This window comes from Scardinius erythrophthalmus (genome assembly GCF_964197995.2).
Source record: "Scardinius erythrophthalmus genome assembly, contig: HAP1_SCAFFOLD_282, whole genome shotgun sequence".
Classification (NCBI taxonomy): Eukaryota; Metazoa; Chordata; class Actinopteri; order Cypriniformes; family Leuciscidae; genus Scardinius; species Scardinius erythrophthalmus.
The window spans coordinates 7,037-71,330 of record NW_028296329.1 but is presented as its reverse complement, the minus strand read 5'-3'; the positions used below and the strand labels follow the sequence as shown (position 1 = coordinate 71,330).

At 36.3% G+C, this 64,294-nt stretch overlaps 3 protein-coding genes across 3 annotated transcripts; 1 reads left to right on the top strand and 2 right to left on the bottom strand.

Moving 5' to 3' along the window:
* Positions 1 to 3,557: 3,557 nt before the first annotated feature.
* On the bottom strand, positions 3,558 to 8,158 carry LOC308686442 (CDGSH iron-sulfur domain-containing protein 1-like). The gene is made up of 3 exons (XM_081394866.1): positions 7,955 to 8,158; positions 7,087 to 7,292; positions 3,558 to 4,007 (listed from the first exon to the last, which is right to left on the bottom strand). Exons 1-3 carry the CDS (start codon positions 7,980 to 7,982, stop codon positions 3,918 to 3,920), a joined length of 324 nt encoding a protein of 107 aa, XP_081250992.1. The 5' UTR covers positions 7,983 to 8,158; the 3' UTR covers positions 3,558 to 3,917.
* A 547-nt stretch (positions 8,159 to 8,705) lies between these two features.
* LOC308686441 (DNA-directed RNA polymerase I subunit RPA2) lies at positions 8,706 to 21,437 on the top strand. Its single transcript, XM_081394865.1, has 15 exons — positions 8,706 to 8,955; positions 9,050 to 9,217; positions 11,189 to 11,335; positions 11,428 to 11,560; positions 11,646 to 11,782; positions 13,479 to 13,702; positions 13,805 to 13,976; positions 14,692 to 14,860; positions 15,039 to 15,320; positions 16,484 to 16,617; positions 16,718 to 16,888; positions 17,653 to 17,809; positions 17,944 to 18,140; positions 18,222 to 18,472; positions 19,840 to 21,437. Exons 1-15 carry the CDS (start codon positions 8,782 to 8,784, stop codon positions 20,720 to 20,722), a joined length of 3,399 nt encoding a protein of 1,132 aa, XP_081250991.1. The 5' UTR covers positions 8,706 to 8,781; the 3' UTR covers positions 20,723 to 21,437.
* Positions 21,438 to 23,895: 2,458 nt separating this feature from the next.
* Positions 23,896 to 33,187, bottom strand: LOC308686440 (N-acylneuraminate-9-phosphatase-like). Its single transcript, XM_081394864.1, has 2 exons — positions 32,958 to 33,187; positions 23,896 to 24,743 (listed from the first exon to the last, which is right to left on the bottom strand). The coding sequence occupies exons 1-2, from the start codon at positions 33,114 to 33,116 to the stop codon at positions 24,099 to 24,101; spliced, it is 804 nt and encodes a 267-aa protein (XP_081250990.1). The 5' UTR covers positions 33,117 to 33,187; the 3' UTR covers positions 23,896 to 24,098.
* Between the last annotated feature and the right edge of the window lie 31,107 nt (positions 33,188 to 64,294).

The window sequence follows — 64,294 nt, the reverse complement described above, 5'->3', positions numbered from 1 at the left end:
TCAAGTTGTTTGTCTATTTTTATTACCACAAAAAAAAAAATCCAATTTTCAACATAATCGACCGATTACTTGATTACCTTCTTAGTGACAACCCTAAATAAAAGTATTAATATCTTTTAAAAAAATCTTACCCCAACCTTCGGAACAGTATTTTAATGGAGTGAAACATGTTAGTTACTGTATTGTGCTTGGCTGTCAGGAGTTTTTTCTAGTATTCAGGGTGTTATTTTGGTTTAGGTTTGTCCCTCTGACATTATTTGCATGCAGTATAGATATTGTACTGTGGATTTAAATTACCTGTGTGTAGAAGTGCACCTCCCGCGGGCCTCTCGGAGGAGGTTGTAGCTGCTTCAGAATTGTTCCATCAGGATGCTGCAGAACACCTGTGCAATTATAGTGAACCAAACACTGAAAACCTGTCGGCACTTTATCATCATGACAACTTGTGACTATTTTGAGTGTGAATGCTTTTATGGCAGCCGGGAAAACATCTCAAGGAAAACTTAGGAGAGAATAAAGCCACATAAATGACACTATAAGAATTAGCTATATTAAGTGCCAACAAACTCAGGATTTAATGAAGAGGCTGCCTAAAGGGGTGACAGGAAGTTGCATCTGATAAGTGATTTTTACTTTTTATTTTGAAGCATGTAATTAGGGTTGGGTATCAAAAAATCGATTCCAATTCTGAAATCAGATACTTAAGGTTAGGCATCGGATACTTGAAGTGAAATTGAAATTTCGATTCTCCTTATCGATTCCTGCGTGCACATTTTAAAGTGATTTCAAACCATTTTCAAGCGCAAGAAGGTGCGGAAGAGAACTCAATTCGCATAGAGCCTGTCATAGTGTGTGATGAATTGAGTTCTCGTACACGACTTCTTGCACTTGAACGCACAAATACAACAAAATTATGTTGAAATATCCTTGTAAACACAGTTGAACGTAAACAGTTGAGAAAGAAAACGCATGTGTAACAGTTACCAAAAAGTTTCAGCAGAAACAGCCATTTTCGATTTCGGGCCGAAATGGTTTTGGAGTGACTGAGAGAATAATCTCACCAATGCTGCATTCATTTGATTAAAATGCAATAAAAACTGTAATATTATGAAATATTATTACAATTTAAAATAACTGTTTTCTATTTTAATATATTTGAAAATTTATTTTTATTCCAGTCATGGCAAGACCAATTTTTCAGCATCATTACTCCAGTCTTCAGTGTCACATGATCAGAAATAATTATGTTGATTTGGTGCTCAAGATTCAAGAAACATATCTTATTATTATCCATGTTGAAAACAGTTGTGCTGATTAAAATTTTGGTGGAAACCTAATAAATAGGTACTACATACTTTGATAAATAGAACTTTCAAAAGAACCGCATTTATTTAGAATAAAATTATTTGGTAATAAAAAATATATATATGTATATATTTAAGTTCTCCTTTTAAAACAATATAAGTTTGGAACATGATGGTAGGTGATACAGAATTGTCATTTTGGGGTGAACTATTCCTTTAACACAAGAAAAGACAAAGTGCTGACCACTGGCAATCTGACAATCCATCAGATAACAGCTCACATCTCATTCACTCAGAAAATCCCCATGACAGAGCCACAAATGACACATAAGAGTTAGGCTACTACAACAGAGGAAATGATGTCATCTGACTGTAGGCAGAGAGACGGTAATTGTTTCTTTTCATAGAAATCACCATGACGATATCCCATTTTAAACAAATGTGTCAACAAATCCTGTGACCCTTTAATAAACTATAATTAGTTATCTAATACTTTTAACACATATTACTCAACCAACCCTGTTAGGAAAACCTGTGCAAAGTCCTCCACGGGTCACAAGTAAATTTACTCTCAAGTTCTTTAAAGGAACGTGTACAGGATTCCTATTGGGATTTATATCATAATGTATAGCAACAGTCCTACAAGATCCTTAAAATGCACAATTACCAATAGGATAAAATGTCCTATACCATTAGGAAAGTAATTGAAAGAAAATCTTTTAGGATTGGAAAATTCCTATAGATCAATCTGCGGTTTCCTTTACTATTCCACAAAAGACTCCTGTAGGAATTACAATTGATCCAGTAGGATGCCATTTGATTGTTATAGGATTGGTTTATAAAACTATAATAGTGGTTTGATACTATAGCCTATAGTAAAAACTTTTTGATAATGGGTGTTCATAATCCAATCCAAACATTATGATGAAATCCAATAATCCAAATATCAAACAACTTAACTAGCCCTGATATTCACATTCCTTCATCAATCCCTAAAACCTAAAAAAAAAAAAAAACATTAATACAGCATTTCTAAGAAACATGATGATTAAGAACTTTACAGAAGTTATAAACTGACCAGTGTTATTGATCCCGCATTTATGCCCAGCCACCTGATGAGAAAAGGGCACGCATCCATCCAGGAACACCTGCTTTACTGACCCTTTCTTTTTATTGTCTTTTTCCAGTTTTTCCAGCGTTCGAGCTGATGAGTCCATGATTTGACTATCTGCAGAAACGTTCAGCGTGAACTTATCCAAGTTGAACGGAAACTGGAAAAACTTCTGTAAATGACTTTCCATAGCTGACAGTTATTCTATTAATTAAAACTCAAAACGTCTCTTTCATCTGATCAGATAGGCGTCTGGAGCCCCGAATGTTTTCGTTCATTCACTCGTCTTTAATTTTTCTACTCTGCCGGAGCGCGACGCGACGCGTCGTTCGGGTTGTTGAATGAGTCGTGACGTGAGCACGCATTCCGCCAATCAAAGTTGGCGTACTCACAGGTTGCGCTGTGGTTCCTGAATGGGACGTGACGTCAGCACGCAGTCCACCAATCAAAGTCGGCGTTTTCACAGGTTGCGTTCTAGCGTCCAGTCCGCGCTATTTTTAATTGTAGAAGTTTATATATTTGACTCCGCTTATGGTTTTAACTATATTCACACTTCAAACTCTTTATTTAAATATCAAATCCGCAATCTAAAGAGGGGATTTAAAATAATGCAATGACTTTCAATTGCTTTAAGTCGTTGATCAGCAAGAATTGAAGTTTATTCAAGCGATAAACTGTGAAATCTAGAAATGTTTCATTAAAAAAAATCAGTCTCAGAAAGTCAGTTTGACATGGTTTATTAAACATCAAACTTATGCAGTGTACTTTTCTGAGAGAGAGAGAGGGCTACAATTTCACAGAAAAAGATTAACATGATTTTGCTTCATGTAACGTTTTCTCTTCTGCTACAGAAATACATCTAGTCTTTTCACAAGCAGAGGCAAAATGTAGCCAACCAAATTAGATTTTAAATGGCAAAGCAGTACCTATCAGATTCAGTGACTCATGATTCAAAAATAGAGCGATTAAAGGAGAGTGTCACTTTAAATACATTAAATGTCAGTGATCCGTTAAGGTCACATCATGTGAAGTTTAACAGGCAACACACACACACAGAGCAAATGAGAAGGTGGCCATTTGGTTTCCACACCCATTTCACATTCATATTTATCTCATAAAACAAACAAAGATTCAGTTCAAACTCAGACTAATGTGTTTTTATTCAAGTTTTAATCTGTAGTGCATCTACAGTAATGTGACCAGTGTTCAAGGCAAGAACATAAACATGTTTAGGAGATTTTGGCTAAGCCAGAAATCTGTACATCAGTCATCCCATAAAGTCTAAGCAGATACAAAGAGAAAATAGATATGAAAATAGTATGTATTGCTTAACCACATAAAGCAGATCACCTTAACCTGTCAAGGATACACTATATGATTAAACACACAAACACGGGGTAATATAATCACACATTTAATCCCAGCAGCCCCGACCACACATTTAAAGCCAAGACACATAATCTCTATCGCGGAGAATGGACTTTCATGAGCAGTGGAATCGCTCAGGCCTCCTTGCGTTTTATGATCAGAGGACCAACGTTGTCTCCCGTTTCCTGATTGTGTTTCGCATGTGCGCCATCACAGTATGGAAACTGTAAGAAAGAGACCAGAGAAAACAATTTCATTACAAGATGTGTTACGACAAGTTTGATGTCACTGAATCTCACGGCTCATGTAACCAAAATGTGACCATCACCACTAGGCTTGTTGCGTTAGTCTGTTACTGGTGTTACACGGTGTTCGGCTGTAGGCTACACCGATTACATTACTTGGCCATCGTGGCACTGTCCCCACTGTCATTTTGCCTTTCTTATGGAAATAAAAAACATTTAGTTTAGTTGGACAACAGACGCTACAATTATAAATTAAAGTGAGATAACCGATAAGACGATGGCGGAGGATATGGTGCGCAACAGTACCTGGACAAATCTCTTATCTTGTAAAATGTGCAATCAGAACCGCTGTTCCCCATCAAAGTCCCTTTCAAGCAAGTCATATCACTCAGCAGCCATTTTTGAAACGCCAGTTATTTCAGTCATACAAGTGCAGCTCCTGTCTCTTTAAATGGGGAAACATAAAATTCTCCAAAGCTGTTCACTAAGCTTAAATACATTTCATCTGGCAACAACTGTCTCGTAAATGTTGTTTCTTATGCTCATATAAATAAAAAAAAAGCTTATTTTTCAGGGTAGACTGGCCAATGCGCATGTCCAGTCATAAGTGGGCGTCTCATAACACTGATGCTGCATCCGAAATCGAATACTTCCCTACTATATAGTATGCGAAAAACGGTATGCCAAAATAGTAGTATGTCCGAATACATAGTATTGGATAAACAGTAGGCAAAAAGTCCCAGGATGACCTACTACTTCTGGCGAGATTCTGAAGTCACTTTACTGATTCTGGACACTTTACTATCCCATGAGAGAGGATTTGTGAATGGTGAATTTGTTGAGGTGAAGCGACTAGGGGTGTAACGATATATCGTGTCACAATATATCGCAATACAAAAATGCAACAATATGTATCGTGGATAGTGACAATATGTATTGTGTATAGTTCACCCAAAATAAACAATTACTGTGTGAGAAAAAAATTCAAGTTTACAGAGTTTTAGTGTCAGTACTACATTAAACTACTATATATAATGTTGAATATAATGTATAATAATGTAATAGGGGAATATGTGGGTCCTGAAACTGCCAAATGTATTTTGTTACCAGTAAAAAGTGGACTGCACTATTTTAAATATATTTAGTCAGTGACAGAGTGCAAGCATATTCGTCTAAAATAATTCTGTATTTTCGGCTTCAGAATTCTGAATATTTGTATTCTGGTGTCACCATTGTCCTACCAGCACCAAGTCCAAGCCTATTCATTTACACCCACAACCTCAAATATCAAATTTAGTATTTTAATCAACATTACATTTGTATATCGAACATATTTTTTAACAGTTTTTTTTTTTCTTTAGATGAAAGAGATGTTTTCCCCTCCTGCTGCCTTTGATGTTCCTGTGGCCCCAGAATAATTAGCCAATTACAGAATTTAAAGCTCCCATGACATGAAATTTTTAACATTTTAACATTAACATTAACATTTTTAACATTAATATGAGTTCCCCAAGCCTGCCTATGGTCCCCCAGTGGCTAGACGTTTTGATGGGTGTAAACCAAGCCCTGGGTATTTTTGAGAAAATGAAAGCTCAGACGGGCGAATCTAGAATCTTCCCTTTATGTCGTCATAAGGGGAAAGGTCACCTCCCCTTTCTCTTCTTTGCCCGCAAAGAGAATTAGGCCCGTCCAGGAGAAAATGAGCTGCGCGAGCACAATATTGTTTTTTCCTCGAGAGACATCATGGCTTGCAAACGAGCGAAGCATGGCAGTTGTTCAGTGTTTGGATGTACAAATGAACACAAAAGTATTTTTTTAGTTCCTTCATCCGAGCCTCTGAAGAACCAGTGGGTTATGTGAATTTCTGATGTGTAATTGTTCAAGTTCAGACAGATAATCTTTCTCTCAAAATCGTTCAATACTGTTTATGCATCAGTAAATCAAGCCAGTGACTAAACAATCAACTTCACTTCATTTCTCTTGGTAGGATGAAAATAATCTTATTTAAACTGTGATTTAAATATATACAGAAAACGATCAAAGAACAATCCCTTTCCAATCGCCCAAGCTGTCAATCACACAGCGTGAGTTTATCTGGACACTTGCCAAAACTCGTTATGAAATCAATGACGCTGTTACGCTGCACAACGAAGCTCTTACTGTACTTACCTCATGTTTGCATTAGTGAGAGTGCAGAAACTGCATTGCAAAGATAATATCTTCATTCACGCGATCAACAGGCTGTCATCTGCTCAATGTTCATCACTGCAACCTTTTATGTGATGGGAATAGATCTAAATACTTAAAAAATTCTCACGATTTGTTTATCTCGATAGCTGTAATAGCTGTAAAAAATAGCTGTAAAACCGTATAATAGCTGTAGTAGTAAAAGTATTAGAGAGAGTTCCACATGTAATGCTAGCTATTTCATATGCAAGCATGTCAGCCAATCACAGCAGTGGGCGTTTACACTGAAGTCTCACAGCAGACACGCCCCTTCAAACAGAGTGTTCAAATCAGAGGCTAAAATCAGGAAAAATGCCTTTTATTTCCAAATTATTAAAATTTTTGATCTTAAAAACATACTAACATTATACGGGCACCCCAGGAAACATTATAAAATAATAAAATAATCCATGTCATGGGACCTTTAAGATTCAGATTTTTGACTGACAAAAACAGAATTCAGGAATGTAGTACTCATAAATAAAGACAATGACAGTTTGCAAGTGACCTGTTGCAGGTGCAGGTTAAAGGCAGTTGGATCTCCCCCCGCATGATCGAAATGGGAATGCTAACAGACAGGTTCAAGATAAACACCTCCTTGAATCAATCCCAACCAGATGTACGTGTATTATACGTATGTACATAACAAACATTTCTCCTGATTTGGCATCTGCAAGAGACATTTAATTTCAGTTTCTCCAGGAGGAACTTGCTTTGGAAAATGGGCAGAACCTCAACACTCACATTTCTGATTCTACTGTTTCCCTATTTTGACAGTCAATGGTTCAAAGTTTGTCAGTTTGTCTTAAGTTTTACTTAAGTTCTTTCTCACCTTTTTGGATCTCCAGCACCGACAGTACACGGCTTTGTCACCCAGGTCCTCAATGTCAAACGCATGCACCACTTTGGGGTTGTCTTTTTGCAGATCAAGGTTCACTTTAGGTTTCACACATTTGGTTTTGTTGAAAAATGTTTGGTAGATGAGGATTCCCACCGCTGCAGCTCCAAACGTCACGGACACTGCAGTGATAATCTCAGCTAGAGGAGGACAGAATTAAGAGATCTTACTATACAGACATTCTACTGTGATTATATATGCTTGTATAAGATGAAAGACTAATAATAATATTACAAATATGTACAAATACTTAAAAATAATGTAATTAATGCATTCATATTGCTACTTACATTTATCATATAAAATGTAGGCTATAAAAAAAATTTCCCCACAGATTCTACAAGCCTTTTAGTCCAATAACAATATTAATATTGTTACTTAAACTTACATAAAAGTGCTACTAAAGATTGCACGTTGTGCTGTGACTCCAATAACATCACAATGACAAATCTACTGTTTGGAACATTAAACGTTGAATCTGTATTAAATAAATAGTCATAGTAACCATATCCATGTTCGTCAAATTGAAACAATATTTAATTTATAGAAACCTGATACGAACAGAGATGGTTTATTAGATTCCCAACTAACGTTACACAGCGAGCAAAAGCAAACACAGATACATCCGAGACACTCATGAAATGTGTTTGTGAATCACATCTTGAAAATGTACGTTTATTCCATTAGTTTCTTTACAGCTAACGTAAATTCCGACCATAAACAAACACACACAGCATGTGTGCACATTTCTACAACACTTCTACAAAACACCTTTATATAACATCTTCAATAAGATCTTTACCTTTATGGGAGGAGATTGACGCGCTCATGTTTAATTATTACTGTTTGTATTATTTATTATTATTGTTTGTTCATAATTTAAAGATCTTCAAGCGTCCTCAAGGCCAAGTGGAGAGTTCAATATGCTTAACCCAGCGCTGTATTTACGCAAAATGCGCGTTACTGCGCATAAGTGGGACTTTTACTTTGACATCCCCTTCAGTTCGAGCATGTGTGCGGTGAAGGGTGAAATAAGAGTGATCATTACACGCCAAAACGAAAATCCAAAAGAAAAGTATCTGTGATTTTAATGTGTAATAATAAGTGTAATACAATATTTATTACTTAGTGATTTAGTTAAACGAAATGATTTAAACTAAATTTCTATTACGTTTTCTTTCGTTTTCTATATAAAATAATGCCAGTATTTTCATAAAATGAAAATGTATAGTTTTAAAAGCTCTGAACGTATACATACACTATTTATAATATCATATTTATGGTTAAACCATTTATTATAAAATACTCTTAATAACACATTACACATCATAAGGAAACAAAACACAGGTATGATGTTTGATGGTGTGTAACGTTACTGCATTTGAAAGAGAATGAATTCATTTTAAGGAAGAATTGCATTATGTAGGATATCTAATTCACAATAAGTAATATCCTGAATCATGGTCCAAATGCGGGAAACCAAATGAATGCAATCGTGAGATTTATTAGGACCCAAGGATTAAAATAGCATATAGGGAGAATACTCTTATTTTGAAGTTGTGTAGCAGGAAGTTATGCGCTCTACTGCCGAAATCACGTTGACAAACACACACGTGTGTGCGCAGCAATATGGATCTCTCCAAGTGGTGTAATCTAAAGTCCGAACCGAGTTTAAAGAATTTGACAGAGGCAGGGTTCGGTGTCCCGAAAGACAAACAGCACGTTCCCGTGCAGGAGCTGGTCAAGGCGCACATTGAGTCATTTGATCAGGCAGTTACTGATGGATTATGTCGGGTTGTGGAGGTGAGGTGCAGATACATGCTTATGCTCATGCATATTCTCTATAGACACTAACATGCAAGTGCTGGCTATACAGGTAAAATATGTTTGTGTGTAGGCCATTCCTCCTTTGGAGTTCTTGTACAAGGGAAACAGAGTCAGCCTGTCTTTTGTGGAGGCCATCATTCACACACCAGCGGTTCCTAAAGGAGGAATCAGCCGAGATCTGCGGATGTTCCCTGCCGAGTGCAGAGGCAGGCGCTGTACATACAGGGGGAAGCTAGTGGTAAGCCTGAGGATTGAATATGTGTGTGTGTGTGTGTGTGTGTGTGTGTGTGTGTGTGTGTGTGTGTAACAATATATCGTGTCGCAATGCAACCATATATGTGTATAGTTTAGAAAAATTAGTTTTCAGAGTTTTAGTGTCAGTAAGTTACTGCATTAAATTACTAATATAAGGTTGAATATAATGTCCATTGTCCTGTGCATTGTTACCAGCATCAAGTCCAAGCCTATTCATTTACACCCACAATGTAATATCAAATATAGGCATAGCATTTTAATGAACAGTACATTTTTTGTTAACCTTTTATCATATGTCTTGGAGTATCAGTATCTTGATATGAATCGATCGTGACATGAGGGTATCAATACACACATAATGTATAGAAATAGAAATTGCAGATACATTTTAAAATAACACCACAGATGTAATATTTACACCATAGACTTACAACAAAGTTGACTAGCCTACATCTCTACGCTGTCTATAAGGTTGCTGCAGTTCTGCAGCAGATCATTTTCCCATACCTGGCAAGAGTGCTAAAATTATATGATAATGAATGTCCTAAATCAAATTCTATGATTTTGAATAACAATTGAACATTTCTGGTTGTATATTGTCTGTGGAGTCACTATGGAGTCATGTGGTGTTACCATGAAACCCAGTAACACCACAGACAAATTATCACAAATCTAGTCTTGGAGGCTGTCATTGTGATGGTTTCAACATCTGGGGATATTTTAGAAATATTGTGATGTGACATGAATGCCAAATATGGTAACCCATACTTTGAATTTGTCCTGTCTGTGTATATTAGTTATCAGTGTAACACACAAAATTGTCTGACATTTTGCAAAATTCATGAAAATTAATTAGAGAATCAACTCACCATGAACTCTAAGCGATCACCACCTGTAATGACCTTTACAACACAGAAAGTAGTCCAAATACAATTCCCGCTTTTCTTGTGTATCATTCATTACTGTAACACCAAAGATCTCATATAGCAACACAGTGTCGGCCCACATCTGGTACGTGTGGAATCCACGTGTACCAAATGTGGGCCGGATCTGGGCCGACACTGTTGCTGTCTGGGATGTGAAGCTGAGTTTTTCTTAAATTATAACAAATCTAAATCACACTATAATAATATGCAGATTTCTCCTAAACTCGATTAAATATGCATTAAAAAAAACGTTTAACTGCTTATCTTTGTAAAAAGGCACATCTTTATACATTAAGATACAATCATATTTGATATGATCTGATAGTACTTATTTACATCAGTCAATCAAGCATTTTTTTTTATTTTAGAACTTAAGTTATTAGAACTAAGATGTGGTAACCATTATGAATGAAAATGTATGCATGCATATTTGTCATTTTAACAGAACTTAGTAATAATACTATAATACTGATAAGATAATACTACTGCTACTAATAACAGTATAAAATGCATAAGGATTGATGAGCTGCTGAGCTAATGAATATTAATCACATTATCTGCATTCACCCTCATTTGCTGAAATCTAAACAGGGACAGTAATAGGCGAGCGCTAGCCAATGAGATGGACGTTCGCGCATTAGTTCCGCCCACCACAAGAGAAACCGCCAGTGGATTCTGCTTGTTCTTAAAGGCTGAATAATTCCGAATGAAATTGAAAAAAAAAAATGTACAGGAAAATACAGCAGAGAATATAATTAACATGTAGTGCTTCACTTCTATGTGGTAATCACGATGGGGTTTGGCATCACGACGGCTTTGCTTCCAGGTGGACCGTTAAATCCTGTAGAATTCAACCAATCAGATGAAGACTTTGAAACTCCTGAAGCGTTTCCCATTTTGTGTGCCTTACACATCAGACGTTTAGCTAACAGTTATTTCTAAGGCTGAGACTAGTTAGGTCACTGGGTCTGGGTCCTGGAGCCAAGCCAGTTGACGACCACTGATGTCAGTGTTTTGTGTTTTCACAGGCTGACGTGAGCTGGTCTATTGATGGCGTTCCCAAAGGAATCATCAAACAGTCTATGGGACAGGTGCCGATCATGGTCAAATCGAAACTCTGCAACCTCCATGGTCTGTCACCCAAAGAACTCATCGAGCATCACGAAGAAGCTGAGGTATAAATCACACGTCACAGAACTGCATGTAACGCCACCATCATACTGTTGTCTTTTGGATAAAATAACACTTAGTCTTGTTTTACCGGTAGGAAATGGGTGGTTATTTTGTGGTGAATGGCATAGAGAAGGTGATTCGTCTTCTGATCATGCCGAGGAGGAACTATCCCATCGCTATATCAAGACCAAAGTTTAAGGCCAGAGGACAGGGCTACACTCAGTACGGTGAGTGCTGCATCTTGTCCAGAATGAATAATTGAAATAGGATTTATTAAATACACAGATTGACTTCGGTATTAACTGTGTGCAGGTATTTCAATGCACTGTGTAAAGGACGAACACACAGCCATTAATATGAATTTACACTACCTGGAAAATGGAACAGTGATGGTGAATTTCATTTACCAGAAAGAGCTGTTCTTTCTTCCCTTGGGCTTTGCGCTGAAGGTAAAAGAAAATAGTTTTTATTTTTTTATTTGAATGAACTGTCCAAATCATCCTAAAGGTGTTTCTTTTGTCATAATGACTAGTTGACATTACCCTACTTATCATCATGTTTATTTTAGTATTATATGACCCGATTTCACAGACAGGGCTTGGATTAAGCCAGGATAAGGCCTTAGGTAAATTAAGGCATTTAAGTAGCTTTTATAAACGTGCCTTAAAAAAAAAAAAAACCTTACTGTTGTCTCTTGAGGCAAAAAAAAAAAATGGCCCTGATATATTTTAAGATGTGTCAATGAGGGCTTGAATTTTGGCACGGGATTGTGGGTATTGAGCATCATTTTAGTAATTCCCGCAGGTTTCACACTTATAAGGTGGAAAATTCGCACAAAAATTAATCGATTAGCTTGTTGGTTGAATATGCAAATTAATCCACACAGATTATTAGATTAATTTAGTAATTTTTCACATTCTGTTCTTGTTTACTTGTCTTTTTTGTAAATTATATTCAAGGTTGAAATCAAGCTTCCTTGTGCTGTGTGTAAACCTATACACATCAAAATTACCCCATTGTAAAAACACAAATACATAGTGAGCATACATTTAGGTGAGATAAATGTAACTACCCCCTCAAATGACCTTTCCAAAATGAAAATCAGGCCCTGCATCAATGCAAGATGCTTTCAGTTAAAAAGGCTCAAACATGCATTTTAGTCTGGGACTAGGCTTAAAGGAATAGTTCACCCAAAAATGAAAATTGTTGTCATCATTTACTCACCCTCACTTTGTTCCAAACCTGTATGAGTTTCTTTCTTCTGTTGAACTGAAAATAATATATTTTAAAGAATGTTGGTAACCATACAGTTGATGGTAGCCATTGACTTCCATAGTATTTTTTTTTTCCTACTATGGAAGTCAATGGCTACCGTAAATGATGATCATTTTCATTTTTGGGTGAACTATCCCTTTAAGCCTTCTCTGTGAAAATGGGCATTTATATTCTATTTTAGTATTTATAATTTTTTTTGTATTAACTTCTTTATATTTTATATTTTAAGTTTTTATTTTAATTTTAGTTTGAAGTCCCGCTGTGGAGAAAATCAAGTTTATCTTTATCTTGTTTATATGTCTATGTGGTGTTTTTAATATGGTTTACGACACACCATGTACAAATTCATTAGTCAACACCATTGCTGAGTATTTTCTCCTTAAAACGGCATCAAACATGCGGTTTGAAATCACTGGTGTTTCTGACATCACAAACTACCTTGTTACCGGTCAAGTCAATGAGTGGATCTCTGAGCCGGTGTAAGTGAGTGGAGGCAGGGCTAATTGGCATATTCATATAACCGCATATACTAAATGTTTCAAGGGTGTAGTTACCTTCAAGCTATTTTAAGGCATGACAATTTTATTAAGTTTATATATATATAGATAAGTTTATATATATATATATGAGCTTGTGTTTCTGGTCTTCATATTCGCATGCATATACATGTCAGTCACTGGAACAAAAAGTATAGTGGTTCTGCTGCTTTGCAAGGTTTAGAAGTCATTATACAAACATATTTGACCAGCTCGACTGACCATTCAGAGTCAGATTTTCTTGTGAGAGTGGATTTTCCAGAGAGTCTTAGGTACTGGTGCATAATCAATTTTGAATTGAATGTTTCAAATGCTTTTCCTTTCACCCCAAAAGGCTCTAGTGGATTTCTCAGATTACCAGATCTACCAGGAGCTGATTAAAGGTCGAGAGGAGAACTCTTTCTTTAAGAGCTGTATCTCAGAAATTCTGCGTATGGTCATGGACCAGGGCTGCACAACTAAAGCCAAGGTTCTCAGTTACCTGGGCGAGCGTTTCCGGGTCAAACTCGACCTCCCAGAGTGGTTCACTCACGAGCAGTGTGCTCAGTTCCTGTTAGAGTAAGTCCTGTTACAGAAACTACTCCTGCATTTCAATATTTATACACATCAACAAATTCCATCAAATGTGGCATTTTTACAGTGCTATTCTTCTGTTTGCAGTGAATGTCTGTGTATTCACCTAAAGTCAAATGTGGAGAAGTTCTACGTGTTGTGCATGATGACACGGAAGCTCTTCAGCTTTGCCAAACAGGAGTGTATGGAGGAGAACCCTGACAGTCTGATGTTCCAGGAAGTTCTCACACCAGGCCAGCTCTACCTCATGTTCTTGAAAGTAAGATCACCTTTATCATCTGTTCACATGTCTTTCTTGCACACTCATGTCAATGCTCCTTTCATAAACGTTACCATTCAAATGTTTGGGGTTGGTGAGATTTTTAAAATGCTTTTGACTTTGCTCAAAGCTGCATTTATTTGATCAAGAAATATTGTTACAATTTAAAATAAAATGTAATTTATTCATGTAATCCAAAACTGAATTTTCAGCACCATTATGCCAGTCTTCAGTGTCACATGATCCTTCTGAAATCAGTCTAATACACTGATTTGGTGCTCAAGAAACATTTATTATCATCAATGTTAAAAACAGTTGTGATGCATAATATTTTTGTGGAAACTGATGCATTTTTTTTTCAGGATTCTTTGTTGAAAGTTTGAAAGAACAGCATTTATTTAAAATAGAAACTTTTTGTAACATTATAAATGTCCTTATAAATGTGACATTCTAATGCTGACTCCGCATGTTCAATTGGCGAGAACAAGCTCTGACAGATGCCAGCAAACTGATCCGACAAAACCAGTGTCTATTGCCGTCTGTCATCTGGTGTGAAATTGGCCTTTACTGAATAAAAGCCTTCACCCCCTCCCAAAAAAAAACAAAAACAACCCCAATCTTTTAAACAGCAGTATAGCTGCAAGTGCAAAATGCAGCACATTACAAAAAAAAAAAAAAAATAATAATTCCCAAAGCTGTTCTGAATGTTCCTTAGGAGAAAATGGCAGGCTGGCTGGTGTCGTTTAAAAGGGTCTTGGAAAAGAAAAGTGAAAGACTGGGAGAGCTGACCACAACTGGTTTAACCAAAATCTTCAACATGGCTACAGATCTCACCAGTGCCTTTGAGTATATGTTAGCCACAGGAAACCTCCAGTCCAAGACAGGTATGAAACTGGTATTGTAACTTGCCACATTGAAACAATCTACATTGTTAAAAGCGCTATATAAATGAAGATGACTTGACTTGACTTGACATTAATACAGAATGAAGTCACAAAACTGATGTGCGGTCACAGGCTTTCCATGTGCATCAATAGATAACATTTGTCTTTTTAACCCCAGGTCTGGGCATGCTGCAGAACACCGGACTGTGTGTCGTGGCGGATAAGCTGAACTACATCCGTTACCTGTCTCATTTCCGCTGCGTGCACAGAGGAGCCGCCTTCGCTAAGATGAGGACCACAAGTGTGCGGAAGCTGCTGCCAGAGTCTTGGGGTTTCCTGTGTCCGGTACACACTCCTGACGGAGAACCGTGCGGCCTCATGAACCACCTGACAGCCCAATGTGAGATTGTGGCACAGGTGCATCCCACAACCACCCTGCCTGCCCTGCTCTGCTCTCTGGGTAAATAACATCTTATCATTGCTAAACAAGATCATCAGTTGGCTCTAGCAAAATGCCTATAATTAGGGCTGAAGGGCTGCATGGTTAGTCGAAATAAAACCAAAATCTCAATATAGTTGGTGCAATTATTAATTTGCAAAGACTGATTTAATTAAATGCGCTGCATGTTTCAGAGTGAAGCGTGGCACTGTTTTTACAAGCGAGCAACTCATAATCCAGTATTTTCAGTGTCTGTTCACAGTAAATGCAGCTCTGCACAAAATAATCTCTGCATCTGCTCTCAGTTTGGGTCATGCATAACATGCAATTTGGAACACAACATGTACCAACCATCTTCACAAAGAACTTCTAAACTTTGGTTTAAGGTCTGAACATAAATAAATTAAGATCATAATTATTGTATTGTAATTTTAGTTACAATACAGTACTACAAAATAAAATGATTCTTATTTTATGATTATTTCTTATTTTGTCTATTTTTATTTAGTAAGATAGATAAGAATCATTGTAAAAATATATGTGTGTGTGTGTGTTTATATGTATATATACATGTAAATATGCGTGTGTGTGTGTGTGTGTGTGTATATATATATATATATATATATATATATATATAATATAATATAATATAATATAATCTGTAGATATGTGTGTACGTGTAAATATTTAACATGCACAGCAAACCTGGAACTTAAAACAAAGCATTTTAACCGTAATTGCAATTTTTAAACTATTACATTGTTTTCCCCAAATCGTGCAGCCCTACCTATAATATCCTTCAAAGACTTCAGATGACGCAAACTCTGACATTTACAAACATTTAGCATTGGTACATGTTGATTCATAGTCATTTGTTAACAAACAAGTATTCGTTACTTCAATGAGCTCATTGTTTCTGCCTTAAATTATTACATAATTATTACATACAAATTAATACATTTTGTATATGTACATTTCTGAAATACATAACTTAGAAAATTACCTCTGATAACAGATCACTCTAAATTGTAATGTGGACTAATGCATTTTCTGTAAAGCTGCTTTGAAACGATGTGTATTGTGAAAAGCGCTATACAAATAAATGTGAACTGAATTGAATTGAATATCCAATTCAATAGGATATTAATTGTCTATTCACTTAAAACTATTTTAACTATCACCAGGTGTGACTGCTGTAGACGGTAGCCCCAGTCAGCCTTATTCAGACTGTTATCCTGTCATACTGGACGGGGCCATGATTGGCTGGGTGGAAAAAGAAGTGGCGCCCTCAGTCGTCGAATCTCTCCGCAGATTTAAGGTGGGAAATGATTTAGTTTCTTTATGTAGTTTTCTTATCCTCGATCAAGTTATGTTGAGGGTTTTATCAACAAAAATTTGAACATTTGTGTCATCTGCAGGTGCTGAGAGAGAAAAAAGTGCCACCCTGGACTGAGATTATTCTGGTTCCTCAGACAGGTAAAGCCAGTTTGTACCCAGGCCTCCATCTGTTCACCACACCCTGTCGCATGGTGCGGCCTGTCCGAAACCTTGGCCTGGGCAAACAGGAACTTATTGGCACCTTTGAACAGGTGAGAAAGTTGTTGTAGAAAAGTTGTTGAAACTCAAGTACCACTGATAATCAGTGGAAACCTATTTGGTTGGCTTGACAAGCTTGCAGAAGTCCTATATACTTCCTTTGAACATTTCTGATTGTTTTTTTTTTTTGTTTTTTTTTACTTGGTACATACCTTCAGCCTGTTCTGATTTAGCATGTCCCCAAATAAATACAAATTCTGTCAACTCTTGGCCATCGGGCAGTCCTTATTATCGAGACCTGCATTTAGATCTAGCGTGTGAGTTGTTCACGTGTAAGCCTCTTTCTTTCTCTCACAGTGAGTGTGAGAGAAAGCGACAGAGGGCGCTCTCAACCAAGCAAAGTAAAGCTCAGCAGGCAATGACATTATGTCTGCGCTAAACTTATTTTTTGCCTCCAACTCAAACACAGATGACTGAAATCGTGCAGTTTACTAGCCATTGGCTAATTAAGACATTTTTTAGTCATTTAGCATGAAATTTGGTCGCCTATGCAAGTGATTTACTCGCATTGTAAAGGGTCGTTGTAGTTCTTTCCCTCACTAAAGCAGTCTTTCACCTTTGTCTTTTTGTCCAATTTTGAATGACTTTTTAGCTTTAAATCAACGTTTGTAATGTTGTGATTTACCTCGTAGCTGGTTGGTTTGTTTTTTCGCTGATAACTCTCACAAAGACTCTTTTAAAATCCCCATGGGAAAAATACAAAGCCACTGGAAAAAAAAGTGGTCTGGCAGTGTTCATCACTCGTTACTGTTTTTAGGCGTACCTGAATGTGGGCATCTTTGAGGAAGAGTTAGAGGAGGGAGTGACCACACATCAAGAGCTGTTTCCTCACAGCATGTTGAGCGTGGTTGCAGAATTCATCCCTTACTCTGATCACAACCAGAGCCCCAGAAACATGTACCAGTGCCAGATGAGTAAGACTTCCTCACTTCCTTTGTGTTTTTGATGGATTATATCTAAATAACTACTTTCTGTCATAACATGTCTACAAATATCATAAAACAAATGAACTATGAGCCGCAACTTACTTGACATCATCCTGTCTTAGGTAAGCAGACCATGGGCTTCCCAATGCATGCGTACCAGGAACGATCCGACAATAAACTGTACCGTCTGCAGACCCCCCAGAGTCCTCTGGTCAGACCCGCGATGTACGACCACTACAACATGGACAATTACCCTATTGGCACAAACGCAATAGTGGCTGTCATTTCTTACTCTGGCTACGATATGGAAGATGCTATGGTACGCATAATTTCCCATTAGTACATTCTGAAACGTTCTTTTGCATTTGTTAATATTGTTCATCCTTTTAACTTTCTCCAGATCGTCAATAAGTCCTCATGGGAGCGTGGCTTCGCTCATGGTTTTGTTTATAAGACCGATGTCATAGATCTGAACAAAAAGGTCAAAGGTGAAGACAGCATTGTGTTCGGGGTAAAGCCAGGTGACACCTCAGTACTGGGCAAACTGGATGCAGATGGATTGCCATTTATTGGCTCCGTGCTGAAGTATGGAGACCCTTACTACAGCTACATCAATCTCAATACCGGCCAGAGTCGTGTGGTCTTTTTCAAGTAAGACATCACTTTAGTTACTTGCTTTAGTCTAAAAATCGCCTTTTAATGCAGTCATCATAGTCATTAATTTTACTCTATTTCAGTGTTATTTTAATATTGTTTTTATACTATTATAGTATTTATTAATATTTTGAATATAGCATTTATACTTATATTTACAGTAAGTAATAAAAAAAAAATATATATATATATGTATTATATATATATATTATATTTCAGTTTTAGTAATTTATTACTTCCAACTTAAAATGATTTTATATCAGTTAGTCAAGGCAACCAAGTTTTTTGTTTTTGTTTTGTTTTTTAGCAAAAAAAAAAAAACACCAAGGTTTAAATGTTTAACAATAACAACACTTCTCTGTGACAGAAATACTATTAGTCGACAAAGTGCAAAACAATTTCAAGTATTTAAACATTTTTATATTTGCAATTGTTTATGCTTAAAGGGATACTTCACCGATTAGCATTAAGTTTTGTATAAGTAGAAACCCGGTAGTATTTTCGAATGACCGTGCTTCCCTCTCTCATGTCCCCCTTGAGACGAGAGATTTCAAAATCGTCATTTTGCATCATTGGAGGCTTTTTTGCCCTGAGGCTTGAGACTATAGCCAGTAGTAGGAGTAGGAGTAGGAGTAGTTCTCTCAATACTGCCCTCTTTAACCGGTAGGCGTGACTTGGGAGTGGCCTCGTAGGGCAGCGAAGCAAGTACATTCTGGGAGTTGTTGTCTTTCATCTACATAATTTTGCATTTCTACTACATAAATGACCCAATTTAAATACACATTCATCTTTCCAGCAGTGAAATATCCCTTTAAGTTGGTCATATTCGTTAAAAACAAAACATCATTCACAAAATAGTCACAAAAAAAACTACTTTCTAGTTTATTCTTCAGAAAAACTAACATTTTTGTCTTGACAAGATTAACACTGATTTACTGACATAGCCAAGTACTGCTCAAATTTTACTGAGGAAATGTTACAAACTTTTAATTATATTATATATTATTATTGAATGTAAAATAGAATAATTAACTATTCTAATTTTAAATGCTCTTTATCACTAGGTAAAAAGACAATGTACAAACTTCAATCTACTTATGTGATGTTTTTGTATTATAATGTTTAGTGCAGATGTAAAGACTCCTGCACATTTGTTTTCTCTTTTTTTTGGGGTCGTAGAATAAATTCTTGATCTTGTGTTTACCACCGACCTTATTTCAGGCATTTAATCAAAAACCCATTGACTTCAGGACAAATGATCCTGAAGTACTCAAATATTAACCTCATTTCTGGGTTTTGGCCTACAAAAATACGTCATCCCTGCAGCATTGATTATTGATTTCTGAACATCTGTTTCTCCTCAGGTACCAGGAGAGCAGCATAGTGGACAATATCAAGGTGTGCAGCAATGACACCGGCACTGGCCGTTTCAAGTACATTTGCATCACAAACCGCATTCCCAGGAACCCCACCATTGGTGACAAGTTCGCCAGCAGACACGGTCAGAAAGGAATCCTGAGCCGCCTGTGGCCCGCGGAGGACATGCCCTTCACCGAGAGCGGCATGAGCCCGGACATCCTGTTCAACCCTCATGGCTTCCCCTCCAGAATGACCATCGGGATGCTAATCGAGAGCATGGCTGGGAAATCTGCGTCCCTCCACGGCCTGTCTCACGACGCCACACCCTTCAAGTTCTCAGAGGAAAGCTCTGCGTTGGAGCACTTCGGCGAGATGCTGAAAGCCGCGGGATACAACTTCTACGGAACAGAGCGGCTCTACTCCGGCATCAGCGGCTTGGAGCTCGAGGCAGACATCTTCATCGGGGTGGTTTATTACCAGCGCTTGCGTCACATGGTCTCTGACAAGTTCCAGGTGAGAACTACGGGAGCGAGAGATAAAGTGACCAATCAGCCGCTGGGAGGGAGGAACGTGCAGGGAGGAATCCGGTTCGGAGAGATGGAACGGGATGCTTTGCTGGCTCACGGGACGTCGTTTCTGCTTCACGACCGGCTGTTTAATTGCTCAGATCGCTCCGTGGCGCAAGTTTGCATAGATTGCGGCAGCCTGCTGTCACCACTTCTGGAAAAACCACCTCCTCATTGGTCAACTACACGGCTTCGGAAAACATTCTGCTTGTTGTGCAATAAGAGCGACTCTATTGAGACTGTATCTGTTCCTTATGTGTTCAGATATTTCTTAGCAGAGCTTGCAGCAATGAACATTAAAGTCAAATTAGAAGTCAAGTAAAATTGTTGGACTGTATTCAGTTTCTTTGCATACGTGGAAAATAAAGTGCCTGACAGTATAATGTGAAGAAAAAGGGTAACATGCTTTATTCGCTTGAGTGTTTCTCATTTGTTTAAGGAAATACGTCTATCAGTGGTCATCAACAACATTTCTGTATCAATAGCAATTAGCACCAATGTGGACAGTTTTCATATCAATACCAATTAGCACTTATGTGGACTATATTCATTTTTCAAGGTCATGCATATGAATTGGAGTTCATTTGGTTCTACTCAATTTTTTTGTACTTTTGAGGAAGCACCAACCCACCCCCATTAATTGTTCGTAATAACTAATAATTATATTTAGTAACATTTTAATTATTTCATTAAAGTACCATTTATTACAATGAATGTCTCTGAATAATTACACTGATTTAAGTCCTGCAAGCTTTAATTACCTTATGGGTTTGAAACTGATTATCTCTTTTTGACCAATTTGTAAAAAAAAAAATCACAACAGAGTAATTTGTTAGTAAAGCAGACTAAACTACATGGTTGCTCTGTAGCAGTTGAGGTACGCAGTTGTCATAGAAATTCTTGATCATGAAGTAAGGATGTGTTATATCTCCAGTGTTTATGCCCAGAGGGAACAGAAAATGGGAGAAAAGATAAAGTTACTGGGGAGTGGTCTGAAAGAAGAAGAGGTAATATATCAGCATTATCAATAAATGGGATACAGCAGGTGATATGTGCAGATAATGAATGCGTGAATAGGATTTGTGGCGAGCTGAAAAGAATGTGGTCTTTGGCACTGTCATTCCTCAATCGCCATATATCACACACGTTGACCTGTTTTATAAAATCATTAAACAACTTCGAAGAGGCTAAATCAGTGAGATATTTGAGACCTATCAATTATGTGTGATGCACAGCATTGAAGTCAACGCCCATCACAAGATAGTCATTAAAACTTAGTATCATACGAACAAGCAGTTGATAGAACACTACTACAGCACTATTGTGTTCATTAGGATAGTCATATACACCTAGGATGTCTTGAGGGGATCATTTTAATTTTAGGGTAAACTATCCCTTTAAGTTCAGGAATCGGATACTTGTAAAATTAGAATTAAGATTCCTCTTATTGATTCATTTGTGTGCATTTTAGTATGACTTTAAACCATTCAAGTGCAAGAAGACCCGCACACTGTTTTCTGTGCTGCACATACATCCAAAGCATGTGTGCACAAAATAAGTTATTTTAATGTGATTTTAAACCATTCAAGTGCAAGAAGAGTGCACATCCAAAGCGCACACGCAGAAAGCCGCCTCTCATACTGAATAGGGCGCAATACTGAACTGAGTTCTCTTCTGCGTCTTTTGGCACTTAAACGGACAAATGCACACAAAAATGTCAAAATATTCTTGTAAACACATGCGGTTACGTCTTAAGATAACGTAAACGGTTCACAAAGAAAACGCATAATATATTAATTGAATCTGTGCAGTGTTGCGGCGCACGGTGGAGACGCTGTTCGAGCGCGGCGCGGTGGTACGGGTCTGGAGAACCTCGGGGAACGCAGGCTGCCCTACAACATCTCCAAACACAACTGTCTCCACACGCACGGAGGATACTTCTCCGTGGACTTCCACGCCTCGCCGAAGATCCTCAGCGGGCTGTTAGATCACCTCGAACGGGACATTGAAGTGCTGCGTCCGACTGTTACAAAGAAAGACGTCGAGGTTTCCCAGGCGCAGTGCTGTGGCCTACAGAACAAGAAAGCAAAGAGTACATCCCGTTAAATGTGAGAATTTCATGTTTTCCACATCTGTTTTTACTCCGAAGATTGGGATAACTTAATTGGTTCAGATTTGGAAAATAATATATGAATAGATTGCTCAAAATGAATATGTATTTGAACGTTATTGTAGTTAAGGTCATGAACTCTACCCCACCTGTGTGGACTTGAGGAGAGTTGAGTTCATTGCTACAAATCAAAAGTTTAAACGCAAGTTGCAATAGTCTTTTCTACCCAGTTATCTGAAGCGGAACGAGCAAGAGAAAACATAGGGTGGGGCTTGATTTTGGATTTGATTGGATGGTTGTGGTTTGCTATTGGTCGATCTTATGTGAGTGACAGTTTGTCCCGCCCTCGCGCCAGTAAACACGTCATCAGAAATGCTGCACCCGAAATTGCATACTAAGTAGGTACTTGTTTTGCATTACTTAAAGGCTTCACTAAATTAAATAAAATTCTTGCTGCCATCTCAATAATAACGTTAATCAAACAACAAAAGATAAAGAAATTGTATATTTTATTTATAAAGTGTAGTGTTATTTTACATTTGATTACAGTTTCTGTTCCTGAATACCTGAAAATCCTAAGACACTTTAGTTCAATCGTATCTCAGTTCAGTTGTATGTATGTGTTTTTTTAATTACTGAGTGTGTACTTGTATTTAAAAAATGCTTGAAATTTATATTAGTTTGGCTAGTTGTTTTTCCCTACAATTAAATGTTTTGCAATAAGACTAAAAATAAATGTGAATTATTATTATTTATTTTTTTACTTTATAGGAATCGAAATTAGGAATCGATAAGAATCGGAATCAATAAGCAGAATCGGAAAGGGGAATCACTAAAATTCAAACAATACCCAACCCTAATTAGAAATAGAGAGGCAGAACAACATCACTGTAAAAACGGCATGCTCGTCATGTCAAATTTTAACATACAATCATGGTGTATACAGTGTATATAATCTTTACTTGCAAAAAAAAAAAAAAAAAAAAAAAAAAAAAGCGCTCCATGCACCAATCATGATGTTTAGCCTATGCTAATGCACAAACTGCGCATTCTAGTGGTGGATTTATCACCCGTGTTTTCTCCATCCGCTCGCATGATTACGGAACGCATACCTAAAGACGATGCATCACCCATGATTCATTTATTCCACAACTTAAATTGTCCAGTGAGGTTACAGAGAGAAAGGTGTGCCATGTTGGACTTACCATAATATATTATATATACAATATATTTATATATATATTAAATATACAATACTAAATTCTGACATCAAGCAAGTACAGTTAAGCTTCTGTTTATGTTCTCTGATCAATGTTTATATGTAAATAAAAGATTAAATTCAATTTGTTTATCAGAGTTTTAGGTGAATACACTTTCAATGGAAGGACAGAAATCTCTCAGACTTCATTAAAAATATCTTCATTTGTGTTCCAAAGATGAATGAAAGTCTTATGGGATTGGAATTACTTGAGAGTGAGTAATTGATGACAGGATTTTAATTTTGGAGTGAACTATCCCTTAAAAACTTGTTACCTGACACGAGTCATCACATTTTTCAAGTACATCTTTAGATCTACGTTTGTAGACATCATTTCAACATAAGTTCAGCTAGAACATCATTCAGATTCAGTACGCTAGGTATAGTGTAGTCTGGAGTCACAGAGCCCTGCGGGAGAGATTTACAGTCACTGTTTATCCATACGGTTGCTCGCACTCCTGCATTAACGCCTCCCTGGATGTCAGTACTGAGAGAATCTCCCACCATGATGCAGTCCTGTGGCAGAACTCCCGCAGACTTGAAGCAGTGAGTGAAGATGGAGTGCGCCGGTTTCTGCTCAGGATGATCTCCTCCGACTACCACCACACTGAAGAGACCCTCACATCTCACGGCTTCGATCTTCTCCCACTGCGTCTGACTATCGCCGTTGGTGAGCAGGAGCAGTTTGTAATCTTTCCGCAGTTCTTCCAGGAGAGATCGAACCTCAGGAGACAGAGTCAGCGCCTGTAAGCGTGTGTTCTTCCATGTGTAGTAGCAGCTGGAGGCCAGATCCGGATCAGGATCTGTGCCCTGTGTCTCCTGCAGGGCTTCATACCAGTGATGGATCCTCACACTATCTATTGTTTTTCCTTCTGATGGGTCGAAAGATTCATGATGAAGCTTTCGTAGATAGCACTCACAGATGTCTCTGATGTGGCTTTCCTGCGCAAGTGTCGACTTCAGCAGCTCACACACCTAAATAAAGAACACAGCGTAAATCATAAAATCGACATCTTTTTTAAACAAAATAAGGGGGTAACAGTTTAGGACCCAAGGACCAGATGTTTGAAAGAAGACCGAGTCAGAATTATAATAAATTGAAGAAAAGTTTTACTGAAGATAGTTTGCAGTTTCATCAGCAGAAGTCAGCTTCAAGACTCGCACGGGAGTTCGTAGGCCGCCCCGCTTACAAAGATCACAGCAGTTATACCCTACACAAAGGTCTAAGCTAGGGATGCACCGATGCATCGGCTGAACATCGGTAACGGCCGATATTTGCCTCGTTAACTGCCATCGGCCATCGGGAAATAAAAATGACATTCGCCGATGTCACATATGGGTGTCAGTTTGGTTTGATATGCTGGGGACAGAGACGCATTTGGAAGTGCATTTTCAGAAGTGCTGGGTAGGCCTACAATGACGCATTTTTTTTCTCTCTCTCTCTCTTTCGCGCTGCGCAGGTTATGTTTTAAAAGACGATGTCCTTGTAGCTCAGGCACGGCCCCACTTTTCAACAGGCCCACCCAAAACTTAAAAAAAATAAAAAATAATTCGCCAATAAGCTCATAATTTGTTCTAAAATAGCTAAAACTATAGCCTATATAGGCCTATATATTGATCGAAATGTGAGAAATATATGAAATATCATCATTGGGGTGAAATAAAAAACATTTTTGTCAGTTTTGTTACCTGACTCATGTGGAACAGAAGGCAGAACGTACTCGGTTCCCTGAGAAATAAGGGAACGAGTATTGCGTTGCAAACGCTATGAGAAAACTCCTTTTCTCGAGAAAAGAACGACCATGGTGTGTAGCAGAAGAAGCGGCGGAGTATGCACGATCCACGAGTGCTGAAGACGTTCTGCACGGCTTTGATGGGTGCGCAGGAGGACACAAATAGGTGGCGACCGCTTCTTCCAGTGGCGGGAGCGTTTCTCTCAGCGCCGTCAACAGATAGAGCGTTAACTGTACACACCACCGCCGACTTGAGCTGCAAAGAAGCTCTGGCCGCCCTGTCAAGGGCGCTTGTCAAAAAGTACGGGGAAGCTTGACCGCTCTGAATAGAGTGAGAGAGCGCGCGCGCGGCCGGGGCTCGCTCTCTCTGCTCGAGGCAGAAGAGCGCGTGCGCTCTTAAAATTTCATATTTTGGTATGAACATTCACCCGTGTTTTTTCCCTCATAAATGCGAACACGAAAAATAAAGTGAATATAATGTTTTTTTTTTGTTGGGTCAGACAATGATTACCAAATTTCTCTCTCATATGCTCTTCATAACAGCTGAAAAAGAACTTGCCATAAATAAGGTTATAACTGTCAACCAGAAAGTGACATTAAAGGTTTTTTTGTTTCATAAATTGGTCTGATTGAATTTGTGCTCATTTAGTGTGATCAAGAGCCGAAAGACTTGTATGTTTCCGTGGCACAAAAGAAGGAATAAATAACAAAAAGAAAAAACATCGGCATCGAAATCGGCCATCGGCCAAGTTGTTATGTTAAACATCGGTATCGGTATCGGCCCAGAATTTCCCAATCGGTGCATCCCTAGTCTAAGCTATACGTCCTTGCTTCAGGTTGCAGTTTCTGATAGGCTAAGAAATAGATAAACAGTAATTTTCCACACATATACAGATAGACGGAAGCATATCTCCATCGATTAGGCAGCTGACACTCGGACCCTGAAGTTAGGCACGTCGTGACCTTCCAGATTGCAGATTTGTATTGCTGGGCGCCAGCCTGTCCAGAACAACAACTCAGTCAATCTCCAATAGGGTTGCAAAATTCTGGGAATTTTCGAAGATGGAAACTTTCCATGGGAATTAATGGGAATTTAAGGGAATTAACAGGAATTTATGGGAATAAACGGGAATTTTCAAAGTTGAGGGTTGTCACTTCATAGGGAACTTAAATATAGTTGAGGAAAGTATATTTTAGCATAATCTTGACTAAAACAAACAGATGCCATTCAAATACACTTGAATATCCATGCCATTCCTCAATCACACGCACAGAGCACACTGCTTACTGCATGGCTATTGAGACCACACCCCCTACTGGCACTGTGCATGCCTCCATCACATGTACAGAAGCCCAAAGACTATTGAAGCCACACATTTGAGCCTGTGGACTAAACAAAGTGAAGTAAGTTTTGATGATATTATGGGGAAATATATTTATTAAATGTTTAAATTGCAAATATCACATACAAATGTATTCATCTAGTAGATAGCAAGCTGATAAGTTAGATGCTAAATAAACTAGCATAACTTTATTCACCACATAAGTAGGGCTGGGCGGTATGACGGTATATATCATTACCGCAGAAGAAAATGTCAACCGTAACAGATTTTTTTATTCCGTGTATACCGCGACATGTAAATAAGTAGGCGTGGTTAACTCAGCGTGCAGCGTGCGCGAGACTGAGACACTGATATTTGTCAAAGAAACATGAAGAAAGACCAAGAGGATCCACAAAAGGAATTACGTTTTCAAAATTAACGTGATATTTTCGGGGGGAAGGCACAGAAGTCAACTAGAGCAGTGCAGCACACTGAAAGTTTAGAGAGACGCACATGCTCGCAACAGGGCTTACTTGACAACAAGTTCATATATCAATATTCTAACGAATAGAAATAACCTTAAATAATGTATCTATCCGTCTCTTATGTGTACAGTTACTTTCAGAGAGGACGCGCAAGCGGTTGCCGTGGTAATGAATATTTCCAAAATTCCCCAGCTTAACTTCCCATGGAAATTTACCGGAAACTTTCCGGAAATTTACCGGAAATATTCCACCCCTTTGCAACCCTAATCTCCAATAATGCCAGTGGTTCCTTAAACTGTAACCAAGAAGACTAACACACATACCGACACACAGCTTTTCCAAGGTTGGATTTGGCCAGGCTCTAACTATAAACAGGAGAGTCTTCTCAAAACATCAAGATAATGCGTTCTTTCTCTAAAGGAGAGGACACTTTAGTCTAACTGGAAAGTAAGGCTTTAACAAAGAAATGGTCCCTTAAAGGAGAACTCCGGTCAATTTTAACATTGAGCTCATTTTTTTGTACATTTGGAGTGCTGTCAATACAGAGAACAACGACAAAAATCGGTGTTGCCTACAAGTGCAAGTGTCATTACAAGTGCACAGAAAATGTGAGTGATTCCTTCCGAGTGAACACGGGTGGATCTGACTGCAGTAGATGTTAGAGATATTAATAAAAACGAAGTTAATTCAGCCAGCGCTCATACCTTTGTTTACATCCTGTTTTCGGTGGAACGCCATAGTAATCGATTGTCGAGTTCACGCGTGTGATCATTGGTAACTAAACCTATGCGCGTGAACTCGACAATCGATTACTATGGCATTCCACCGAAAACAGGATGTAAACAAAGGTATGAGCGCTGGCTGAATTAACTTCGTTTTTATTAATATCTCTAACATCTACTGCAGTCAGATCCACCCGTGTTCACTCGGAAGGAATCACTCACATTTTCTGTGCACTTGTAATGACACTTAAAGGATGTTAAGAGGCTAAAAAGCAGGCTTACTACTTGCCCTATTGAAGTCAACAGGGTGCAAATTTTAAAAATAGAATAACTCGGTGTAGGCAACACCGATTTTTGTCGTTGTTCTCTGTATTGACAGCACTCCAAATGTACAAAAAAATGAGCTCAATGTTAAAATTGACCGGAGTTCTCCTTTAAACTATTGGCTTCAATGAACCCTATATGTTTTAACACGTTTAAGACCTTTCTCAAACACAAAACAAGTCCCTATTTCATTTCTGGAAGCCAGGCTAAATAAGCAAGCACTGTTACAGCATTCAGATATCAAATACAGACATTAACGAATACATGAAAAGAACATTTCAGTAATCACACTGGTAACTTATATAACAAAGTAAAATCCCCAGAGAAGTCATTCAACTCATTTGATATTTAGAAGGAAAAATATTGATTAATACCTTGATTATAATCACTCATTACATTTACATTGAAGCAGCAGTGGATTCCAATCCACCCCCTTCAGTACAATTTGGATTTTTATTTTGTTTTTTAATTAAAAGACATCCATACAGTCTTAAGTGTTGAGTAAGTGTCCAAATAATTTTTGAGAACAATATCATAGAAAAAGAAAGTCCATCTTTAGGCCCACATATGTAGACATCATTTCAACATCGGTTCAGCTAGAACATCATTCAGATTCAGTACACAAAAATTCAGTAAACATTTTGCTGTATTTTTCAACCTGGGTTTATTATTTTTTAATCAACTGCTGTTGCTTCATCTTTCACTGAATTGGGCTAAAAATGCTTGGATGATGAAATTTCACAACTAAATAATGCTCTGGCTACAAAACTGGATTTATTTGCTCCTCTTACTTTTTAGTCAATTTATTCCCGCTTGGCCAACTTTTACAAACTTTATTTATTAAGTATCATTCTTATGCCGATGACACACAGATTTATATTCAGTGTAAACATGGTCAAAGTGAGGCTGTCTCATTGCTCATTAAATGTATTTCTGAGATATAATCATGGAGGGCTAATCATTTTCTTTGTCTAAACAGTGATAAAACTGAGGTCCATAAGGCTGGCCAAACACCTCTTATCATTGAGGGTTCTGTACTTGAGTAAAAATTGAGGGAGTGATCTTTGATTCTTCATTGACATTTGACATCATGCACAGAATGTTGTAAAGACTTATTTTTTTCTTAGACTATTGCAAAATTGTGTCCCATGCTATCCATTTAAGTTGCAGTAAAGCTAATAAATATATTTGTTTTTTTTCCCCCATATTCATTACTGTAATGTGTTTCGTACTAGAGTTTCTAAGCATACTCTAAATAAGCTACAGTATGTTCGAAATTCTGCAGTGAGAATTTGAACTAGGACCAAATCCTAGTTAATCATGTTAGAGCCAATGGAGACTAGAGATCATATATTACTCCCATTTTTAAATCATTGCATTTGCCACCGGGTAAATTTAGAGGTGATTTTAAAGTTCTTATGCTCACATAAAGCACTTCACGGTCTGGCTCTGGTGTATTTATCTTAGCTTTTAACACCATATATCCCAAACCGAAATCTTCGCTCTTCTCAGCATTGTCTTTTGGTTGTCCATCAAACACGATAATGTTCCACGGGTGACAGAACTTTTTCAATATTTGCTCCTAGGTTTTGATTTAGCTTCCAGTTGAAATTCAGGAAGAACAGTCTCTTAGAATTTTTAAAACATATTTGAAAAAAATATTAAGTTGGCAGATTGTTGATTGTGGTAAACATTGTTGATTTCTTGTTGTTTTAATACACCTATGAAGTATTGTTGATTTATCTTGTGTTGTTCCTTGTATTTCTACCTTGTAAAGCGCTTTGAGAAGCTCTTATAGAAAGGCACTATAGAAAATAAAGTTATTATTATCATCACCCTCAAAGTGTCCAAAAAACATGGTAATGGTACTACTTTGATTGATATACCATGTATAGTATATATCGGTATATCAGTGATCAAATTGAGGGGGGCTGGGGGGATCTCTCTTATAACATTGGACTGAATTTCCTGGACTGAAAATGTATCCTATTTTTTATTTTTTATTCTTGATCAATAAAAAAGGCTGTTCTTTAAAGTCCCTCCGTGGTGAAAATCAAGGTTTTAATGTTGTTTATAATATGTCTATGTGGAGTTTTTAATATAGTTTAATACAAACCATGTGGAAATGTATAGTCAACACCATTGCTGAGTAGGCCTATTTTCTCCTTAAAACTGCAGTGAATCAAAGACTATGTGCGATCGTCAAGGAGTGGATCTCTGAGCTGGCGTGAGTGAGTGGAGGCGGGACTAATTAAAGGTATAGCGGAGGACAGAGCCATAAAGAGAAAGAGTTGCGACACTCCCATAGACCTCCGTTGTAAATAATGGCGGCGCTTTTAACCGCCCACTTCCGGGATTTGAAGAGCGGAATAGTTCTAAACACTGTCATTTTGGCGTTGGACCCCATTCACTTACATTACTGCGTGTCGAGTTGTTCTAGAGTTAAGATGTTGAAATATCGACCTCTTTTGAATTGTCAACTGTCTATTTTGTTTCAGAGGCCCTTTGCGATGCTTATACTGGTCTTCATTTGTACATGCACAGCGTAATTATTTATATTTTATGTTAGTTGTTTCAACCAATTTTCAAGCACTGCCTGCTAACTTAGCTAGTTAGCTAGCGCGACTTCGTCAGTTAAGAGTTCGGTAATGCATCGCTGCCACCTTTATAGCAACTTTTATTCAATTTAATTTTTTGGGATATACTAACTTTTCATTATGTTTTATTGTCTTGAGTGAAGCGGCTTGTGAGAACAATGCTGGACCTCTAGGATTGTTATGGCCATCACCAGTCCTGTCTGTTTCATGGATCACCTGCCCCTGGTTTTTGCTTTTCTTGTTCACACAAGCACACATTTTTGTTGTCTGTCATTGTTTAATAAAAATAGTTTATTTGAAAACCTTCATTTGTATCAGCAATGCTTAAATTCGTTTTTAATCTGTTATAGTTTTGATAATGTGTATGGCTTAATATTAAAATAATATTCTTAGTCTTAACATGATAATGTTTCACGTTGTGGTCCTGGGGTGGCCACTTTCATCAGAAGAAGTGAGCTAGCTTGAGCGAACTCTGAACGGACCGCCACGGCAGAGCTCTTTGCGTGATCACGAAGGTAGGCTAATGGCTGAATCAAAATTTATACGCAAAATCACGTGAATCAATAGCCTAATACAGCCCAGTTGTGCTAAAATAAATATCACGAGAGACGTCCATCATCAGATGAATGATATGGAAAAGTTAAGTTACAGCCGCTAAAGCCAGTGCTACTACCCATGCGAACATGAACAAGCTTTTCCCTCCAAAAATATAGCCTAAAACTTGTCTCCAAATGCAAAACTGACATTAACAAAATGCAATAACAGCTGAAAAAGTACTTGGGGTGTGTTTTATTTTATATTTACCGTTCAATAATGCAATCGCTGCTGTCTGTCCCATAGAAGAACATGACAGCCAGCGTATGTTTTAGAACTATTGGGGCTTACATGAACCACGTGACAGCCATAGCGGCGACATCAAAGAGTGTCGCAACTCTTTCTCTCTATGGCTCTGGCGGAGGATCTTTCCGAATTTTAGATAAGAACCGCCCTCTCCACTTTTTGAAAAAATGCACATGCGCAACACACTACATGCTCCCGAGAGGGAACGCCTATTAAACGTGTGCGAGGTTCTCCTCGTGCACGCTCTGTTTACAAGTTGCTGTCGGCATTACTCATACAAGATTACTTTCCAAAAGAAGATTTGCACTTTTTCACCATATAGCATGCCAAACTTTACCTGTCGAGTAGAAACTTCGCGACTGAGGCATTAGTGGGAAGCCCAACCTGTGTTTTCAGCGCACGCCATCGTGTGAAACAATCTCCCAAAAACACTCTGATCTTGTTTCTCTCTTCTGAGGCCTTTCTCTTCTTCTCATACAGTTCGTACAAACTTTTTCTCTTGCGACCCTCAGACATTTTCAAAGGACCCGGTGAAACGGCGAGCTTCAATGAATGGCTTAAACCGTAACTCTAGCTCACCACCACACATAAACACCTGAAAGTGCGCATGCGCAGAAAGCGAAAACTAAGGGACGAGCACGTACGACGGCCTTACGTTACATATCACCAGAATGATTGACACTTAGGTGGACCAATAGTTTACACTACCCACCCGGAAAAAGAAAATCCTCCGCTATACCTTTAACATATTCATAAAAATGGGTAAATGAGGCAAGGGTGTAGATTTACATTCAAGGCGTGAAATATATATATATATATATATATATATATATATATATATATATATATATATATATATATATATATATATATATATATAATTAAAAAACGCTTATTATGCCATTTTGGTGATCAAAGATGAGTTAAGGGATAAAATAACAGGGGAACTTTAAGCCTTTTTAATAAATAGTTTGTTGCATACGATCAAATAAATATATTGTAGCCTATATTTTATATAGAATTGCACCAAAACAAAAATATTATGGGGAGTACGTCAAAGCATATGTAGGCTATGTGTCAAAAACATAGACAGTAGGCTACCAGAAGTATTGTCAGCTTGTCCTTTAAAGCGTCAGTTTGAGCATTATTCATATTCATGCATTTACCTTCTGAATGGCAATTCGTCCTGCTCCAGCTGTATCGACCAGCGTGTTATCCAAGTCGAATATAATCGATAAAATTCCTCGACTTTCCATCATATTACACATAAACGTCCGATATTGACTACAATTCCGAACACGCGGAACTCCGGCTACGTCAGACATGTATTGTGACGCCGCACTCACTTTGCATCATGGGAGATGCAGTTCCCGAGGAAATAAAATGCCGGTGTGGTGAAGTGTTGAGTCCCACTGAAGTGATGAGTCCCAGCTTAGGACCCCAGTATTATGCCTGATCTAAAGCTTTTCTCGCGATTCTTATTGCAATCAATCAAACTTTTATTCACATAATAATCTTTTATTTTTATCATGATTAATTATATAGTTAAAGTATAGGCTAACTACTAGTAGTCCCTTCACTGGACCGTAACATTTCATGACACCAGTTGCATAAACTGCTAAGACTAGCCTAGTCTTACAAGTTAGTCATATTTTTTTAAGACAGTTCATAACTTATGTAAGTCAGTTAGGCTATAAAAACGTAACTAATTTGGTAGCGAAAAATAAGACTGATTAGCTGCCCCTAACTACTATTTTTATGCAACTGTCTACTGACATTGTTAAATCAGGCTAGACTTTTTTTCTTCTTCATTTTTTTTCCAAGTAGCCTAAAACATTTCACTTGAAAATGCATATAATTATCATATGTTGGCTATATTAGGTGGTGGCGTTTTCTTCTTGAGTTCTTTCAATTCACGGTAGGCTATTTTGTGTCATTGAGATTTATTTGCTCGTTTTATAAAAATCATTGATGTTAAAATGAAAAATGTAGGCTAGGCTAGTAACATTTTATTGTAAAAGGCTAAAAGCTGCATTCTGCAATATAAGTTAATATTTATATTTATCCTTGAGAAAAAGACACCTTTCTAGCAGTAAGCTAGGCCTATAGCACATGACAGTAATCAGGTGGAAAATCTGAGCGGCAGCTGAATGTTGGAAGACGTGCGAGTTGGCAGCTATGAATGAGGTTACGTGAAAACTTTGGTTTGTTCTCAATAAACATGCTCTTTTTCAGGTTCTTATCAGATTACTTGTGCTGGCGTTTGAAGAAGAAAAAAGAACACGCCTGTGTCTGAACGTAACCTATATGTAGCCTATCTGTCTAAGGTGGCTCCATCCAGTTCCATCCAGTTGCCTTTCATCTTATAGCTACATGTGACAAGTTAGTTTTTTACCATTTACACTTAGCCAGCGCAGATATATACTAATAATTAAAGTCTAAAGATGTTGCACAAATGCAATTTTTCTACAAAAATCTAAAAAAAACTAAATATAAATATTAAAATATACATATTTGCCAATGTGAAGCCTACTGTTTATACTAACACATATATATATATATATATATATATATATATATATATATATATATATATATATATATATATATATATATATATATTTCACTATAACACTTCTTTTCACCCAAAATACAAAAAGCAAATAATATAAACTTATAATTTTAGACTAGAGCAATTGAGATGCAATCACAACCATGGCCACATGAGGGCATCATGCGGATTGAACACTAAAATTCAACTCCATCACTCTCCATCATGGCTAAGACTGAAACTTGTGGCTCTTTTAGTTATTGGATTGAAGGATATTCTCTACTGTAAAACAAAACTGAATGCCTTCCTATCACAACATCTGCATGGTATGCTTGCGACCGTATCGTAGAGAATGAAAGCAGAAACTTTGGGAAATCATTCAGAAACTCTTAAACAGCACCTAAAAATGCATGAGAATTGTTTCATTATTTACTCGTCCTCAAGTTGTTCCAAAGTCATATGCTGATATTGTTTTCGTGAAACACAAAATGGGAACATGAGGAATCATGAAAAATGTATATATGTAAACATATTTTGCATCTTTGAGGACAGCATGATACATCATATAATTTACAATCATCTTGCAATGTCTACATTGGTAAGAAATTAGTTTATCTATCACATTAGCTGTGTTAATTATTCATTGTCGCATAATTATACGTTCAAAGCCACGGAATGTTCACTGAGATAAGCAAGTTGCAGCAAGATGTAGTGCAGGATTTACCCATCACTCTATTCATCAGCATTTTCTCATTGCAAACTCATCTCACCTCATATGGCCTTGCTGCAATTTCACTTCCCCCCCTCTGCTCAGCATGCACACCTTCAGGGCTCTTCACTCACCATGAGGAACATTTACAGTTTTCACAGTGAGTATTTGTGGTTTGTTCTTGATTTTTAAAAGGCTGAATTGCATGATCCGCCTTACTTCATAAACAGTGGCCCATGGAGTATTTAGAAACTTAACCCACAATTTAAAATTTCATTGCAGTAGAATATCAAAACAAAATGGCATTTATTTTAAAGGGTACATAACATGCACAGTTTCATCTAATCTCATGTTAATCTTGAGTACCTATAGAGTAGTAGTGCATCTTTAATATCTCCAAAAAGTGTTTAGTTTTATTATATTTATAAAAGAAAAATACAGCTTTCCGATTCTCTCCGGAAAAAGCCGAGGTCCTGGAGGCGGAGCTATAGAGTCAAGCGGTAGTGCTTGATTTCCAGCAAAAGACAGAAATCTGATCCAGTTGTACTTACATGAATGGGGTCTTTTATCACTGGGACCGCTCCACGTTTTAATAGCAAACGATTTGCAAATCCAGCGTCGACCTGGGCCTTGTTAATAAAACATTCGTCACTGAAATGACCAGAACACACAACCGCACTTGGTACACTCCGTTGCTGACCCGGAAAAACAAACTGCATCCACTGTTCCTGTAACACTGGGTTCTTTGGAAAGCTGAACACGGTAAGCTTTCCCTCACATCCAAAAACACACTTTTTTGGAGACATTCTTGAACAAATCCTATGCAGCGCGGGCGCCGATGATTTCCTGTTGTAGCGCGTTGATGTGCGCAGTCTCGCTCTCCTCTGGTCGACGTGTGCGCGGGCGAGCTTTTCCGAGAGAAATGCTCATATAAGGAGTTCCACTCTCATCTACGTCATTAGATCCAAGATCGAAAAAAAACAGCCGAAACTTGTACCAACCCGGAAGTAAGATTTTCGGCACAGAAATTCTCCGTTATTCGTCCAAAATATTTTTTTTAAACTTTGCCCATGTTTAGCATGAGAATCCATCTCTTTAACACTGTAAACAACTCTGAATACATGAAACACCATTGTACCCCCCCTTTAAATGGTAATTTCACCCAAAAATCTAAATTCTGTCATTAATTACACACCCTCATGTCGTTCCAAACCCTTAAACCCTTTGTTCATCTTCGGAACACGAATTAAGATATTTTTGATGAAATCCAAGATGTTTCTGAACCATCCACAGACAGCAACGTCATTGCAACTTTCAATGCCCAGAAAGGTTAGTAAAGACATCATTAAAATAGCCATGTGACTAGAGGTTCAACCTTAATGTTATGAAGCAACAAGAATTCTTTTTGTGCGCAAAAAAGAAAAAGAAAATAACGACTTTATTCAACAATGTCTTCTCGTCTGTGTCAGTCTCTTCCGCTGTTGACGTAGTAAACACAGTGCAGCGCTTCCGGGTTCTACGCCAGAACGCCGGCTCACCGTTGGCCAGCTCCTGCGTCAGCATCACACGCATGTGTCGTGGTGCTCACCTGAACAGAGTCGGCCAATGCTGAGGCGGCGTTGCAATGACGTTGCTGCCTATGGTTCAGAAACCTCTCAGATTTCATCAAAAATATCTTAATTCATGTTCCAAAGTTGAAAGAAGGTCTTACGGGTTTGGAACGACATGAGAGCGAGTAATTAATGACAGAACTTTCATTTTTGGGTGAACTAACCCTTTAAAGCACACTTTTCAAACAAAATATTCCCTCATTAACCAACCAAACAAACAAATGTATGAATAAATGCATTTTTTAAATTATAGATATGCAGTTCAAAATGAAGACAAAAAGTATTTTGACACTTTCTGGTTATGAAATGGTGGAATTTGTTCATTAGTTAATGTGATTAATTGAACCTGTGGCTACTCAGCATACCCATACATCATCTAAGCGTACATTTACATGACAACGATGGGTAACATACTGTTCTGTCAAATGAGTAATGCATTATTAACATTCTAGTAACTATTAACCAAAAAGGGACTCTGATTAACAAATTAACAAGTAATAGTGCTCAGATGAATGTGGTAGTGCACTATTAGCTAATTAGTAACTACTATTTTTGTCATATCTCACAGAGATCATTAACTATTAAGAACTACTATAAACAGGTTCAAAATTAATGTGAATAATGCATAATGTATAATTCATTCTAAAAAGAAGTTCATGGTAACCCACTAATGACTCAAGTGTTAGCAAATCCGTCAGAAGCAATTACTATCCAAAATCTTACAAAAACCTAAGCTTACAAGTCAATATTAGGTAGTTACCATGTTTTACACTTTAGAATACTGATCCAAATAATTAGTAATTCCTTTAGAAGGATGTAGCAACACTTGAGTCATTACTAGGGTTATCATGATCTTCACTTATTATTAATTATGCATTATTATTATTAATTATGAACCTGTATATAGTAGTTCTTATAGTCCACTGTGAGTTATGATAAAAGTTATTGATTAGCTAAGTAAACTACCTCATAACTGAGCACTATTACTCACTAATTTGTTAATCAGAGTTTCTTTTTAGTTAATTGCAGTTATTAGAATGTTAATTTAGAGAGCGGGGCACAACCTAACACTTTTTGGCTTTCTCGGTAAATCCACTTGGGGTTCAGAGAATGTTTCCCCCCACATTTCACACACGTCTAGTACAATTATGTGGTTTTGTTTCATGAATACAGTGTGTATTTTTTTCTTAATATACCCCGAAAGAATGGAAGTGAAACGTGACCCACATGGGTCATGTTGTGACATATGAGGGGCATGACATTGCCATATGAAAGCTTAAAATGTAATCTGATCTAATCAAAAAAATATACAAGACAAAATAAAATATGTTGTCAATAAAATACAATTATTAACGTTTTCATACAAAATAATGGCATTTTTTAATAATTAAAAATATATATATATATTTTTTTTTTGAGTTTGACAACAAATACACATCAAAACACAGCTATACAGCTTTGTACACAACATAATAAAAATTACTCATTTCTGAATAAATGTTCAATGATATCTTCCAAAGATTTTTTTTTTTTTTTTTTTTGGCACACTCTTTTCTCTTTATGGTGTTGATATGGCAAATAGTAAATACACTAAGTTTCGTCCTACTGGCATGTGTGGAAAGTTTTAAACCAACTAGCCCCGCGTTATTTGTGCCCCGCTCACCCCTACTTCATTTCTCATTTGTTCCTGTTATTGTTGTGGATTTTTAATAGATAAAATAGTAAACTGTATATTAAACTAACCATGTCTCTAACATCTAACCTTACTTCTCTTTTTAGGCCTAACAAAACTAACACTTTGAAACACAATAAAACGTTCTGTCCTGTGTTTTTGAATGTTGCATGTTGTTTTGCCATACTCCTTTTACTTTGGTTGTGTGAGTGTAAAAATAACAAATTTGGGAAATGAAACTAGAAGTTTGAACCTTGTGATTAACAATGAAGTAATCATTAAAACAAAGTTTGCTTTAGTAACAGAAGGGTTTGTCTATGAAAACCAAACAAATTGTGGGGAAATTATGTAATGCAGTATGACATTTTTGCCATACCTCCTTATTCTATAAAAACTGTTGTATTATTTTAGCTGGTGGGATTCTCAGTGGGATTTGTCTGAGATCCTCCGGCCTTGCTTCTTCTTGGGGAATATTCTCGGAGAATTGCTCAAGAGATCCTCCGGCCGTGATTAAAGCATTTAGAGGACCTTTGCTGAAGTCTGTTTGCCGATTATTCCTGCGCAGGAAGTAAGCTAGTTAGGGGAACAAGTATTAGCACCCAGCCGACGTCGATGTGTAGACGCCCTAGAGTATAGGATTGATTAGCACCCAGCCGACGTTGATGTGTAGACGCGTTAGAGTATAGGATTGATTAGCACCCAGCCGACGTTGATGTGTAGACGCATTAGAGTATAGGATTGATTAGCACCCAGCCGACGTCGATGTGTAGACGCACTAGTGTATAGGATTAGACTCAGCCGACGTTGATGTGTAGACGCGCTAGTGTATAGGATTAGACTCAGCCGCCGTAGATGTGTAGATGCGCTAGAGTATAGGATTGATTAGCACCCAGCCGACGTCGATGTGTAGACGCTTTAGCACCCAGCCGACGTCGATGTGTAGACGCGCTAGGGTATAAGGTTAGACTCGGCCGACGTCGACTGTAGACGCGCTAGAGTATAAATATTATAGGACGTAGTAAGATTTAGGGAAAAATCTACGACATTATTCATTAATGATGGAACAGTATTCTAAAGAGTAACCCAACTATGTACTGAAAACTTATATTTTTTTCTTTTGCGTTTTTCGCCTACAGACAACAACGTTGTCAAAACGATCTCCGTTCACACAGATCCGCAAAAACAATTAAAAACGGTGTATTATGCTGCCAGGCCAGTAGTTGGCGATGTCACTTTGTAAAGAAACACTAAGCGCCTGTAGACTGAACACATAATACGCATGAACATAATGTCGCTGTTTTTAGAAATGTGTGTTTTTGTAGTTTACACAAAGACAATAACGGTATTGTTTACAAAAACTTGCACTTTTAAACCCAGTTTCAAATTTTTGCGTTTTCAGGCCCCCAAAATGCTGTTGTCGCGTAACTGAACGGCCGAAATGCATAAAAAGTTTTCTATTTTTAGTGTGGAAGTGGCCCTGAAAATGTTTAATAATTAGTTATGTCTTGCAAGGTTCTTAAAACAACTGCATGTGTTATGATAAAAAAAAAGAGCCGTGCAGGCAGATCTGTTATCGGTTGATGATTACTGTGCAGCTTGCATGTAGAGGAAGACATTGAGAGCAGTTAGTGTATCCAGAGGAAGTGTCATGTATTGTTATTTCAAGCATTAAAATGACACTTAAAATGACACTTCTCACTCCCTCTCTGGTGTATCTCTCATTATGTAACCTTGCGTGCACACACCTGGCCGAGCGCCAAACGTTGACACGCAAAAATGTGTCACTGCATTCTGCTCTCGTTTCGGGCATGATCAGAAATTGGAGCATTTCTCACGCATGTAGATTCTGCTCATAGCACGGATGCCAGTCTCTGTTTCAACAATTCCTGTTCATGTAAAGTTCTTTTCAGAACACGTTTTGTAAACAGAAGTTTCAGGGAGGGGAATGTGAGAGCGTTATGGCTACCAAAACAAACACTGCAGCAATTACAGCTACAAATCTCAGTTCACTGATTTAGCCTCCATTTCAGTCCTTCTGATGGTTCATATCATTAGCATTAGCAGCAATGTTATTGATTTGTTTAGGAATTAAAAAAAAAGTAAATGCAATTTCAGCTACTTCAACATATTAGACATATGAAATATAATTTTGACTAGTCATATTTATATTTTTAATTATTAGAATTGCTATTAGTATTTTGATTATTTAGGTGCCCAATCCTGTCCCTGAAGATCTACCTTACTGCACACTGTAAACCTGAATAAGTTGGCAAAACTAAAAAAAAATTGAGGAGATCAGTTCATCAGAAATTCTAAGTTTAAGTAAGCAGAGCAGATTTTTATTTTGTACTATGCATGTTAATTGCTCTTAACTTGAAGTATTTGAGTAATATATATAATGTAATCTCAATTTAAATATATTTAGTAGTGGAAACATAACTAGCTAATTCATTGAATGCTAGCTTGCTAATTGGTAGCACAATGCTTCGATTAGCACAGCATTTGCTGAATGAGTAAAGTGACATAGAACATTTAAATACAGGGTAGGCATTTTGTTCCAGACATTTTTTTTTTTTATGCTGGTTGAAAGTCTCTTCACATACTGATAGCAATCACCAAGTTAAGTGGTCTAAATGTATTTATGTAAATATCTCACCTGTGGACCATAAAATGTTCATCCAATCATTGTATTCGGTCTGAATGCAAGGATATGAAGTCCTTGCTGCCTGTCAGCGTTTGTATTTTTTATACCTCCTCGCACCCCGCGCAGACATCACACATTACCATCGCATTTCATGCTATGAGTTGGACAGACGTCAGTCGCCGAGCACCACAATCGAAACAGCAGCCATAGTTCCTCCTTAACCAAAACAATGAGCTTATGCTGCCTTCACATCATAACTACTGTAAATTGGAAGAGATGGAAACTCCTGACGTTATACTCGGACTCCAATTTATGCATTTCAATGGCAACACTATCAACATCGTAACAAATCTGCAGTCAGGTGGTACAGGTCAATGCTCTTGAAGTTGTTTATGTTCATTATTATTGTAATGTGCTTTGAGACATGAGGTACTTTGACGTAGTCTTGCATTTGTTTGCTCCTTTGTTGTACACCAAGGAGTGACTTTGTAGACACTCTGAAGGGATCTTATGCTTTCAAAGCTAACTCACCATTGCTAGCTTCTACGAAAATTACCTACTCTACTTTTAACTTACCTATTCTCAAACTAAGTTCATGCTCCAATCCAATCCAATTGATGGTAATATAACACTTTTTATTAATTACTCTCCCTTTCGAGTGCCATGGAAATCCCAGCCCAGTTTCAGTTACATTTAAGTTTATCTAAACGATGAAACATTTCAGATTACTTACAATGTGTCGGTTTCGTGAACTCAGAAGAAAAAGAAAGTTCTAAATACTCATAAAAGTTAATTTATTTGAACCAATTTGTTTAATTTAAGTTTGCCCTACTCAAACTAATTAATTATTTTAAGCTTTAGGGTTTACAGTGCAAGGTTCAGCTCCAACCCTGATCAAACACAACTGAACCAGCTAATTAAAGGGGAGCTATTATGCAAGGTTTACTTTTTGATGGTGTTTGAACATAAATGTGTGTCAGCAGTGTGTGTACACTACCACCCTATAATGGTAAAAATCCACCCACTCCTTTTTAATCCACATAAATCAGCAGTCTCAGAACAAGCTGTTTGCAGATTCTACATTTTGTGACGTCACAAAATGCCTAGGCCCCGCCCACGACTGCTGATGGACTCTTCCCTTTTAGCATAGACACCGCCCTGAGAGAGCTGTACATATTCCGCCATTTTCTACGCGCTGGAGCAGTTGTAGTGATAAGAAAAATGTCTCAGTTTTGTAATAACAAGCCAGGTGTTTTGTTGTTGGATGTAAGAGTGAGCATACGACTCTTCATTTATGTCTGCGCTTATTTTTTTACACCAGACTGCTTTGTGAACGAGGGTCAATACAAAGCAGGTCTTGCTAAAAAGTTGTAACTCAAGGATGAAGCAGTACCAACTAACTGTTTGTGATCCAGGTTCACATCCTGAAGATGTAAGTATCACACTTTATATTTTGTAAATGATTGAAAATCGCCTTTACAAATGTGCTTGTTACTAAGTTCCGCGGCTAATGCGGCTGAAGTTCCCACTAATGTCTGTGATTGTATTCACAGAGACAAGAGTTATGTCGTCATTTCCATTTTAAAGTAAGGCGATTGACTTTTTAAATACTGTGTACGTTTTCTGTATAGACAAGAGACTAAAAGTGAAATGTTTTTTTGCAATGACCAGCACAGCCACACATATCAGTAGCAAGAGGGTTTACAAGCTGCAAAGGCCACACCCTCTTCTGGAAAAGGGGTGGGGAGCAACAGCTCATTTGCATTTAAAGAGACACACATGAAAACGTATTTTTGCTCACACCCAAATAGGGGCAAATTGGACAAATTATAATAAATGATCTGTGGGGAATTTTGAGCTGAAATTTCACAGACACATTCTGGGGACAACTGAGACTTATATTATTACATCTTGTAAAAGGGGCCACAATAGGTCCCCTTTAAGATCTTCAGGATCACTTTAGATCTGAACTCTGCCGGTAAGTAGATATCCAAGAACAGGATTGAGCTACCCTTATTTAGGATTTAAATACAAAGTTTAGTCATGAAACTCGAGCCTGGCCTTGCAATCACATCTTTCTCTATAGACACAGATTATTGGTTATTGCTGTATCAGCAGCCAATGAGCTTGCTCCTCAACTTTCAAATACTTGGTCAGCGTCTGCTGTAGCACACTTTCAGAAAGCTTCCACCTCCCCCAGCTCCACCTGTATATATCTGCTACGGGTCATGTACGCTATGTTGTACAGCATCATGTCTTACTTGCTCACAGCAGCGTGTCATGTATGTATTGGCTGTAGCAAGTCCTGTTACAGTAACCAACAGCAGCAGCGTAGCAAATCTATTACGCCAAGACCAAACATATTAACATTGTCATATCCTTTTACATGCCAAACACACCAAGAGTTGTCATGGCAGATATATGTTATTTCCAAAACAAATATAAGAAATTCATAATTTATTTGGGGTAATTTTGAATAGTAAAATGAAATTTAAACAAGTAAGAATAACAATAAGTGAGATCTGCAATTTCATTAGTATTTTTGAATAGTTATAATTAATTTCCATATGTTCAATTCATAATTAAATTTTAACAATCAAAATGCTTTATATTCAACAATTTAAAAAAACAAAGTTATTGATTTGAATTATACAGTTGTATGGCTGTAAAAATAAATATGCATTGTTTATCCTTTTGATCTTTCATTCTAACATTTCATTGAAGTAAAGTAATTGAAAGTAGGGGGTAAATCACATTATAAAAGAAATGTTTTTCCCGTAAATAAGTTGGCCATAATTATTGCACCCTTTTATTAAATACTATTTGCAACCTCCTCTGCCAAGATAACAGCTCTGAGTATCCTTCATTTTGTGCTGATTGACACATGTTTGTGTTGATGTTGATGTTTGTTTTGGATCGTCGTCCTGATGGAAGATCCAACCATGACCCATTATAAGAATTCTAGCAGAGGACGTCATGTTTCGATTTTTTTATCTGTTGGTAAATGCTAGCATCCATGATCCAGGACCTCCAGCAGAAAAATCTCCAGCTCACAACATTAAAGATCCAGCATTATATTTAACTGTGTGCATGGTGTACTTTTTATCCCTGTTTGCACCAAACCCATCTGGTGTTTTTGCTGCCAAAAAGCTATTTTTTGTTTCATCTGACCATAGAACCTCATCCCTTTTGAAGTTAAAGTCGTGTCTGACAACTATGCTGGAGTTTGTATTTGGATGAGCAAGGAGGATTTTTCCTCCCAAATAACATGTGGTGATGTAAGGGTTGTTTGCTTATTTTTTCAGGCTTTCTGACCCCAAGACTCAACAAATCTCTGCAAATTCTCCATCTGGGATCCTTGGAGAGTCTTTGGCCACTCAAACTTTCCTCCTTGCTGTGCATTAAGACAACAGACACACGTCCTCTTCCAGGCAGATTCGTGACTTACTTATTTTCTTACAGCCACTTTCTATTTTGTGTAGCTCAACAATCCTTTGCTGCACATCAGAACTATATTCTTTGGTTTTACTCATTCTGACGGATGATTAAGGGAATTTGGCATTTGTGTTTCCTAGTATTTATACTCCTGTGAAACAAGAAGTCATAGCTAGACAATTCCATGTTCCTAGGAAGGTGTGCTAAAAAATATAAATATTAATGGGAATATCCTTAAGAGATATTTGGCCAATATTTTTTGGAGAAAAACGTTTATTTCATGAGATGTTATTATTAGAGATCATTACTGCATTTTTTACAAGTAAGAATTCCATTTTTACTATTCAATACTGAATCTAGATATGAAGACTTGAAAATTTCAACTATACTCAAATTTGCATTAAAGATTTTAAAAACTCAAACATTGAATGCATGTGTTAAAAGGCATGAGAAATGAAAATGGAAACCTTTTAGCCACTCTTCTCCACAGACACACAGCGCTCTGTTTTGCTTTTCATCTCAGTGGGTGGTCATGTCTGCAGTCTCACGCGATCGCTGTGTTCAGTACAAGCCTCCCCCACAGACAGCACGGCGTTTGGGTCACCTTATGTTTAAATATCTCAGATAACACCTGCGAAACAAGAGATCGAGCAAGTGCATGAGGGCACGGCTCCTTTATTCTTGCAGTATGAAGTCTTTTCTCTTCTAAATTCGAACATGATCTAACGCTCATAAAAATATATTGAATGAGAAAAGCGAATGTTATGTTCAGATCTTCCTAATTTTACAGGAAGTGTTTAAAATGTCAATTTTTTTCAGTAATTTAAAAAAAGGCACTGACAGCAGCAACCTGTCAACAGTATCGTGGCACTCTGGGTCAATGTGTCATTTATGCAACACAAGATCTATTGATATTGCATAATTTTCAGCACCTTTTGCACAAACACACCATGTGGTTTGGATGAAATCTTTACACGTTCTCAACCATGAAAAAAAAAATGTATTGAGCAAATGTTGCCTCAGCTCACACCACTGTATGTTTGTTAACAGCAAGTCAAAACTTGTATTGCCATTTAATTGAATTGCCATTGCAATTAAATCATTAAATTGCATTGCTGAAATCTTGCATTACTGTAGTAAAAGCCATATGACAGCATTAAGAATGAAATCAAACAGAGTCATCACACAAGAGCAAAAATCGTTTATTTTATTACTCACCTCCACTCAATTCTATACTGAAAGTGGCATTTATAGATTTATTTTCATTTTATAAATTAAAGTAGCATAATATGCCAAACACTGTCAGTGATCATGTTGTTATGACATGAACATGTTTCATTTTGACACAAACACAGCATTTTTATCAATGCATTTCACTGGGTTAATTTATATATATATATATATATATATATATATATATATATATATATATATATATATATATATATATATATATATATATATATATATATATATATATATATATATATATATATAGTACCAGTCAAAAGTTTGGAAACATTACTATTTTTAATGTTTTTGAAAGAAGTCTCTTATGCTCATCAAGCCTGCAGTTAAAAAAAAAACAAAAAAAACAAAACAAAAAAAAAACAGTAATATTATGAAATATTATTACAATTTAAAATAATGGTTCTCTTTTTTAATATATTTTAAAATGTAATTTCTTTTTGTGATGCAAAGCTGAATTTTCATCAGCAAGTACTCCAGTCTTTGGTGTCTTATGATCCTTCAGAAATCATTCTAATATGATGATTTGATACTCAGTTATTATCAATGAAAAAAAAAGTTGTGCTGTTTAATATATTTTTTTGGAATACTTTTTTTCAGGATTCATTGATGAGTAAAACGTTAACAGCATTTATTCATAAAAACAGCATTTATTCAAAATAAAAACATTTCTAACAATATAAATTGTTACCATCACCTTTTATCAATTTAACGCATCCTTGTTGAATTAAAGTACTAGCCTAATTTCTTAAAAAAAAAAATAGTTATTGTTCCCAAACTTTTGAACGGTAGTGTATATTGTTACAAAAGATTTCTATTCTAAATAAATACAGTTCTTTTTAACTTTTTATTCATCAAATAATCCTGAAAAAAGTATCTTAGGTTATAAAAAAAATATTAAGCAGCACAACTGTTTCCAACATTGATCATAAATCAGCATATTAGAATGATTTCTGAAGGATCATAAGACACCAAAGACTGGAGTACTTGCTGATGAAAATTCAGCTTTGCATCACAAAAATAAATTACATTTTAAAGTATATTAAAAAAAAGAGAACCATTATTTTAAATTGTAATAATATTTCAGAATATTACTGTTTTTTCTTTGTTTTGTTTTGTTTTTAACTGCAGGCTTGATGAGCATAAGAGACTTCTTTCAAAAACATTAAAAATAGTAATGTTTCCAAACTTTTGACTGGTACTGTATATATATATATATATATATATATATATATACAGTCGTATACAATTTTTTTTCAAAATGCTTTGATGAATAGAAAGTTCAAAAGAAAAGCATTTATCTGAAATCTAAAGCTTTTGTAACATTAAACACTACCGTTCAAAAGTTTGGGGTCAGTAAGAATTTGAATTATTATTTTTATTATTTTTTGGGGAAATAAATAAAATAAATCAATACTTTTATTCATCAAGGATGAGTTAAACTGATCAAAAGTTACAGTAAAGACATTTATAATGTTAGAAAATATTCTATTTAAATAAATGCTGTTCTTTTGAACTTTCTATTCATCAAAGAATTTTGAAAAAAAAAATGTACACAACTGTTTTCAACATTGATAATAATAATGAATGTTTCTTGAGCATCAAATCATCATATTAGAATATATATAATATATAAAAAGATTTTTTTTTTTTTTTTAACAAATGTTGCACCTAAATAAATCAATTCTACTTTTGAGAAATGGTCAAAATGATGTACACTCACATGATATGAAAACTTCAGTCAAATAATAGACTTATTTGAAAGGATACTTGTTCCTTATGAATAATGATCATGATATGATCATGTCAAAATGTAATTTCAGTCACATTTTAATTTACGGTCCAATACTCACTATTAAACTAACTATGAACTACAACTGTAACCAATCACAAACTTTCAGCAGCAGAATGAATGAATAACGAATAAATAGATGTGCAACAGGTTTCCAGCAAAGTTGATCCGTTGATAATATAAAAGTCATGTATCAAATATTATACAGTAGGATTTATAGGGTTAGGAATGTCAAAAAGACGAGCCACCATAGCGAGATCATAGCAACGTGCCAAGCATTTAGCCACTGGATACAAGTCCATTGAACTGTGGCAGCACTGGTTACCTTCAAAACTGGGCAGGCAGAAGTGATCGAGGCCCTCACTCAGAGATTGAGAATGTAGACAGGAAGTTCCTGCATGATTAATGATTGTATATCACTCAACACTGAAGTCATTCCAGCTGAACACTGGCTGTTTTCTCCCTCCTCATAGGCTGTTGATTGCCGATCTCAAAGTTTCCATTAGAGTCATAGAGTAAGAGGGATACGAACACATATAAACCAGATGGGTTTATGGACATTAACTACACATTCCACACCCAACAACAATACATACAATTAACATCAACACTGATCCTGATAAAACGACCAGCAAGAATTTCCATACACACCACATATATCCTTCATAGAGAAGCAACACCATGGTCAGTTATTAATATAGTTATTCAGTACTGAAAATAATATATAAAAGACTAATAAATAAGTTATAATATAATATTGTAGTCGTGGACACAGGGGGGAAAGCTGTTAAAATGGCATATTAAAAGACTGTATAATTGATATAATGAAGACATGCAGCTTAAATATGTAACTTTTGATTGTACTTCTCATATTATTGTGCGGATCAGGGGTCAAGGATATCAAGTGCCTATGCAAATGATCCTTCAGAAATCCTTCTGAAATGCTGATTTGGTGTTCAAGAAACATTTTATTATAATATTATTATTGTTGTTAACAATGTAATATACATAATATTTATATTTTGTGGAGACATAAATTTTTTTTAGGATTCTTTGATCAATAGAAAAAGCTGGTTTTATTTGAAATCGTTTTTTTGTAACAATTTAACAAAATTTAACAATTTTGTAACTACAAATTTGTCTCAATAAACTCCTAATTACTGCTTATTAATAGTTATTAAAGTAGTTGTTAAGTTTAGGTATTTAATAATAATAATAATAATAATAATTTAATTTTAAGTATTTAGTTTAGGATGTAGAATATGGTCATGCAGAATAAGGCCATGCAGAATAAGGCATTAAAATGTGCTTTATAAGTACTAATAAACAGCCGATTTCCTATTAATATACATACTAATAAGCAACTAGTTAATAGTGAGAATTGCACCTTAAATCAGTGTTACCGTATTTTTATTTTTTTTAAAGAGCACTCATATAGATGAACATTTAACAATTAATTTTACATTTAGCAAAATTATAAACTTTATGCACACACAACATGCTTTTGTTTTGGATGCTTGTTTGACCTAAATGCGCATGTCAGTAAGGCCATTGAGGTAATGGAAATGCACCAGGAACATGTTGTTAAGAGTTCTCATGGTGTCTCTGGTTCATACTGAGCGTTAGATGGTCATTAATAAGGTATCTAATGACAGATGTCTTCCTGACACTGAGTCCCTTTCTGAGTGACAGAAACATGATCCTGATAAGAGGGGAACTCCTGCTGAACAATGAGCTCTTGCATCACACCACCAGCACATTTCAGAAGAAACCACATAGTAATATGTGTGCTCAAATTAAAACGGAAAATATTTTGTTTTGTCAAAAGGTTTTACTGTATATGTCAAATAATGACGTCGGAGTTACACTTGTGGAAAATTTTATGTGAATGTTATTTCCCTTAAAACAGTGATGTCAATACAAATCATATTCCCCTGAGGCATAAACTACAGATGATTATCTTTCCTCTAATCATTCTAACGAGATGATTTGTTGCTCAAGAAACATTTATTACTATTATGAGTTATAAACAGTTGTGTTGCTTAATATTTTTGTGGAAACCATGATACATTTGTGTGTGTGGGAGAGAGAGAGAGAGAGATTTTAACGGCCCATTTTTTTTCCATATTTGCTAGAAATTTTCCAGAACCGTTTAATTGATCATGCAAAAAAAAAAAAAAAAAAATGTATATATATATATATATATATATATATATATATATATATATATATATATATATATATATATATATATGACTAAAATCATTTTAGGTTACAAAAATACAACTCTGTGTACAATGAAACACCCCCAAAGAGAGGGTCTACAAAAATGGGATTCCAACATGATCTTGTGTGTAAATTGATATCAAAAAGACACTAGATCTTCAGCATACTGTTTATTTCCCTCTTTTTTTCCATGAACAGCTTTTTTCTTTGCTTTTTTGGTGGATATCTTCCAAATACCTGGAAGTTGTAATCGCTTGATAATAGACACAGACAAAATGGCACCACAGTGATCTCTAGCAACCATTAGTATAGGTGGCATTTTCTTACATCCAAAGCAAATTCACACCATCTGCCAGAAACATGTCAATGCAATCTTCACCCCAAGATGAATGAGAATATCTGCCCAAAACAAACAACATATCTGCTGTGTTGGGTGAATAATAGGACATGTCACTGAAACTTAAGAGAGGATAAATGATAGACACCAGATAAGTGAATGATGCAAGTCTGCAAAGGTTTCCCATGAAACAAATGAAAGTTCAACAAAGTCCATTATCTGATGATATAATGGCCTTTGAGTCTATATATATAAGCTTGCTCTTTAAAAGCCATCTATTTTTGTCCTTAGTTGCAAGGAAACTAAAGTATGAATAGCATATTATTATGTGGGGGTACTATAAATTTTGCCTGTTGATTGCGTTATTTATTTGCATGCTCGGTCCGTGTTGTTTTAGTAGCCAATTCAGTGAGAGGAATTATGCAAATTGGGTTAACAGCACATAATCATTTGGTCGACATTTTACATTTCTGCAGCCATAATCAAAAGAGAATGTACACACACTTCTCTTATAAACAAACACATAGGCCTATATATTTGAGTCCCTAAACATATTGCCTTGAAAGTTTTAATTGTGTAAAAAAGGGCAGCTTTTACTGCTTTTGAGTTACATGAAACAATCAAAACCATATGGGTTTTTAAAAAATCATGACAAAATTTTTTTTTTCATTTTTTATATTTGGGTGAACCGTTCCTTTAATGACAAATACATATACTAATGGATGCTGAAAACCATCCAGTTGACATCAAATGGCAACACACAAACACAACAATCCATCACCAGGCTCAAATACAAGTGTTGAATTTATCAGCCTGCTGTAAATTAAAAGAGAGATTTACCACTGTCATTACAGCAACTGGCTGGCAAGAAAAGAAAACGTTTTAATACTAGAGGCAGGGCATTATTTTACAGTCAGAGGCTAATAGGAAACATGTTTACAAAATAAGCCTGCAAATGTGATGTAAATTTTGCAAAAAGATGCAAAAAGACAAAACAGCTCAGACGATTTATCATAGTATACAAACTATTCATTATTTTGAAAGTGTGAATGTTAATGTATAACATTGAAATTTCATTACCTTTTGGAAATAAGTTACGATTTGAGGAGTGTGCACTAATATATTCAGCTCCATTCGTTTCCGTGGTGTATTAAGGACACGCCCACAATAGGGGAAATATCATAAATATTCAGGTATACTAAAACCACTGGAACAATTTTTCACAGGAACTGCATTTTACACAATACCGGGAAAATCAAAAAGATGTGATGTTTACGCACGCTCCCGAGAGCCTCTCATCCTTTCTATGACACATGAAATGAATGCTTATACAATGTTCAGGATAATGCTGAAAGAGCTACTATGTACTGTGTAATGCAAAGAAAATAAAAGGCTAGCCAGATCAAGTATACAGTCTATGGTCTCAAATATACATTATAATCAAACTATCATAATAGTGTCATTTTAATTAGGCCTACCTCATCTGTCAACATGATGCCGATGAATTGCAGAGGTTGTGCAAACAAACCCATATCCACAACTGTCATTGTTTGTTGTGTGTTTATTTTGTCAATGAGAGGAAAGCATGCAGAACATATTTACATATTCATCTAAATGTCACTCTCAGCGTGGAAAGTGTCTGGATGTTTGTTAACAGTATATCGCTGCAACTAACACTTCTAACTTAACAAAAAAGTACTTGGCCGTGAGTATATTTGGGCAATGAATCCCATTCAGGCTCTTGTAAATGACGTGTGCACAAGTGCAAGCCTGAGCAATAATTTACAGGCTGCAGTTCACTTAACGGCCACTGGTGTCGCTAATAACAAGGGTTTCTGAATTATACATTTAGTTTATAAGTTAACTTATATTTAAGTTAACATACTGAAAGTAAATAAAATAGTTAACAAACCAGCTTGTTTTTGCATGTGAGAGTGATCACAAGGCCTTCATTGCCAGCATATTATAGTTGAGTGTCTAAAAAAATACTATAAGCCGATGGATGGATGGATGGATGGATGGATGGATGGATGGATGGATGGATGGATGGATGGATGGAAACAACCTTTTTGAAAACCGTCACTGTGCAAATATGACAGCAACAGTTGTAATCAAAATTATTCAACCCCATTTCAAATCAGGTTTATAGGCAAAATGTACTGACTTCCAGCTGTTTGCAATGAATCAATCAAACAAAATGAATTGACATATCTCAACAGAACAAATGGTTTCCCCAAATTCAACTGAAAATGCAACTTTTAATGACTTCTGCCGTCTCAAAATTATTCAGTCCCCTGAATAGAATCCCTCACAACAGCACAAATCTGCAAAGCAGGTGTTGTCTCAAACACACCTGATGCAACTAATCAAGGGCTTCATTAGTTGCACCAGGTATGCTTGAGCTAGAACACATGAAATATCTGAACTGGCTAGGTTTTTTGAGTGTCACGTTTGTCAAAAGAATGGTCCAAAAGGTTAAGAAAAGATATCATCTCCCTTCACAAACAAGGAACAGGATACAAAAAGATAGCGAAGGCACTAAATGTTCCTAGAGACACCGTTGGAAGCATAGTTCGCAAGTTCAAAGTTAAAGAAACAGTGGTTACACTACCTGGACGGGGCAGAAAAAGGAGATTTCCGAGAAGGCAGGTTCAGAAAACCCTTGAGTGACTGCAAAAGACCTGCAGCAAGACTTGGTGGCAACAGGCACTGAGGTTTCAGGTTGCACAGTAAGGCGCATACTAAATACATGCCAGTACTCCAAGACGTACACCACTACTGACCCAAAAGCACAAGTAAAGTCGGCTCAAATTTGCTCAAAATCATATAAATAAGCCTCAGAAGTTTTGGGATTCTGTACTGTGGAGCGATGACACAAAACTGGAACTTTTCGGCCCAATGAATCAGTGGTATATCTGGAGGAAGAAGAATGAAGCATATGCCGGAAAAGAACACTCTGTCTACAGTTAAGCATGGTGGGGCTCGGTGATGCTCTGCGGCTGCTTTACATCCTCTGGCACTGGAAACCTGCAGCGTGTGGAAGGCCAGCTGGATTCATTGAAGTATCAGGAAAACCTAGAAGAAAACGTCATGCCGTCAGTGAGGAAGCTGGAGCTTGGGTGTCATTGGACCTTCCAACAGGACAATGATCCCAAGCATACCTCAAATTCCACCAAGGCTTGGTTGCAAGTCCTGGAAGATTTTACAGAGGCCATCACAGTCACCTGACTTGAACCCCATAGAAAATCTCTGGTGGGATTTGAAGAAGATGGCTGCAGCATGCAAACCCAAGAATAGCCTATAATCATTGCTCATGAGGAATGGGCTAAAGATTCCTCAGAAACGCCACCAGAAGCTGGTGTCAGTTATACATGTTGTTTGCAGCAGGTCATAACAGCAAAACAGTGTTCTACTAATCACTAAAGAAGCTTGCAATGAAGGGGGTGAATAATTTTGAGACTGCAGAAGTCATTAAAAGTTGCATTTTCAGTTGAAATGGGAAAACCACTTGAAACATTCATTGTGTTGAGCTATTTCAATTACTTTTGTTTGATTTGTTCATTGTAAACAGCTGAAAGTCTGTAAATTTTGCCAATAAACCTGATTTGCAATGGGGGTTGAATAATTTTGATTATAACTGTATTTATGCAAATCCCATTGGTGACACTATTGGAATAGAAATTACACACTTCATCTATAAATAGCATACAAACGATGCTCTCCAATAATAATGAGTAAGGGAGCTGTAGAATAAATCTCAGATTTACCTTTTACATCTGTTATCTCTTCTGAATGTCAAGAGCAGTGTTTATTAAGCATTTTAAAAACACCACATAGACATATAAACAACATTAAAAGCTTGATTTTCACCAGGGGGACTTTAACACACAAGAAAATCTAATTCTATTGGAGATTAAGCACATCATAACTTCAATAACATTACTCATTAAGAACAGAGAATTTTGACAATGCCAAGTTTATTGCACAAGTGATTTTTATTTTCCCCTGTCACTGTCTGTGTAACTGAGTGTAAACATTGCGAAATGTGATATTGTAGATGTATTGTTGAATAGGAGGCCGAGATCATAAAAGTATTTAAAAAAAAGGAATAGTGTACTTCCTCAAATCATCAATACATTTCAGTTGTAACCAAAAGAAAATGACAATTTGCTAAATACAATAGAGTTAAAAAGTTAAAGACTACTTGCAAAAAATGCTAAATATGAATAATGAATAGTGCCATATTTCTATATGTTATATTTATATTATATAAATATAATTATATTATTATTTTGTTTTTGAAAAGCATATAATATATATATATATATATATATATATATATATATATATATATATATATATATATATATATATATATATATATATATATATATATATATATATATATATATATATATATATAAATTAAATAAATTAGACTGAGCATACATAAATATTTCATTCATTATTAGTCAAGCCATTTAAGTAACAGATGTCATGTCAATAACACATGCCACAATAAAAAAGACAAAAGAAAGACAAAACTTTAAAATGATTTTGATCCACAAAAAGCCATGACACTGTAAAGAGAACGTTTCCTTTCCTCTCGCTCCCTCTCTGGACCTTCCGTGAGAATATGGTTGTTAGGGAGTTGCTAGGGTGGACCAACACAAGCGATGGCAGTACAGAGACAATAAGAACACAACAGAAACTCTAAATCAGCTTCCACGTCCACTGACAAAGAGCAATAACAATACAGTTTTGTCTGTCTGACTCACAACATGTACTTTCACATACTTGACCTAAATAGACCGCTGCAGCTAATGTGCAAGCTCTCAGCTATTTCTTGCACATTGCATTGCTTTGTTTGCCCGGTCACAGTGGCCAGTGCAGAAAAAAATGAGAGATAATTGCAGAGAGCAGTAACACAGGTGTATGTGTGCGTGTGAGCAAACTGCCTCTTCCCCCTCATCTAGCCGATCCAGTTTGGTGTGTTCCTTTCACACTGACACCGATTCTGTTACATGATTGCATAAGTTAGTGTAAACTACAAAGAACTAAATGTGCTGCCTTGTAAAAACATCCACAGAGCTTACTGACTGACACACACACACACACACACACACACACACACACACACACACATATACAGCTGTTTTCTCACACATCAGAAAAACCTTTCATCAATGGAAACAAGAGGAAGGTACTTCATGTGCCATTCATAAATTCACCTGAATGCTGTTAGTCAGACTGTGGCTGCAGTGCAAATATGATTTCATTTAATTAAATAGATAATTCACCCAACTTATATTGATTCAAAGCTCTTTCTTTAATCAGGAGGAATCTGGATTTGTTTATGTACTACATTTAAATAAATGCATTAATTAAAGAAAATGATTACATTCAAATTAAAATATTAAATTATTAATTCTGAAATTAACAAAATTACAGTTTTTTTTTCTAATTGCTTACACACAATTTCTGAAACTATGGTTCCATTTCTTGAAACTCTACACACAAAACCACAAAACACGCACAAAACATGCAAAACATCAGACATCTCTTGCAAAAGCAAACACTTTGTTCAAAACTATTTTAACTCTTCCAAAAATGGTGTGTCTGCATAGTAACTCTACACACAAACATAAAATGATTAGCCACATACACACCAAACTACAAAATGTAAAACACCAATATCTCATGCCTTTTGCTTGTTCAGTGTGCAGTGGAGTTACAAGAGTTTCTCACATGTACATGTATGTGCACATATGCTGCACATGTGCTGTATATACAGTATGTATGCACACATACTTTACAGCAGAATTTGTTTTACTATTGTGAGGCTGCTGTGAAACAATATATTGTAGCTTGAATGCATATTCAGTATATATATAAACATACACACACACACACACACACACACACACACACACACACACTGAAAATGCATACAAGCCAAGTCTGAAAGTCAACTTTATTTCTAAAGCGATGTGTATGTGTGCATATGTATGTATGTATGTATGTATATATATATATATATATATATATATATATATATATATATATATATATATATATATATATATATATATATATATATATATATATATATTACATATATATTTACACTATAAATATAAATTTAAGGGGGTAAACATCTCAAAACACTGAGTTTTGATATCTAAGTGATCAATTTATGTATAAGTGTTTTCACACATGATCATTGGGTGTAGGTCATCAGTTTTTCCCAAATGAAACAAAAGAGCTGTTAGTTTTGAATGATGTAGAGAACTGTGTTTAGAGTTTTGCAAAAAAAGGTTGTTTTTCAATTGCAAACTGACTGTAAAGCAGATAATTTGCTTGCAGTTTTGCAGACTTGGTCTGAAGATTCGATACATGAGTGAATGGTTTCACTGAGTGAGCCGTAAGTATCACTTTTAGTGTGTAAGCAATTTGAAAAAAAAAAAAAACTGTAGTGCTATTGCATTGATTACAGTTTTTCTCAATTGTTTACACACAAATACTGGTACTTGAGACACAATGACCACAACATGTAACTCATTCGCCAACCCCCTGAGCCAATTCTGCTAAACTACAAGCACAATTCCTGCTTTACACTCAAATTGCAGTTCTAAAACACACTTTTTTTCACAACACTACACACAATTCTCTGCTTTTGGCACAATATTCATGCAGAAAATCTCTTGTTTTCACAAGGAACACACTGCCATTCAAATATGCACACTGACTCTTCACATGGGCAAACACCCGTCACACAGTTTTACAATTAGCAATCAGAGCTTTAGCATAAAAGGGCCACAGGTGAGCTCTTCAATGGAGCAATGGATGCCAACATTGGATTTTTTTTTTTACTGTAAAGGTGATGATACACAGGGAAACTTTTTGAGCAATGTTGCTGGGCAATGTTACCGTCAACGGGCAACCAGATGAGACACAGAGCCCACGACCGATCTAAATTATCCAGATAGAAATGTATTGCCCAATGGGCAAACCCCCTCAATTCTCCTGCAAATTAAACTTTACATTCAAAACAATGTTATTTCTTCTCAGAATGGTATTTTGTTTTCAAATGACACACACAAATCATCACATGAATAGACATTTATAAGAACCAGTTGAACACTGATGTGCTCAATGTAAAACACTATGATGAATGGAAAACACTTCTTCATTCATCATAATGACTTAGGCCTTTTTTTTTGTTCAGTGTTACACTTACTACAGACAGTACATACATAAGTGTGTTGTAAAATATTTGAGAATATTGTTTTTATACTCAGAACACACAAATACACGGTAACAAATATATTTTATTTTTCCCACAAAAACAATATACACAGTGTACATCCCAACCAACACAAAGTTGTACATACAGTGGTCTACATACAAAACAACAGAATAATTGATCGATGTTGGCATCCATTGCTCCATTGAAGTGCTGACCTGTTGCCCTTTTATGCTAAAGCTCTGATTGCTAATTGTAAAACTGTGTGACGGGTGTTTGCCCATGTGAAGAGTCAGTGTGCATATTTGAATGGCAGTGTGTTCCTTGTGAAAACAAGAGATTTTCTGCATGAAAATTGTGCCAAAAGCAGAGAATTGTGTGTAGTGTTTTGAAAAAAGTGTGTTTTAGACCTGCAATTTGAGTGTAAAGCAGGAATTGTGCTTGTAGTTCAGCAGAATTGGTTCAGGGGGTTGGCGAATGAGTTACATGTTGTGGTCATTGTGTCTCAAGTACCAGTATTTGTGTGTAAACAATTGAGAAAAACTGTAAAATATTACAACAGAACGATAATTAAATTAACAAAAGTAGATTATTTGATTTGATTTAAATATTTATTAAATATATTTAAAAAAAATAATTAAAAAAAATACAACAAAATACATGAATTATTATTAAAATGATTACTAATTCAACAAAATTAGGTGATTGAATTAAATTAAATTCATGGTGTTTTGTCATTTTGAACCTTGACAGCTCCTTGCCACCATTCAAATTCTTTGAAAGGACAGAAATATCAGGGTGAACTTTCTGCTGAATGTCTCAACTAAATGAATCATACAGGTTTGGAAGAGTTTTCTGCATGATAATTAGCATGCAAATAGTTCATAGCTGTCTAATCTTTTCTAGTTTAAGAAAGTTTGTATAAGCACACTCTCACACAGGCCAACAGTGGAAGGAAGCAGTGTGTGTGCAGTGCTTCAGACGGTCATGGCACATCAAAGTGTAGCGAGACACATATAATCCAGATTGACAGGCCAGCCATTCTTCTTCGCAGACTACCTGTGGCAACACCTCTCCTTTCTTGCTCATTGAAGCAACAAAGCAACCAAATACAACTCCTATAGCAACCGTTACGGTGGTGACCAACCTTAAACATGCATGCTGTCAGAATTCAAGGATGTACTGCACTGACATATATAGGGCAAAATAAAAATATATGGCAAAATACAGTTACATGTTTTATTTTACTATGCAAAAAAAAAAAAATGCATAGAAAAAAAAGCTCACAGGAAAAAGCATACATTGACTACAACATAATGAATAAATAATACAACAATAAAAAAAAAATTGTGTTTGTATGCCCTCACATTTTTGACATGTTATATTGCATTATCACAAATACAACTATTTACAAATCACATTTTGTTTGCAAAATCTTTAACAAACCTTTTCAACCAAAATATTAAGCAGCAGAGCTGCTTTTATAACATTGATAATAATAAGAAATGTTTCTTGAGTACTAAATCAGCATATTAGAATGATTTCTGAAGGAAATAATGAGTAGTGAGTAATGATGCTGAAAATTCAGCTTTGCCATCAGAGCAAAATAGTACATTTTAAAATATATTAAAATAGAAAACAGTTTAACAGGGTAACACTTTATTTTGATGGTCCACTTTAGACATTCTACTTACTATAAGTAACTTTGCAACTACATGTCAACTACTGCCAATGGAGTATTAGTAGACTGTATGCTTAATATCTGATTACACTTTATTTTGATGGTCCACCAAACGATATTCTACTGACTATAGGTAAAAGAATTTTTAAATGTTGATAAATGAACATACATTTGATTCCTTATGATACAATGCCTTTAAAGCTTGACATCAAATATTTTCTGTGTTATAGAAAACATAATGGAACAAGGGAGGCCTTGTAAAAGGATAAAACTCCCAAATCACGTTCATGTGTTTGTGTGCAGAGGATTTGTGATGAGGTGAATTCGGGTTTCTGCTTTTTGGGGCCGCTGTGGGGCAGCTTCTGTTCCACCGAGACCTTTTCATTTCACAACAGAAGGACTGGACTGCAGTGCAGTGACAAAACAAATGGCCGATCTAATTAGAGAAATATCAGAATTAATAGAGCATATTACTTTTGGAGGACTCTGGAATGCAAAAACCCAAACAAAAGGGTCATGGTCCAGTAATTAGTTCCTCTCTTCTGTTTTAAAAACATGGGGCAATAACATTATCTAACCATAAAAGTATTAAATATTCTTGGATCATTCACATGAAACCTGCCATTTGTCCCTATACAAGTGATATAATAAATAACAAATAAAACAAAGTACTGGGGGGAAAACAGATAGGCCTACAACAAATATTATATATAAAATCATATAGTTTGGGGTCGATATGATTTTTTTTATGTCTTTGAAAAAAGCTTCTTATTAAGTTCACTCAAAATTATTTTGATATAAATTATAATGTAATTTGTCACAATATCCTTCAGAAATCATTCTAATATGCTGATTTCAAGAAACATTTCTTATTATTATCAATGTTGAAATCCGTTGTGCTGCTTGATATTGGAAACATGATCTTTTTTTTATTTTTTCCTTGATGAATAGAACATAAAAAAAGCCAATAGTGCTTATTATAATATCATAAACACTATTTCAAATAAATGCTGTTCTATTGGAACACACACACACACACACACACACACACACACACACACACACACACACACACACAACATATACAGTATATATATATATATATATATATATATATATATATATATATATATATATATATGTTAATATATATATATTTTTTTTTATTAATCACACACTTGTCAATAAATTAAGCATACACTATGTAGAGATTGGATTTAAGGATGATTCTCACAAAACTGTATTTTCTGCAAGCTTTTTTCAAGGTAAATTTAGGTGTCTTTCCAAAAAAGGACACTTTAATAACCAAATTATAAAAGGGTTCATATAATTCATAAATGTATGCACTTAAGCACCATAAACAGAATTTACCGTGTATAGTAGGCTATGTGTGCATCAGCGCTTGTTTGCATTTTATACAACATGGAGATGCCGAAAAACTAAAAACAACGTGAAAACTGCAAATGAGTTTGTGTACAAATACAATGTGCGAGCAGTGCATCAAGAGCACACATTCACGGTTTGTTTTCGCATCAATATAACGCAATCGTTCGTGCTTACTTACGAGGCCGATTTTTTTTATTTTTTTTTTACCGATTTATGCCGTCCTACCGCGACTATTTTTAACCAGGAACACGGTCGTGTTTGCTGGGGTAGTTTGCGTACTATCATCTGGCGGAGGGATGTTTTGACGTTCCATTCCAACGCTGCTCGCGCTCTTCAGAAACAATCACAGCATACGACAGAGCTCGAAACATACACTGGAATGAATAATTCACTGAAAACGCAACGTGAGTCTACTCTCTGCCTGAGTCTGCAATCTCTGATGTAATCAGCCTGGTTTTCTTTACTGTTTTGGACAGATTGTTTGAATAAAATCACTTAAGCCAGGGACACACTTAACGACCGTAAGGCCGATTACTTACGACTGATCATGACCAAACGCGCCGAGTCGCGTTCAGTCGGTGTTTAAAATTTGCTCCAGTTGTTGGAAAAAGTGTGTACGTGTGTTCAGTTCAGACTTAGAATGTTTCAGCTAGTCGTTAAGTGTGTCCTCTTACTTGATCATTGAACTTGCCAGGAGTTTAGCGGTTTAAAATGATCTGATTGCAAATAGAAATTTCCGCATACCATGATTACAGGTGCTTGAGCCATTGTAGATGCTCAGTGCGATTACACACACATACACACGATATGTATGAAATCTTTGATCTAGTAGCCTGCAAATCCACCAGTTGCCATCCAACACCATAGAGTATTTCACCTTTATCCCAATAAGACATCTGGCTGTTTATCACATGCTCTGAAATCCTGCACGTCTGCAACGGGTTTAGATGAAGGTCACTGTCATTCTGTGCATTTCTGCAAAATCATATTTGGCATCTACTGTAATATTCATATTCACCGACATTCCTGCCATGTTATGGCAACAGTGCGAGATGGTCTTGGTTGAACAGTCTGGCTCCTGCTGTTAGAGGAGATTCATGTTTCCTTAACAGCTCAGTTGGACATGAGAAAGATTTTACAGCCAGTGAAGCCGAACGCTCATTAGTGCCTGTGTGTGCAGGTATATCCGTTCAGCTGCGGTGAATCTCATCAACACAAACACAGGTTCAGATAGAATCAATGCACTTGTTTCATATGTTCAGCTGTGATTTTAAAGGGATTTTAAATTGATAAGCAGAGGTGTAAAGCCAAAACAATCTCTGTTACTTTAATTTCCTTTTATCACTGTAAAGCTGCTTTGAAATAATCTATATTGTTAAAAACGCTATATAAATGAAGGTGAATTGACTAAAGAGTAGGCCGTTACCTGAAATCCATACTTAAGTAAAAGTAGAGATACAGTGAAAAAGACTGCATTACAAGTTACAAGTCACAAATTCTAATATGACTTGAGTAAAAGTCTTATAGACCTGGTTTCACAGACAGGGTTTAGATTAAGCCAGGATTAGGGCTTAGTTTGATTAGGACGTAGCTTTTATAAACATGCCTCAGAAAAAAACATTACTTTAGCTGCTTTCAGTTAAAACAGCTCAAACTTGCATTTTAGTATAGGACAAGGCTTGAGCATTGTCTGTGAAACCGAGGGTTAGAGTCTCTGATTTTTACAGTACTTAAAGTATTTTACTCTTACTGAATGTAGGCTCAAAGATGCACTAGTCCTCAACGCCTAAGAGACATGCCAGTGAAGAACAAGAAACAGTTGATTTGTGAAGACCGAATAAAACTGAACACCTCAGTATTGCAATAGCTACCTGTAAATCAAGGTCAACACAACAGTCTCTTAAATGTCTACAAACACTCGTCTCAGTGAACCTAAAGTGCTAGACCAATATCCTTAAAAAATATATAACGGATTTATAAAATAATGTTAAATAAAATAACTAAGCCTACTTATTTAATGCAATTTAGTGAAAAATGATTCCGCCATGATGTGCTCCATCAGATCAAGTCTCCAAAAACTTATAAAACTTACAAAAATATGTATACTGCCAAAAGTGAAATGCTTTCAAAAGTCTCTTATGCTCACCAGGGCTGCATTTATTTGATCAAAAGTACGGTAAAAAGAGTAATATTGTTAAATATTATTACAATTTAAAATGTAATATTTTACTATTTGAATGTATTTTAAAATGTTATTTATTCCTGCGATGGTTAAGATGAATCTGGAAACATCAACAATTTGTTGGTACCTGTACATGGTTTTGTCTATTCTGATGTCCTCCTGTAAAACTGTACATTCTTTATCTTGGAGCCAGATTGTATGGGTGGAGAGGAAGTGGCTTGTTTGTTTGGGATGGCGTGGACTCGTGCCAACTGGTTGTAGCATGTGTACGTGCGATTTCAGCACTCACCTTGCATTGTTCTTACAGGCTGTTGGAGGGGTACCACGCGCATGACTGTACCATAAACCTGGAGATACAAACACAATAAAACGGACAAGAGCATCAACAACAACAAACGTTAGCAACTGTTTTACACACAAAGGTCTGTGTAATTCTTAGTATGCATAACAAAGGTGATGAAACCTCTATATCTTACCACTTATTCTGATGGAACAAAAAGAGTGATGTATTAATTACAAGAAAAAAGTCCAGAGGAAATGATACAAATTCCTCCCTGAAACAATACTGTGAGGGCAGGCAGAGCCTCAGATATTACTAGCTGCAGGGAAAATTCAGCATGTAGCCGTGTCTTGCCAAGAGGGGATTTTTCTTCCTCCTCCCCACTCTGTACAATGTCACGCAAGTTCCTTGAAACAAAAGCTAGACAGAAATAACGAGAGAAGAAACATTAGAAAAACAGAATTCATGCCAGTGCAGAAATAATAACAATGTTGAACAGTGACATCTCTGCCCTCTCTGCACGCGACGGACAGTCTTGTCTACGTAATGCTCTGGTACTTTTAGAAGATTGATCTGTTGAAGTATTTTCCGAGGAACATCTTGTTCCTGTACGTGTTATATATACTTCTTTAAAATAAAATAAAATAAAATAAAATAAAATAAAATAATCATTCAATAATCACATTTTTTGTTTTCCATGGAAAGAAAGTCATAGGAACACACAAAAAAAAAAAAAAAATCATGGAACATAAAATAATAATAAAATAAATAAATATTAAAACATAATTAATAAAATAAAATAAACTGATTATAACCAAACTATAAATGACAACAAAAAACAGCTACAAAAGAAAAATAAACCTGCAAATAATTTGTAAAAAATGCATCGCTTAATTTATTATTGTCACAATGCATGGTAGGAATAAGTGCCAGCATAGTACCATAGGCTGTCTGATCTGTGATTTTTCAATTCATATTAATAAACTCTACAAAAAAAAAAAAAAAATACTACTGTAAAAAACCTTGTTAAAGTATGGCAACTATCCAAAAAAAGGCAAAAAAAAAAATGTATTCCAAGAATATGTGGAGGATAAATTTGGTCACTTCCTCATTTCATGGTGACTGGATTTCCTCGGATTATGTTTTAGGAAGCTATTCGTGACAAAAATAAAAAACACTTTCATGGTGTGTCTTCCATCTTAGAGGCCTTGCGTGACTCTGAAGCTGGTGTCACTCATGCATGACCGTCTGTCATCATTAACTGCTAATGAAAACACTGCCGTCATGGCTTGTAGTGGGGAGACAGAACATCTCTTTGAGCACTGGGTGACCTTTGACCTCTTCCAAGGGGGCTGGATAAAATAGAGGAGGTAAAGAGTTGAAGTCCGCTGACACGTAAAAACTCAGTTTGTTCAGGCTGGATCACAATAGGATTAGTATTTGGCAACTCAACGCAGCTTGATATGAATGGCAAAACAGGTGTAAGGAACTGTTTGTTAGGCAA

Excerpts from the sequence above, each read along its gene's own strand:
- LOC308686442 (XM_081394866.1), bottom strand. The coding sequence starts at position 7,982 with ATGAGCGCGTCAATCTCCTCCCATAAAG. Across the intron at positions 7,293-7,954 it reads GTCAATCTCCTCCCATAAAG|CTGAGATTATCACTGCAGTG; the intron begins GTAAAGATCTTA and ends GTCCTCCTCTAG. Across the intron at positions 4,008-7,086 it reads GGTGCTGGAGATCCAAAAAG|TTTCCATACTGTGATGGCGC; the intron begins GTGAGAAAGAAC and ends TCTTTCTTACAG.
- LOC308686441 (XM_081394865.1), top strand. The coding sequence starts at position 8,782 with ATGGATCTCTCCAAGTGGTGTAATCTAAAGTCCGAACCGAGTTTAAAG. Across the intron at positions 13,977-14,691 it reads TCTACCTCATGTTCTTGAAA|GAGAAAATGGCAGGCTGGCT; the intron begins GTAAGATCACCT and ends AATGTTCCTTAG. Across the intron at positions 15,321-16,483 it reads TGCCCTGCTCTGCTCTCTGG|GTGTGACTGCTGTAGACGGT; the intron begins GTAAATAACATC and ends AACTATCACCAG.
- LOC308686440 (XM_081394864.1), bottom strand. The coding sequence starts at position 33,116 with ATGTCTGACGTAGCCGGAGTTCCGCGTGTTCGGAATTGTAGTCAATAT. Across the intron at positions 24,744-32,957 it reads GACGAATTGCCATTCAGAAG|GTGTGTGAGCTGCTGAAGTC; the intron begins GTAAATGCATGA and ends TTCTTTATTTAG.